Source organism: Euprymna scolopes, chromosome 18 (genome assembly GCF_053919585.1).
Source record: "Euprymna scolopes isolate OS-2025 chromosome 18, ASM5391958v1, whole genome shotgun sequence".
NCBI classification, from domain to species: domain Eukaryota; kingdom Metazoa; phylum Mollusca; class Cephalopoda; order Sepiida; family Sepiolidae; genus Euprymna; species Euprymna scolopes.
Window position 1 is genome coordinate 31,230,046 of NC_136499.1, and position 72,089 is coordinate 31,302,134.

The following is a 72,089-nucleotide window of genomic DNA, read 5'->3' on the forward strand; positions in this document are numbered from 1 at the left end:
ACTAATAAGTCTGGAGAGCTACATTTCGGCATTTCTAGCCGAAATCATATTTTTTTTTTTTTTTTTACTTTTGAAACCATTACTATATATTGGGTACAATATAATAATCAATAGAGCATTGGCTCTATAATAATAAATACGGAATCTGCAAAAATTAAAATATCATATTAAAGCATATTTTACGACCGGGCAACGCTGGGCGGCCTGCTAGCTCTTTTATATTTCTGATTAAAAATATTGGTTATAGTCAAAATTGTCTTCTCTTTATGACTTCCGGTTTATGCTGTCCATTTGGCTGAATAATTAAATATGGTCAAGGAAAGCCTTTCTTAACATGGAGAAAGAGTGAGGTGAGGTGGGGGTGGGGGTCTTTCACGCTATTTGAGAAGATAAGTATTAATCAGAAGGGACCATATCTTGCTTTCCACTGTCGTCCCATCTGCAGAACAGAAACTGTAAGTCAATAAGAACAAACAATCTTGACTAATAAAATAAAACTGGAAACGTTGTTTATGATTAATTGGTGAAAGAGAAATTTATGGTGGCTTCTGATTATGAGTTGCAAGATGCCTTCGATAAGTTTTCAGACTTTTTTAGTACAGGCATTTTTTTTTTTTTTTTTTTACATAGGCGTCACCACATTATCAAGGCCCAGAGGCCACTCAAGGATAAGGGTTAAAGAGTGTACAGTAGAAATTGGTCAATATAGTAATCATTAGTAATGAAAATTTGGTAAATTTGATAACTTATATGGAACGGCTCATCAAGAACTTATTTACTTTAGACTTGAACACAACCATATTGTAGTCAGCCGGAAAGCAGGAAAACGGAAGACAATTCCACAGGCGTGCAGTTCTAAGAAAGAAGCTTTGTTCATGGAATCTACGTTTAGGTTTAGGCACAGATAAAAAGTGGGGGAAATTATTGATAGTGTTTACAGCTAGACAAGTGTTTCTTGTGAAAGTTTGGCGAGGGGGGACCATAGATTGAAGCTCAGTTGAACACTTTCCATGAAAATAACGATACATCAGAGACAAACTCGCAACATCTCTTCTGTAAGATAGAGGTTGCAGGGAGGAGAAAAGGACATCTCCTACGAGGCTACGAAGTCTATTTTGAACTCTATCAAGGCAGGACCAGTCCTTTCTAGCAGCTCCTGCCCAGATGTGGCAACAGTATTCCATCCTTGGACGTACCTGGCTCTTATATAGATAGAGAATAGCATCAGCAGTGAGATATCTACCGGATCGATAGAAAGATCCCACCATTTTTCCAGCGGCCTTGGCAACAGATTTGATATACGTGTTCCATTTAAGATCAGGAGTAATGGTCAAGCCCAGAAGCTTGTCAAAACTTGAGGCCTCCTGAAGACGAGAGCCATTCATTTCAATTGATGACAAATGTGGATTAGAATGTTGATGATGTAAAGAGAGAAGCTTGGTTTTAGATGCATTAAAAGTAACCAGCCACTCCTTTCCCCATTGTACTACGTGCTCAAGATCAGAGGAGAGAGAATTGGAGAGAACTTGGTCGTTTACTATCTTAGATGTGCTACCATAAATGGTAGTGTCGTCAGCATAAATGTCTACAAATGATGTAAGGATATGATTTGGAAGATCATTAATGTAGATCAGGAAAAGAGTTGGGCCCAGTATGGATCCCTGAGGGACACCGGCATTAATACTGTGAGCTTCTGATTTTTGCCCCTCAACTACTACTCTTATGAACCTATCAGAAAGAAATGATTTAATAATTGAGAAGACTTTTCCAGCTATACCATAGCTAGCGATCTTATGAAGTAAACCTTTATGCCATACCCTATCAAAGGCTTTAGATATGTCAAGAGCAATTGACCTAGAAAGATTGCCACCATCGAGAGATTTGCTAATCCTATGCGATATAACTGTAAGGACATCTGCTGTAGATCTAGCAGAACGGAAACCATATTGAGTGTCACTAAGAAGGTTATTTTTGTTGAGATGGTTGATTACTTCTGTATTTAACACAGATTCTAGCAACTTACTCATGACGCACAGGAGACTTATTGGCCTGTACTGAGAGGGGGATGAGCGATCACCTGAATTCTTAAATACAGGGCATACTGATGAGATTTTCCAGGGAGATGGGAAACTATTCTCCTTAAGACAACGTTTAAACAGTTTTGTGAGTATGGGCGCTAGTTCAGGTTGAAGTTTTTTGAGTACTATAATTGGAATACCATCAGGGCCAGTTGCTTTACTGGAATCAAGGTTTTTGATTAGCTTCGCAACATCATGTACAGATATACGTATATCACATAGCATGTTTTCTGATACAGGAGGAAATATTGGGGGTTGGCGGTCTTGGTCGCAAAGGGTAGAATTAGCTGCAAAGTTCTTGACAAAGAGTTTGGCTTTGTCTGATGCTGACGAGATTACCTCAGGTCCATTGATAATAGTTGGGATGGAGCACACGCTTCTGTTCAGGATTCTGTTTGCTATTTGCCAAAACTGGTGGGAACCAAGCCGCTGCTCAGCTACTTTGGACTTAACAAATTGAGCATACAACTCTCTTGCGTTCCTTATTACTTTTTTACAATGGTTGCTGGCAGTCCTGAAAACGGCTTTAGTTTCCATACATCTATTACGTTTGAAGCATTTAATATTGTCCTAGATTCTTGAAAATTCAGTATATTATTGCTATACTTCTTATGAGATTCGAATGAACAGCTACAGCAGGAATTGGAATACACCGTACTACAGCCTGATTATCACAGCTAGCGAATTTCAAAAATGCAATCCGAACGTGAGGACACTTTAGAAGAACGATATGCAATAAAATTCTGTTTACAACTTGGAAAAATGCTACAGAAACATATGGAATGCTTCAGACTACTTTTGGATCATCTTGCATGAATTGAACATGTTTTAGAGTGGCATAAGAGATTCAAGGAAGGTAGAGAGTCTGTGAGGGGTGATGAGAGGTGTGGAAGAAGTAAGGAAGTAACAAGGAAATTATTAGATTTTATCCCTGAATGGCTTCCGGGCTTTGATAAGTGGTGATCACTGTGTAAAAAAAAAAAAAAAAAAAAAAAAAAGTTTCATTTTTTTTTTTTTTTTTGGTCAATTTTTACTTTAACTGCAGCTCAACACTAACCTTTAAATTTACTGTTAGAAACGTTCCTGTGACATTTATTGGGTGGGTTTCTAACAGTATTTTGTATAATTTTAAAATTTTTAACTCATTGTCAAAACTTCAAAGATATAAGACATACCATGCAGCAATTTTTTCTTGTGCTCATGTAATGCTTGACACTACTTGTTGTTCGAACCAAACCAACATTTTAAATTAAATAAAAACACTAAAAACTTATTCAGCTAGGTAGGAGAGTAACTTATCTTGCCTTTCGCAACATTTATTTCTTATATATTATGCATAATTGACCACTTTTTCGAATCTCTGTAGATTGTAAAACAAACCCGAAATTCTATTTATGAAGTAATGACCAATCTTCATTGTCTCAGTTTATTTCCATTTATTGTGGTTGTATTCTTGTTTATATTAACAAAAAATAGTCAGATTATTGCATCTGGTTATCTAAAGCAGGGTTTCCCAAAGTTGGCTCCACGGGCCCTGGGACCTCGTGAGTGAGGTTGTGGGGCTGTGGAAGCCATTTCTTAAAGAATACCAAATATTTTATGTGTAAACATTAAATGGTTGCAGACATTTAATTATTAATCTTTTTTACTGGAAAGAGATACGATACATAACTACAGATGCAAAGAGTTTCAGAATGGCTTATTAAAAAGAAAATCTATCTATATATCTATAAAAGTGAAAGTGTGTGTGTGTCTGTCTGTGTACATTTCCCTACACAATATCTCTGTCAATTTTCAGTCTACAGACTCGAAATTTGATATACAAGGTACTGAGATTTGGGAAAATCTTTGTAATTGGTTTTCGGCCAGTAATTTGGCTGTTAAGGGGTCAAAATTCAACGATTTGACCTTTGAGAACCCTACCAAACTCCTCCGACAATTTTGGATCTAAACACTTGAAATTTTAGATATAGGTTCCTTGGACATGGATCTAACTTAATAACTTAATTTGAGCCCAAAACAATAAATGTTAAGGGATCAAAATAGAGGTCAAAGTTAAAAAAAATTTGACCTCTGCGGTTTCTACCAAATTACTCAGACAATTTCTGGTTTAAACATTTGAAATTTTACATAAAGGGTATTCAGAGATATGGCAAGATTTTTAATCGGTTTGGGTCGAAAATTTGAGCTACCAATATATAAATGTATGCATGTATGTATGTTTGCGTGTCTGCCTAAAACTTTCGTCAGAGGCGACGGATTTTCACAAGATCAATATTGTTTGTAAGCTCGACCTTTCAGACAACAAATATCGAAAAATTGGCTAAAAACATTGATTTCTTCACCTTCAACTGGGCACTTTTCTACAGGGAGTGGTCGCTTTTTTTTGCCGATATTTCCGAAAGTCATCCCCTCTTTTCGATTGTCTAGCCTTAATTTAAACCTAAATCACTTCCGGTTTGGTGGTGGTCATAACAGCAAAGACGTCACTTTTTTCCATTCTTTTCCTCCTTCACTGTACGGATTCGAGCCTGCCTTCCTATTACCACTATTTTTTTTTTTTTTGCTGAACATACACTTCCAAACACCCGAGCAACGCCAGACTCCCATGCTAGTAAAAAATAAATTAACAAAACATGCAACAACTTTTGATTGATCAAAAACAAAAAATGGTTGTAAACATTATCATTAGTTAATACTAAAATTTGAAATTAATTAGTGCTTTTCATATTTATTTAAAAAATTATCTTGTTAGTGCTCCGTGAAAAACTTTTTCTCTGCTCAAGGGATTCATGGTGTCTTGAAGTTTGGGAAACTCTAATTTAAAACTCTTCTATCCATTGTTTCAATTGCTGTTAAAAATTTACCAATTGTACAGATGAAGTTTTAACATGATTTACGCATACGTGATTATTGAAAAAAATATGACGTGAAATGTAAAAATAAATACATTTTTCAATCAGGAACTCTTGTTTGAGTTATTTCTCATTTCGTCAGTCATTGGTATCAGTTCAACCAGGTTAAAATCGTCCTGTGTAAACAAGCTCTTGATACTTGATGAGAAATCAAAGTTGCCTTGTACGCATGCGTATTGTATCGGTTGAAATGACTTTACTAAATTTTAACGTTCTGAACTTCTGGTCGTGTCATGGAGTCGAGGTAAGACGTCATGGTTTCTTTCACTTTCTTTTCTGCCTTCGTTTCACAAGTTCGAGCCTGCCTGCCTACTACCACTTTTTTTTTTTTGCTCAACGCACACCTATAAACACTCGGGTAACACCGGGTACCCAGGCTAGTTTTATAATAAACCATAAAAATGAATAATTAATTAATGAACGCTCCTTTTTCAAAGGAATATGCAAATTAGTTAACCTTCATGAAGTCGCTAGTATATCCATGACTGAGTATATTAAGAAGTTTATTTCAATGAATTTTAAATATAAAAATTAGGTTTTTAATATCAATGTCAGCGCAAGAAGCCCCCTACCCCCCCCCAAAAAAAAAACTCAGCTTTATATGTATGTAAATTAGAATTTACAACAAATTTATTATTCAACAAGGAATACAAATTGAAAACTTTAAAATTTTTTCCTTATTCCATGGAGTTTAAAAAAAATAGCCCTTATCATAAGAGGACATTAGTTAGCAAAATGATATTTATAGGCAGGCTATAAATTTTGCAGGTTATCACATAAATTGAAAACTAAATTATGCAAAAAGTCATATTTGTATTAAAGTTGATGATAATGCAGAAATGTATAGGGTAAAAGGAGCAATATTATTTGTATTTAATCTAACTTAATAAGCGATGAGGGAGTTATGTCCATTTTTGTTTTGCATGTTGCCCTCCCCCCATTCATTTAAAAAATATTTTTACATACATAAATATATATGCATTCATATATAACGGTGGCCCTGGGGTATGTTGAAAAAATCAAAAAACTAGTGAGTGAAGCACCAGTATTGAGATATTATGATCACAAAAAACCGTTAGTCATTCAGTGCAAAAGGCATGAGAGCTGCATTGCTACAAGAAGGTCAACCTTTAACCTATATCAGTCGAGCGTTTACACACACAGAAACCAGATATGCACAGCTCGAAAAAGAACTGTTAGCGGTAGTACATGCATGTGAACGGTTTCACCAATATATGTTTGGTCAACAGGTCACAGTGCTGACCAATCATAAGCTATTGGAAACAATAATAAAAAAAAAAAAGAATTGGGGAAATGCCCAAAGTGATTGAAAAATATGTTGATACAAGTTTACAATGTGATAGTTCTGTATCATCCTGGCAAAAAGATGTTCCTTGCAGATACATTATCAAGGGCATATATACATGGAGTGAATAGCGAATGTATAGATGATGATCATGTCAAGGAAACTGAATATATTCCTATGACAGAGGGAAGGTTGCTAGAATTGCGCTCAGCCACAAAGGAAGACAGAAGCATACAGATTTTGCAGCAGGTAATTGTGAAAAGATGGCCAGAAGACAAAGTACATCTTGATCCAGAGGTGAGACCATATTTTAATTATCAGAATGAAATTACTATGCAAGACGGGTTAATTTTCAGAGGAAACTGAGTAGTGGTCCCAACTACCCAGCGGGTTGTGTTGAAAGAAAAATTGCATTCCACACACACACACACACACACACACACACACACACACACATATTGGTCGAAGGATGTTGCAGAAGAGTAAGAGAATGTGTTTGTACTGGCCAAATATGAACAATGACATCAGAGACCATGTTTCAAAATGTCTCACATATAGAAAATATGAGGTAGCCAATCCGGCAGAGCCCTTAATGGTTCATGAGATTCCTGACAGACCCTGGGCAAAAGTAGGGTAGATCTCTTCAAGTTTACAGATAGGAACTATCTCTGCACAGTTGATTACATGAGCAATTTCTGAAAAATTGATCATTTTTCAACTACACAGGCAAAGACAGGGATCACTAAACTTAAACACCATTTTAAATGACATGGAATACCAGATCAAGTAGTTACTGATAATGGACCCCAGTTCAGTAGCCAGCAAGTTTCAACCTTTGCAAGAAAATGGTGTTTTATACACACCTCTCAATCATTACAATAGCAAGGCAAATGGAAAAGTAAAATCTGCGGTAAAGATGGCAAAGCACCTCTTCCAGAAAGCAATGGATGATAAGACTGATCCATACCTAGTGATGCTGGATCACATGAATATGCCAGATAAAGGTCTGTTATCACTAGCACAGAAACTGATGTTTATAAGAGCAAAAACACTTCTCCCAACCAGAGAAAATTTACTCAAACCAGAATTACCCCCAAATTTAAACAAGATGATTATGTGAGAGAGCAGAAAGCAAGAGCAGTACTTCAATCACAACCTTTGTACCCGGGAGATGTGGTATGGATGAACCCATACATAAAAGAGTCAAAGAGAGTGGAAGAAAGAAGTCATTGTATGGCGGAGACTGGATGAGAGGTCATATCATGTCAAAGTTAATGGAGAACTGTATCGATGGAATAGGGTAGATTTGAAAAAAAAGCAACAGAAGAACCCCCATTACCATCACCGGTCTATTGATTGTATAGTGAGGTACCATGGAATGTGGGACCAGATACAGAAGAGACGTGTGACCCCAAGACATCTCAACAACAAAATGATGAAAGAGAAAGACTTAACCCAACACTATCTCCATCAAAACCAAACCCAGAAAGGGTAACGAGGACACAGTCAGGAAGACTAGGAAGAAATTTGGCTAGGTTCAAGGACTATACATCGTGAATTGAGTCCAAAGTGAAAAGGGTCGAATAATCCCTGTTAGGCAAGAGAGTAGTCAGGTCCAATGAATGCCTAGGTCACTATTTTATTTTTGTCTGTTATCTTTTATCAGATCTTTTAAAAAAATTTTTTTTGTTTTTTTTCAGAAAAAGGAAGATGTTGCATGAGGAACTAATTAGGGCTTACACCGCCTTGAGCAGTGTATTTGTAGTGTTGCCCTGAATAAACAAGCAATGATCTCACATGTGTTTATTGTATTTCATCGATTATCATCCACATAAAAATAATAATGAAACGTAAGGAAAGAAAGAATGCAAGTACCAAGTTAGACTACTTTCAATTTTCAGAAATAAATTTGGAAAGAAATCCTTTACTCTATTTCCATAATGAGACGTTTTCTTTTAGTTTCCTTGTTCTTACTCTGTCGATTGATACATTTTTCTTTTTCTTTTCTTGTTTTTGTGTGTTTGCATTTTTTAAGCTTTTCCAGTTCGAGATGTTTTCTTTTTTTTCTTATTTCTTTTCTTTAACTTCGCTAAACTGGGACGTTATTTTATATTAAGCCATTCACAATCTCATTCTCTCCCATCTTCCTCTCACCATCCCTTCTCTCAGCTAAAAAAAGTTTATTAATTACTACATACTTGGCCTTTTGGCCAAGATCAAAATGTAGTATCTGTTCTTCAGATGCTGCACTTCCATTTCTTGTTCTCTTTCGGTGGAGGAGCAGTCCTTCAAAATTTTTTATTTTTGTACCTTTTCTCCACATTAAAAAACGACCCTGGTGTCTAACTCTGTCCCGTGGGGAGACATTGTAAATAGGTACTACATAATAACCTAAAAATTTCTCGACTGCCCTCCTTCTCTGACTAATTCTGCTCCTGCTGATACCACCAAAAGCGTGACCAAAAAGTGTGCTTTATATTTTGTTGCTACAATACCGTAAAAAAGAATATATTAGATTTGTGGATTTTATTATCTACTTTTAACTCGACACACAGACAAACAAAATGGATGAGTGTGAACACTGGAGAAGCGTAATTTTTTTCATCGTTTATCACGGTGAGTGTACAGGCTACTCGTCATGTTGATAAAGAAACAATAGAGATCGAAAGCTAAAAAATAAAATAAAATAAAATACAATAAATATTGAACAAACTTTAAGGATACAGAATTTGAGAAAAATGCTGTATAGGCATTAAAAATGGGTGTTTTATTTTACAATACACATTACTACAAAAAAGTGGTAAAAAAACAAACGTATCTATACATCTATAAAAGTGAAATTGTCTGTGCGTGTGCAGGTGTGCGTGTCTCTGTGCGTACATTTCCCTACCAAACTACTCTGTCAATTTTCAGTCTACAGACTCGAGATTTGACATAAGGGACATTGAGATTTGGAAAAATCTTTTTAATCGGTTTTCGGCTAGAAATTTGGCTGTCAAGGGGTCAAAGTTTAACGATTTGACCTTTGAGAGCTCTGCCAAACTCCTCGGGCAATTTTGCGTCTAAACACTTGAAATTTTAGATGTAGGATACTTGGACATGGAACAAACTTTTTAATTTGATTTGAGCCCCAAACAATAAATGTTAAAGGGTCAAAATTGGGGTCAAAGTTAAAAAAAATTTGACCTCTACGGTTTCTATCAAATTAGCCAATTTTTGGTCTAAACATTTGAAATTTTACATAAAGTGTATTCAGACATAGGACAAGCTTTTTAATCGGCTTTTGGCCGAAAATTTGGCTGCCAAGGGGTCAAAGTTCAAAAGATTTGATCTTTGCAGTATCTAGCAAACTATTCAGCCAATTTTTGAAATTTTATATAAAGGGTATTCAGAAATGCAGCAAGCTTTTAATCAGTTTTGGGGCGAAAATATGTCTGCCAAAAGGTCAAAGTTGAAAACTTTACCTTTGCAGACTCTACCAAACTTCTCTGCCAATTTTGGGTCTAAATACCTGAAATTTTAGATGTAGGTTACCTGGACATAAGTCAAACTTTTTAATATATATATACACACTAGAATTTCGGCCCGGCGTTGCCCGGGTGTTTGGAGGTGTATGCTGAGCAAAAAAAAAAAAAAGAAAAAAAAGGTCAATTTTTTTAACTTTGACCCCTATTATGACCCCTTAACATTTATTGTTATGGGCTCAAATCGAGTTATTAAGTTAGATCCATGTCTAAGGAACCTATATCTAAAATTTCAAGTGTTTAGACCCAAAATTGTCGGAGGAGTTTGGTAGAGTTCTCAAAGGTCAAATCGTTAAACTTTGACCCCTTAACAGCCAAATTTCTGGCCGAAAACCGATCACATCGATTTTCCCAAATCTCAGTACCCTGAATATCAAATTTCGAGTCTGTAGACTAAGAATTGACAGAGTTATTGCGTAGGGAAATGTACACAGACATGCAGACAGACAGACAGACCGACAGACACGTTCACTTTTATAGATATATAGATATGCACATAAAGTTATGAAAAGTACATAGAGCCTGAGCAAAGCCGGGCTGAGTTTTAAAGTAACAAATAAATGTTATCGAAGATAAGTTTCTCTTCTACCTATCTGGAAAAGGTTTTAGTGGTTTCACTTACTTTAAAATATTCATTCGGTTCGAAAAACAAATAGTATCGAGTGTTCGGTGAGAACAAGAAAAATGGCCGCTAAATATTAGAAGTTTTGAAATGATTTTAGAAAATAAAATAAAAGAAAATACTGTTTGAAATCCACCCAATACTATATAATATCTATTGGGTGGGTGTCAAACTATTTTGTTTTATTTTTATTTTTAAGTAATTACCGAAACTTTCAATATTTCAATCAATTCGCGGCCATTTTTCTTGTTCTCACGTAACGCTAGACAGTATGTATTTGTTTTTCAAATCGAATAACCGTTTAAAAGTGAGTAAAACCACTAAAAACTTTTCCAGATAGGTAGAAGATTAACTTATCTTGCCTTTGATAACATTTGTTTGTTTTTGAACACCTTTTCGTACCTTTGTAAAACAAATACAAAAATGGTTTTGTGTTGCTGTTTGTGTTCACTATTATTAAATAATGAATCACTTTGAGTTAAAATCAACTTAGTATTACGCATGTAAACTTTAGAAAAGCACACTCGAAATGTAACATCATTATCTGAAGAAACGAAATCACATGACATCGGATCAAATTCAGTCGCCATCTTGTTTCGATTATTTCGATTATTCAAATAATGTTAACACATTTCAAGCATTCTGAAGGTTACCTGCGTAATGCTAATGCTAATTGGATTTAAATCGAAATGATTCTTCTTTTAATAATATACAAGAAAGACAACATAAATTTATATAATGCTAAAACGGAAACTTTCTCGCATTCCGCGAGCTCTGGACCACATCGTTTGCCGATATCTTGATCTACTGAGAATAGAGCAGCTTTTATAAAAGACTAACGAATAAGCCGACAGAGTAAATCGAACGCACGCATAAAAACCGAGAGAGTGTTGATTCTGAAAGCTGAGTTGAGTCAATTCTGTAGCGGTTCGCAGGTGCGCACGAATAGAAGAAGCTGGCGTTTTGTCGATGATCCACGGCAGCGACATCAGACGTTTATGAATCTAAAACGGTACTGAAAATCCGTCCAATCCGTTCGTTCTTTATCCACTCAGCTCTATCTTCTTAACCCGCGAATAAATCTCCGGCTTTCGCGGGCATCCATCCATCCATGATCAATCGCACCAGGATCTGGTGTCGCTAAGCTAGTGCCCGTTTCAATCCCGCATCCTTATTTATCCTTCCAGCATCCACAATCCAACTCAATCCTCTCTCGTTCTCTTCTTCTATCCGTGGATTTGGCTTATACAGACGGAAAAGACCGTGCGCGCACACGAACACAAGCAGCGTAAAACCTTCGTTTGCAGGTTTAACGGCTGCGTTGAATGTGCTTTCACTGCTATTCACAGCGTTTATCCATCCAGCTTGACTTTTCGTTAAAACTCAACTTAAATAATAAAGTCCGGAATGAAAAACGTTAAAACGAAAGAAAGTTTGGTTTTGTATCTTGTTTATGGGGGTTGGTTTCTAATTTTTTTAAATTTTATTTTGAAACATATCATAGTCATCAAAACTTTAAATATTTAGGTGTCAATTCGCGGCCATTTTTCTTGTTCTCCCCTAGCGCTCGACACTATATGTTCTTCGAACTGAATAAACGTTTTAAAGTGAGTAAAACCACTAAAAACTTTTCCAGTAGGTAGAAGAGTAACTTATCTTGTCTTTGATAACGTTTATTTCTTAATAACAAGTAAAAAAAATAACAAAATTCAAATGTATAAACAACTTGTTATATATATTTGAATTTTTTGCCACTTTTTCATACCTCTGTGGATTGTAAAAAAAAAAACCCATTAGGCGCGTCTCTAACAGTATTTTGTATAATATTTTATTTTTAAGTCATTATCAAAACTTTAAGTATTTAGGTGTCAACTTGCGGTCATCTTGTTCTCACCGAACGCTCGACAGTATATGTTTTTCGAACTGAGTTTTAAAGTGAGTAAAACCACTAAAGTTTTTTTCAGATAGGTAAAAGAGTGACTTATCTTGCATTTGATGACATTTATTTGTTATATATTTGTTGTTGCTTTCTTTTTATCGTTTTTTCATACCTCTGTGTATTGTAAAACATACCCTACCTTCCAATGTTTGATATTTTAATCTGCATAAATTTGTTTGCTATATTTTTCAATATATTATCATGCATTTATCTACTTTAATAACACACGTTGCGTGTAATCTCCCTCTCTGCAATGTTTAAAGGTTGTGCGATCAGAGGAGAACGCAACAAAATAAAAATTCTATATAGACATTAAAATGGGTTTATATTGTTTTTGTGAAATATTACTAAACAAGGAGTCATTTCCATTTAAAATCAATTTAGTATTATGCATGTAAAATTGAGAAAATCACATTTGAAATGTGTCAACATCGTTTGAATAAGATAAAACAAAACAAAATGGTCACCGAATTTGACCCGATGTCGTGTTTATCCAAAAGTGAAACTCGAGTTTTAACTCCAAATGATTTTTTCATTTAATAATATAGTTATTAATAATATAAATTTTTAACAAACATAACATTAAACCATTTTTAATGTTGATGCAGAATTTTTCTTGCACTCTTCTTTGACCGCGACCTTTAAACATTACCCATATTGGTATTCACCAGATTCACCCATAAAATAATTAACCGATCATTTATACGTTATGTAACAAAACTGGTAGGTGCAAGATATAAGTTTATAAAGCAGAATATTATCGATAACATTTAAATACTAGGGGTGTGCAATAAGTAATGCCCCTGACCCACTTCCCATAGTAGTAGAGCAACGAAACTTGGCACAGTTATTAGTCTTTCTCTACATAGGAACCACACAGAGTTATGCATTTCTCCCATCGTTTGATGCAGCTCTGGAGACCGTTTTTGTAGAACACCCCAGGTTGGTCCTCCAACCACGACGTGACTTCAGAAATCAAGGCTGCATCATCTGGGAAACACTTTTCTTTCAAAAACAACTTCATGGCTGGGAAGAGGTGAAAGTCAGAGGGTGCAAGGTCAGGAGAGTAGTGATGATGGGGAAGGATTTCATAACCACACGCCTATGCTTCTGATCTGGCGACATGCGAGTTGTGGACCGGAGCGTTGTCCTGCAGGAGGAGGCTACCTTTGCTGATCTTGCCCCGCCTCTTGATTTTGATAGCTTCCCTTAATTTCTTCAAAAGTGAAGCATAATAGGCTCCTGTAATTGTGGGATCCTTTGCCAGAAAATCTGTCATCACTACTCCGTCCGTCCTGGTCCTAGAAGACTGTGAGCATGACCTTGCCAGTGGACGGCTTCACCCTTGCCTTCTTTGGAGGTGGTGAGTCCAAGTGCTTCCACTGCATTGACTGGGCTTTGGTTTCTGAATCATAGTGATGGACCCAGGTTTCATCCTGTGTAATCAGTCTTTTGAAAAACTTGGACTCATCTTCTTGGCACATCTCCAAATTCATCTTCGAGCACTTGATGCGTTCTCGCTTCTGGAATGGTGTGAGCAACCTGGGAATCCATCTGGCAGACACCTTATGCATATGCAAATGGTCATGAATGATAGTTTTCACAGACCCTGTACTAATCTTGACATCTGGGGCTATTTGGCGAATAGTAATATGCCGGTCTTCCAAAATGGCAGCCTCAACTTGATGGACAGATGCCTCATCAATGGCAGAAGTGGGGGGCGACCAGGTCTGGGAGCGGTTTCCACAGACTTTGGGCCATGTTTGACTTGATAATGTCAGCGTTTTACAAGGTCATATGATGCGGCATTATCACCATAAGTTTCTTTCATTTTATCAAAAGTTTCCTGTGGTGTACGTCCTTTCAAATATAAAAACCGGATCGCTGTTTGACATTCAACAGGCTACATTTTCACACATTAAATGAAAATTTGCAGGCTTTTTTCTTTTTTTTTTAAAGATTATAATACTATTCTATGGTTCAAATTTTATGCCAATTGGCAAAAAAAAACTATATTTTCAAACCAATAAAATATGTCCAAATTTGCCTACATTTGTATATATAGTTTTGCTGCTTTGGGATGAAATTTGCTCTTGGCTTTTTTGCTTGGTTGTCTCCCCTGTGGCCTTACCAGGCCATTAATATATATATATATTTTAACATATGCGATAAAGAATGAGGGATTAGGTAACAAATAGACATAGGGGTATGAAAGGAAACTTACGATAAAAGCAAATAAATCATCTTTGTAACATGTTACCAAAAGGGGGGGGCATAAGGGAATTTACGGGAAAGCAAAATCCCAGTATTTTATCGCACATGTGACACAGATAAAAATAAAGGAAGGAGACACGAAGGCGAACCCAACCAAAAACGCCGAGAAAGAACAAAACGAGAAACACCAATGATAATATTTTCAAAATCAACTTTATTATAACAATTTAAACTAGGGTAGGGAGGGAATGAGATTAAATAGAATAAAAATAAATCAAATTATAAGGGTGTGGAAGGGATATCTTTATCTACTATCTGAAAATACCAATGAGAAATATATCAAAACAAAAAATAATATATCTTCAGTCCAAACGAAATGATGGCAAAATGAATTCGTTGATCTAATATATGAGAGAGGTAACTTACAGTTTTTACATTTCTTTTCTCTTTAAGCTTCATTCTATTCGCCTCGGGCGACAGTTCATAACACGCGATATTCCTGTGTTCCTGAAATTAACATCCTGTATTTTGACGACGCCGGCTTGTTCTCCCAGGCACTATCTCTTTTCTTTTGTTGTTGACGAGGGGGGAGGTCGATATTTTCTATCTCAACGACATTGCTCATTCTGTCGCTGGGGTGAAATTTTTTCCATGCCCACTCGGCGCAATGGCCAGGTGGTAACTGCCTTGTATCAAACGGTCTCTTTTCCTCTTTTCCCCTCTCTTTCTCTCTCCTCTCTATACATTTGTTATCCTCTCTCTTCTTTCTTTGTTGCTTAACAACTAGCAGGGTTCATAAAGTGTTTCATTGACTGGGTCATCTCGCTAGCTAATTCATTCACTAGTTGTTTCTCACCTCCCCTCTCTCTTCCTTCTATACTCTCTCTCTCTCTCTCTCTTATACTCCTTCACTCCTTCTCTTTCTTCTACACTCTCTCTTTTTCTTCCATGTTTATTTTGCCTCCGTGATAAACTATAAAAATAACAAAAAAACGATACATTTCTGATTGGTCTAAAATCAAATATTTCAACTTTCATTCAAATACATAATCCATTTAAGAATTATGTCACAATACGATATATATATATATATATATATATATATATATATATATATATATATATGTATATGTATATGCGTGTGTGTATTATATATATGTGTGTGTGTATTATATATATATATATATATGTATATATATATGCGTGTATGTGTGTATTATATATATGTGTGTGTGTGTATTATATATATGTATATATATGTGTATATATATGTGTGTATATATATGTGTGTGTGTATATATATATATATATATGTATATATATATACACACACACATATTTATTTATATATATATATATATATATATATATATATATATATATAGATATATATATATATATATGAGTAAATGGTAGTTTGCTTGAAGCATTGCTGGTAAAGAAATATATGAAAGTTTATAAAAACCAAGAGCAATGTGGAAAACCGGGAAAGAGAAAGCAGAAAGAAAACAAACAATTAGACAGGTAGCAATAACGGTAGAGAAGTGTCTACTTATTTATTCATTTCAAACTCGTCCTCTCACTATACAAACATCAGCAAACCAAGTTGCTGGCGTGTCCAGGGTAGACTTAAAGACCTTTGGTGGTATGAAACTTTAATTGATTTCTGGAGAACTCTCCCACCCCTTCTCAAAAAGAAAACAAAAATGTTCCTTTCTCTTTCCCAGTTTTCCGCATTGCTCTTGGCTTTATAAACTAATTGACTGCTGAATTAATGAATCAATCATAATGAATTGTAAAATATTTAATTTAGGAAATATGGTGAGTAATGTGAATGCATAATTTGATGTAAACTTTACATTTAGAGAGTTGCCCCCCCCCCCAATTTAAATAAATGTGATATGAAAAACTTAGTACTAAAAAGAATTGCTCTACATAAAACTTTTAGTTACACTATGCAAAAAATTTTTCACTGAATCATGTGAGTTTTGTAAAGAGAAAGGGAGAAGAAAAAAAAGTAATAGCATTTGTTTGGTGCATATGACCAGGAAGCCAATATCTTCAGGCAGCCTCTGGAGAATGGATGTGGAAACAAATGGTCGGCACTATAACTGTTCTAATGTCTACAACATATGACTGTGATGACTAGCAACAAATGGCAAGCTTTCGTCAAAATGCATCTCCTCTGACATCTGATGACACCTAAAGTTTCCTGTATTTGCATCTATGTGCATCACACAGCAATATCGTAATGTGTCAACTGATTGTAGTATCCATAACTGTTCAACTGAAGCTACAATTTCATAGGATTGAGATCCCAATACAGAATCACCTGAAGAAATAATCGTAAGTAAATTCGGAAAATACCAAGAAGAAATCTTAAATAATAAGTTTTGTGGTGATGGGACAGAGGTTAGCGCTTAGATTTTAGACTCTTTTTTTGGACTCTTTCTAAGAATGAGAAACTAATAGGAAATGCACCAGCCCAGATGTGGTAACAATACTCTATGCATGAGCGAATTGTGACTTTGTAAAGGTAGTTTAATGTTTTTAGATTAAAAAAAAAAACACTTCTGTCAGAGTTGATATTTTTCAAAAAACTAAATATTACAAATAATTGATCAGGTAAAATGTTTTTAATTTTGGCAAAAGTGAAACGGAAATTGTGAATATTTATATAAAATGGTGAGATAGAAATAAAACAAGTTTGTTTAGATAAATAAAATTATTTTATGACTTCTCTAATTTCACTCATGTATAAAGATTATTAGAAAAATTAATGTTGAACCTCCTAGAACTGTACAGAACCAGCATTGGATGTGGGGGATGCCCTTTTCTCTTCTCTGCAACCTCCCTCCCGCAGAAGAGACGTTGCGAGCATATCCTTGTTTTATCGTTATTTCCATGGCAGGTGCTCGTCTGAACTCCAATCTCTGGTCCCCCCTCGCCAGTCTTTCACGAAAAACACCCGTCTAGCCGAATCCACTGTGAAAAATTTCCCCTACTCTTTATCTGTGCCTAAATCAAAACGTGGATTCCATGAACAAAGCTTCTTTCTTAGAACTGCACGCTTGTGGAACTCTGTTCCGTCTGTCTGCTTCCCTCATGACTACAACTTGGATATGTTCAAGTCCAACGTTAACAAATTCCTAATGAACTGCCCCCTTAAGTAAACACTTCATCAAATCTCCACACTAACGTAATGTACTTGCAATAACCCTTATCCCTGAGTGGCTTCCGGGCCTTGATAAATGGTGACCACTGTGTAAAAAAAACAAAAAAAAAAACAGGAGAGGGGGTATTTAGTTCTCTCCCACTGCAAAAACTGTGACACCAAGGTTGGAAAGTGGGATTAAGAAGTCAGCGCCCTGAGGAGGAGCGTTCTGACCTTCAAAAAATGCCTGGGCAGTCTCGTCGGCATTCCCCGGTAAGGGTGCCTCAAGTAATTAGCAATAAACTAATCCCTTCTAAAAGAAAGATAGCAAATCCTGGGAAGATGAACCCCCTAGAACTGTACAGAACCAACATTATACCACAATCAACAAGGACCAGGTCATAACAGCAATATTGATTTTGGGGGTTGATGGGGGGGGGGATCAACATGGGATGCTAGATGTTGCAAATAAAAATATATTAATAGTTAAAAACAAAACAAAAAAATATTATTCAAAAGTGATTTGTTTAGAGATCTAGTGAATATTTTAGCCTTATACACTGCTATATAGTCAAGAGGGTAACTGAGATTTCACTTCCTGTTAGCTCTTCTGACTTCCTCTAAATAAGATGTAATTTTTCACATCTATTCTTAAAAGGAGTCCCACCAGGAAATTTTTGTTTCATGCTATGCACATGTGAAGTGTGTGTGTGTAGCAGTTAACCAAGTATTTTATATATGCGGATCAATGCCCTTTGCCAACGTGATTCGGCAAGACTGACCAATCGGTTGGCAGAGCACATTGATTTTAGGTGTCCCCTAAAGGACTATTTTTAACCCTTTGGAAACTCAGCTGATTTGGGCAGAGAGACACCAGCCAGCGACCAAACAGATCTCTCTCACAGCACTCCTAGCACCGCTACTCACTGGCTACTACCACCCTTGCTCACCTACCCGACCGTCAGCAGACGACACCCAGCTGGGTGGATTCCTTTGCCCTTTCTTTCTTTTCAGTTCAAGAAGCAGTCTTGTCTTTCTTCTGCAATAGACCCCTTTTGTTGTTATTTGTTTCAAGGAGGTTTTTTGTTGTTTTTGTGATTATTAATTAAATAATTATTGGGAGGATGATGCACCTACATTTCTCCTAAATGTGTGTGTGCACATGAATTGAGAAATATATTGTTTAGGCTCCCAAACACCCGACAGAGGAGCAAGGGAAACTCGCAAAAAGTTGATGTTAGATCTGTTGTGCTCAAACTCCTTATTGAAGAAAAAAAAGGATTTTTATGTACTCAGAGTAGATCAAAACAGTAAATTTGATAAATTCAAAGAAATACATCCGATTAAAATGCTTTTATTTGTTTTTATTAATTCAGACGAATGTATGTGTTGAGCTTTATATGCAGAAACGATTTTAATCGTTTGCAAGTAATAGTTAGCTAACATACTTCCTAACTTCCGGTGTATCTCCTACCAGAAGCGGTGACAAGGCAAATCAGTTCCTGTGCTTTTTTCTCTCACGCCTATATCTCCCCTGTGCATATACTCCTCTTTTATTACGTTTTTCCAACCTTTTTTTTTTATTTATTTTTTATTTAATAATCATTGAAAAGTGTTTTTGGTCTTATTTTAATTATAAATATTAAAATTAGTTTTATTTTTCTTTAAGAATTATGGAAAACACTTTTTGCCTTCTTTCTTTTCTTTTTTAAAGAACTACTGAAAACATGTTTAAAAAGTTTAATTAAGAATTATGATTTTTTGAAAGCATTATTGAAAACACTTTTTGCACTTTTTTCAAAGAATAATTAAAACCACGTTTAAAACTTCAAATAAATAAAAACTTGCTTTTATAATATTGTTAATAAAAGTGCAAATAAAAACTAATTGTGTTTTTTTTATCAATATAATTTTGTAAATTTTTCTTGTATATTTTTCAATAATGTCCTTTTCTTATATTTTATTTTATTTCAATAAATCGCTTCACAATAGAAATACTGAAGAACAATAAAAGCGAAGAAATTAATTTGTATCGTCACCGCTTCCAGCAGCAGACACACCGGAAGTTAGGAATTACGTTAACTGACTAACCTATTTTCATTTTGGCACCGAATAAATTCCGCCATACGCTGGAAGGGAGATAACTCTAAGTTTTTATATATAAAAATGTTAAAACATTGTAAATTAATCTGTTTCTTTGTTTTCGATTAATTACAAGTTATAACAACTTGCTAAACCTCTCCCTTTAGAAAGTGTAACTCTTTACTTAAATAATAAATAAAATACAATAAAAAAAAACTAGAAGCTTCCTATTATTATCCACGTTACATTTTCTTTTGTTATTTATTTTTACTAAAATTTAAAAAAAATAAGAAAGATCCTTGGAAGCAAAAAAAAAAAAAAACTTTCTGAAACCCATTTTCGAATACTTCTTAAAATATTACACAAATAATTTACGTAAACATAAACAAAAAATTGTTCATTTTAGTTTTCTAATAATAAGGAACTTTTGCTAATTTCACCGGTCCATACTGAGTGATCTACCTTCGTCTTCGAGAAATCCATCTTATTAGTTTTCCCTATATTTACTAATTATTTCCTTTTAAAACAAAAAGAAGTTATTAGCCAGAATTATTTAACTTTAAGGTAAGTTAAATGTGAAAAGGGTTATTTTGTACGTTAAAAGCTGCTCTGCTTTGTAAAGCAATATTAATATTTGAATTTAACCTTTCGAAATCAAATCACACGTGGTTTGTAGTTGTTTTCAAACCGTTTTTGTTTTCATCGTGTTTTATATAAATTTAGTTTTCCAACTATGATTATATCTCTCCGTGCTAATAGCGGAAAGGGGGACAGACACGTAACGATGGGTACCCTCTCCACCATATATTCTTTTAGTTTCGTCTTTTTTCTTCAATTTTTGCAGCGATTATCGAATGGACAGATTATCAGGCGGACTTGTACGAGCCCACCCCACCCACTTAAAAATGAATGTTTTACACCTTTAATATGAAACATGCATTTCTAGGGGGTGGGCCGATTATCAAAAAGAAAAATGTCAATATTTAAATATTTGTAGAAGGTGCTCCGTTTCTAATGCAACGTTCTAAACCAATCACCCATTTTAGAAACACTCAACAACGTTTTCAAGCCAAATTTCGCGAATTTAGCCTTTGGCCTTTTTTTGAAATTTCGTTTTTTTCGATTATTTCTTATACATATAAAAGATACCGACGAAACTTGAAAATAACCATAAGGTTATTTTCAAGTTTCATCGGTATTTTTTTAGATTAGATCCACCTCCACAATTTTCTTTTAAATTACGACTTTTAAGTTTTCGACTATGCTGAATACGAAAAATCGCATTGAAATTTTGCAGAAATAAGTAGTTATCGAGATATAAAAAGTTGTATTATGCATTATATTCTTTGGCGGCCATCTTTTTTACGCTTATAAACTCGCTCAGTATATGTTACCATAACATAGGCTGACATATATTCGGTGGGGTTTTAATAGTATTTTGCATATTTTTATATTTTTAACTCCTTTTCCCAAACTTACCATGTCAAAGAGAGTCGGGCGCCATTTTTAATTTTCCAATACATCGGTAAACACTGTATGTTTTTCGAGCTGAATAAACATGTTACATTAAATAAAAACACTAAAAACATATCCAGTTAGGTAGAAAAGTAACTTATCTTACCTTTGCAAACATTTATTTGTTATATATTTGTTTTCTGACAACTTTTTCGAATGTATGTGTACAGTAATACAAACCCAAGAGGACATTATTGAAAAGTATGCAATAAAAAAACAAAATTATAAAAAGATAAAAAATAACAATCTTTATTTGGACTTTTAATAACATGATTAGTGCCAAAAAAGATTTGCGTTCCAATCTAATCATTTTTCAAAACATTTAAATCAAGCAAATATTGAATGATTTAGACATTGCTTTTGTCATTGTTGTCAGGATCTTACAACCTATTTCTTCTTGTGTTCTTGAGTTTTACATTCCCTGTATTAAGAGGCCATCTTGTATAGAAGAATTCCTGATTCGGAAGCTACATTTAGATTAGGCACCGCCAAAAATGGCCGCAAAATCAAGTTGTTGTTGTTTTTTAAAACTAAATTACATTTATTAAAATCCATTATTTCTGAGTAACTTTTTTTTTCCCAGAAAGATAAAACCCTGAATTTTATCATATAGAAAACAGAATAATGTAAAACTGTTTCTACTATTTTTAATTCAATTTTAAATGTTAAATTTTCCCAAAAAGTTAACAATTGACATTTTTTGTCTTGCACAAAAAACGTACTTAAATATTTAAAAAAAAGGGGTTTTGAAATAATTAATTAATTTATTTATTGTCTAACTAAGATTTAGGATGATTTTCTAAGAGAATATGCAAAAATATTATAATATAAGTACCTGAATTTCAAATAATTCCACTTATTCATATAGGTAACCAGATATTTCGCGTTGACGTAGAGTTCAGATCGACTCTGTTTACGTTTTCGTCTGATGATAAGAAAACTATGCAAGACCAAACAGGCCAAAAAAAACTTATTTTTCAGTGACGAAAATTTCAATGTATTATTAAGCTGAGGCTGGCCAGTACCAGATGGGTGACCATTTGTATACGTTTGGTTTTTAATGTGTATGTGTGTGGGGGCCAGGCTCCCCAAAATGGGGGGGGGGGATTTAAAGCAGAATAAAAAAAAATTATTTCAGCGCGTTTGGTCCACCGTAGTCGAAAGGCGGCAAACGTTTTCAAACGGGATCGAAAAATTGATGCTATTTTTAACACAAAGGGCACAATATTTATCGAATTTTTTTTTTTTGTATCGATTATTCAAAGCATGCCCTGTTTAATAATGGTCATGCATTATTCGGCTCGCTAAAAAAAAATTGTTAATTTATTTATCAAAAATTTTAAAATGGCTTTTTTCGTATAAATATTAAAAAAAATTTTTTTTTGTTTTGCTTAACTTAAATTAATTATTTTACTTAACATATTCACCGAATTTCACACTTCAAAACTCAAAAGCGGGATAATTAAACACAATCGAAGTTCTGATATTCAGACGTCAAAATAAGGTATGCAAACAATTTTTTTTTTTTTTTTTTTTTTTTTAATCTATAATTCTGTCCATTACAACAACACAATATGTTTTGTTCAGTTTCAGATGATTATTTTAAGCATATTTGTTCCCACTTCAAAACAAGGGGGGGTTTTGTAAGCAAAAAAATATATATATATATAAATATCGTTTATGAAAAATAAGTACACTGTTATAAAGTTCATTCTTCTCCTAACAATCGCTGAAAATTTCGTATTGATCGGATAATTACCTGATTTTTGGTAGATTTTTAAAAAGACGGTCCGTCAAAAAGTACTGACCTGCCCCCCAGTTTTGGCGGTGCCTAATTTAGATATTTTCAAAGCAATTTTTATTTCTGTTTTCATAAATTCCTTTCAATTGATCCATACCAATTATTTATTTCATGAAATGTTGCAAATAATATTTTCGTATCTTACATCTGACATTTTCTTTTTTTTTTTTTTTTTGATTATTAATTTTATCTTTTTAGAAAATGATTGACAAACACTTAAAGAAAGTTTTACGAGAAAATGAAGAACTGATTATCGAAAACATAAACTTGGAGGCTGTGATCGAATGCATGTTGGAAACGGAAGTTTTATCTCTGGATGATCAAGAAGAAATTGAGGTAAAATTTGTTTAGGGCTCTATGGACAAATTTATCTTTAGTTGATTTTTGACAACTAAATATTCACGTTTACTAGCGAAATAGAAAAGTTACTAGCCAAATCCATATGATTTTTGGAATGTGACAATCTTTATTCCGTGATGAGTATGTACATCATAAAGATTTTTCTGTTTTTTCTTTTTAATAAGTATAAGACTAAATATGCACTGAATTATATGTTGATACTTAAAGGTATAAACATTTGAAATCCTTCAGAAAAACTTTTTGAACAGCTTTTGTTAAAAAGAAAGTATATTGTTTTAATAAACTTTAATTGTTTAAATAATTTTACTTTGCTCGTTTAAAAAAAAAATAAAGATTGAAAAGACGTGTTTCACTCAATAACAAGCTTCGGAAGGTTGGTGAACAAAATACAGTTGTCTAAAGATAAGCATTTTATTATTTCTAGTCACCACTTGTAAAAATCACTTGCAAATGAGACTGTTTCACTCACAATGTAAAGCCCTGTTTTTTTAATCTGTCCGAATCTCTAGATAACATTGATATTTGTTTTTATTATCTTGTTATCTTGAAATTAAAGCTTGAATCAATAAAAGAAAGTTTTTCTTTCAATATTTTCCCAAATGTTTATTCCTGGAGAAGTTTTTTTTTTTTTTTTTTTTTTTTTTACTGAATATTCACAAATTATCAAGGCAAATGGTAAAATTTACAAAAAAATAGCTTCCCCTATTTTAAAAAACAAAAATAAATCTGTATGATGTACATATCTGTGACGGAACAAAAATGCTATATTCCAAAAATCATGTACATTGATAAAGCAATTTCATTTTTAACTAAGAAAATCAAATTTTATGAGTAAGTGAAAAGGGACTGTTCCGAGCCACCATCTTAAAGAAACAAAGGGAGATAACTCTGTAACATGGCACGTGTGTGAGAAAATCAACAGCGGCTATAGGATAGCTAACTAGGGAAAATATTAGCAGCAGCCATCTTAGCACATATGCAAATTAAGCACGTGTGCACACACTGATGTAATGGGAAGGAGGAGAGAAAAAAAGAAAAAGGGACAACATGTGGTTAAGCAAAAGGAGAAGCAAAGTGCAGCCAGGTAAGATGGACGTGTTAAGTTTAGGGCGAGAAATTTCTGGCTATGGCTGGCAGGGGAGAAACTTTTAAAAAAGCACTTGTAATACGTCAGAACATTGTAAAACATATGGGTGTGCGAAAAATGATCAATTCATTAGTTTAGGCGATTTCTATATATCTAATATATAAAAGGCAGTATGCCTGTCCGTCTGTCTGCACATTTTCAAACTCTATCTCTTCCAAAACTAAGAGCGTCCTCAAATGATTGGATTTTTCTTTTGTGGGTCTTTAGCCAGTTAAAATAGGTTTTAAGGGGTCGAAATTGATTTTTAATTTTAATCAGTTTATATACGTGTCATGTCGATACAGTGGTAACATCACCAGCTTTGAATGTTACAGTTTTGCTTTCGGTTTCAGGTCTAGCTGATGGCACTCAAATACTTTTTTTCTTTTTTTTACATTTGAAATCACGACTCTATAATAATATATACAAATCTGGATGAATTAAAATATATTTTAGCATATTTTAAAACCGGGCACATCCCCCCCCCCCTCCTCCACTACTGTGTGTGTGTGTGTGTGTATATATATATATATGTATATGTATGGCGAATGAACTCTTTTTCTGGGTCAACGGCCAACTAGCACCGTGTATATTTGTGTGTGTGTATATGTGTATTGGGGTGGAGAGGGCTTCCGTAAGCCGTGGTGAAGGCAACCTTTCTAGGAGAAGCAAATCTCAGATTTAAAAAAACATAAAGCGGAAGACCATTACCCGCATTAAGCTGGTCTGCAGTTTAATTTTTTGCTGGCTATCTTGCTCTTGCTTGTTGCTGGATCTCAACATTTTGAACCGAGAGAGAGACTTAGCTGTCGTACAAAGCTAAGACTCTGTAACATCATATTTGTATAGATACTCCCTCAGGCATTTGGGCTCATGGATTTTAAATGTCTGAGGGAGTGGCACTCGTCTGACAAGACGTTGCAATCATCATAGGTATGTATATACACACCTATCTTTATGAATATAGAGTAGTGATGGAATATATATTTTTCTCGATTCCGATACAATTCGCGTTTCCGATTCTTTATAAATCTCCAAATATTTAACTATAAAATTGTTATTTTTTCCCGATTACCATAAAAACACATCTTAATTGTGCATATATTTTCTTCAACATAAAAACATACTTATGGGAGATGATCTATAGCTGTTAGCTATCTTGGTAGTTTAAAATAAATATTTATTAAAGTTAGAGCTGTGTTTTCTGTGATAGAAACGTTGTTTAAATTTTAAAATAAAATATGTATAAAATGTGTTCATAAACTAAATTACAATGCAATATTATGAAAAAATAAACAAATATTTATTTGTTTAAAATTAATATTTCATAGATAGACTCCATCCTCAGAATTTGCTTTCTTTTTTTTTCCCCTCCCCCATGATGTTAAATTGAAGAAAAAAAAAAAACTAACAAAGGGTTGATATGCCATAAAACAGCCAAACCACCAAACCAGAATTCATCCCTATATAAAAAAAAAAGAAGAAAGAAAAATCTGTATAATGTTTGTCCCCTTGAGGAGTGGGGGAGGAATTTTGTACACCGAAAATAATGGATCAAGTAGTTTTATTTTTATAAAAAGCGTTTTGAAGCAAATTTGTGTTTTGCAAATGCCCTCCCCCCTCACCATGTTAAGAATGGCTTTCTAAAATCTTGATTTGCAGTTATCCCCCTTATTCTTTTAACCTGCTTTCAAAAAAATAAAATTTCTTATTTAAAAATACAACTACTCAATTAATTTGGTGTATGATATTTTCCTTACACGTGCATCCTACAGATTTATCTTCATTTTTTTAATTTTTTATATAAGAGGAATTCTGGACAAGCACCTTAAATTTGAAATTGAAAATTAGGAAAGTTTGACAAATAGCAATTAAAAACAAAAATGAAAAATCAGTACGTACAAAAAATTAAATGAATGATGAATTTTTTTATATACTAGTTGAAATACCCAGCTACATGAGGTACAAGATTTCTTAAATATAACATCTAGTGGGGGAGGTTATCTCAATATTCCATAAGAATCTTTCACTTCGTGATACAAGCACCAAGTGATAGATTGTTTCAGCAGTTAATCATCTACATTTCTTTAGATAACTACAGCCAACGAGATATTAGCATTTTTTTTTCTGAATCAAAACTAAATGTGTGACTATTCCACGTAATGTCTAAACACATGAGGGTCTGATATAATACAAAATCTCTGATACTGATAATCTTGCTTGCTTTCCTATTGAATGTTTTAGATAGTGAGATGGGCAAATTAGATGAGAAGTAGTGGGATGAAAAGAATTGAGGAATTAGCAGCAGCAGCAGCAGCCTAAGCGATGAGTGAACCACCGATTGCCATGATAATGCTCTACCTGAAAGCTCTTCATTGAAACTCCTCGGCTTGACATTCACAGGCAACATGAATTAGAACAAATACATTGAAAACATTGACAAGGCTTCTGCAAAGGAGATTGGCTCTCTCTACTGTGCTAGAAAATAACTTGCACCTGACAGTATCCTATATCATTCGCACATGGGTGGCAAATTGTTACCACATCTGACTGATGCATCAAGCACTACTCTCTCCATCTTAGATAGGATCCAAAAAAGATTCTCCAACCTAATAGGTCTCACACTATCAACAAAGCTCCAACCCCTGTCTCATCACTGCAATTCTGCATCCCTATGCCTATTTTATACAGGTATTTTAATGGAATGTGTTCTGACAAACTCGTAGAATGTTGTACCTCCTCAACGTAAAATACTCCCGACTAATCTAACAGACAGCAAAATCCCACCCCTTTACTGTAGAGATCTTTAGATGCTGGAAAGATGCTTACTCTAATAGTTTCTCTCAAATTGTTAAACTTTGGAATTCCTTCTTGGACTGTACTGACATACAGAAATTTAAATATAATATGAGCAGATATTTTGCTGCTCAACTTCCTACACAGTGTCCCTGTAGATATGGTCCCAAATAGTAACCCCTTATGTCAAAGTGACAATATGTCTTGTTTGAAGTGAATAAAAGTTTAAAAAAAACAACAAAAATGAAAAAGAAATGTAAAACCCATTTCTATCTATGTATCATGTACACTAATGGACCCAACTAATCATCTCGCTTCAAACGCACCACAGTCATAATGGACTATGTTTTGTACAACGTTGAAGAGACTAAATTTGTTTTAATAATGCTATTACATATTTTATTAATTTTTCTTTTTTAGCAAGAGGAAGGGAAAAGTCAGAAAGTGAAGAAATTTCTTCACATGATTGAGAAGAAAGGCTCAAAATGTTTTGAATATTTTTTGGATGCTTTGGTGCGAACTGATAACACAGCTTTGGAAACCATTTTACAGAAAAATAAAAAAGTTCCCTCTTTTTGTAAGTAAAGTTCTTTTCTAATTTTCTATTCCATAATAAAGACCAATGTATAATATATATATATATATATATATATATATATATATATCGTCTAATCGTCGGCTGATTTCTCGTATCTGAGAATTTCAGTTTCCTCTTCCCTGAGTGTTTGGATCGCAGATGGCTTCTCAGACCAATCTGAGTGTGGAGTTTGCGTGGGCAGAGAAGGCAAGCAATGCTTGGCAGGGGGCGCTGTTGTTCAGCACGATTTTTTCTTGCCTGCCTCTTGATCTCCACCAGTCTTCTTCTTTCTGCCTCGTATCCTTTGATACCATGTATGATGGATTGGCGCCACAGGCACCGATCCTGAGATGTTGTTTCCCAGATGTGAAGATCAAATCCGATGTTTTTTAGGGTGGATTTGAGTTGGTCCTTATATCGCAGTAGAGGGCGGTCGATAGGTCTTTTTCCTGTGGCTAGCTCTGAGTGCAGGGTTTATCGAGGGAGTCTGTTTTCATCCATTCTGAGGATATGCCCCAACCAACGGAGTCTGTGCCTCATGGTGGTGGCCTCAATACTGCAGCTGTTTGCTCTCTGAAGAACGTTTGTGTTGGTTACATAGTCATACCATTTGATGTTCAGTATAACTCGAAGTTTTTGTTGGTGGAATTTTTTGAGTTTAATGAGATCACTTTGGTATATAGTTCAGATCTCACACCCATACAGCAGCATAGGTATAACAATCGCGTGGTATACCATGAGTTTAGTTTTTATTGAAAGATGTTTATTATTGAAGACACACTTCTTCAGTTTACCGAAAGCTCCATAGGCGAGGCCAATTTGGCTTTCTATTTCATTCTCATTTGAGCACTTTTCCGATATTATGCTACCGAGATATGGAAAGTGATCTACTTGCTCAAGAGGAGTGTCATTTATGTGAATGCTTACGTCCTATAAGATGGTATTGGGTACTGGTTGTACTAACACTTTTGTCTTACCAAGATTAACAGAGAGTCCGAAGCGATGGTAGGCTGCTGTGATGTTGTTTACGGATCTCTGGATGTCTTCCTTGGAATGGCTCAGGACCATGTTGTCATCTGCATATTGAAGCTCTGTGATGTGTTGGAATTTCACAAGGCTTTGAGCTTTTAGTCTAGCAGGCTTGAAAAGTCCCCCATCATAATGGTACCCGGGTTATTTGAGGGAAGTTCGTGCAGCATTGCAGCAAGATATAAGGAAAAAAGGGTAGGTGCAAGGACACAACCTTGTTTTAGTCCACAGGTAACTGGAAACTTTTGTGTTTCATTGCCTTGGTGCGATACATATCCTGACATGCCTTCATGCAGTGCCTGGATGCATTCTACAAAGTGGATTAGGCAACCAAATTGCTTGAGAACTTTCCACATTGCATCTCTTGGAACGCTATCGAATGCTTTTTGCAGGTCATAAAATACAAGATAGAGGGGTTTCTGTTGTTCCTTGCTTTTCTCCTGCAGCTGTCTCACACAGAAAACCATATCTATTGTTCCCCGAGAGGCACGGAAGCTGCACTGAGATTCTGGGAGGACGGATTCCGTGACTTGCAGCAAGCGATTCAGTAGTATGCGGGCAAAGATTTTTCCCATTATGGACAAAAGGGCAATCCTACGGTAATTGTACATGATTTTTAGTCACCCTTTTTGAAGATGGTTACTATTACTGCGTCTTTCAGATCCTTTGGTACTTGACGTTCTTCCCACATCTTAAGAATGAGAGTGAATAGTCTTGTTTTCAGATGTTGTCCACTATTGTGGATAAGTTCGAAGGGGATATTATCAAACCTTGGGGCTTTATTTACTTTCATTTGCTCCATCGCAATTAGAAATTCTGTAAATGATGGTGGTGCATTCATCCATTATTGCGCTGGGTACTGTGGGACCATTTTGAGAAAGTCCTCATCTCCAGAAGATTCTTTATTGAGTAGAGTGGCAAAATGTTCCTTCCAACGATCCATAATTGATTATGGATCGTTGAGGATGGTGGCATTGTCTGCTGCAAGGAGTGTTCCGATGGAGGATCTGATGGGGCCAAAAATTTGTTTTACACCGGCATGGAAATTTCTAAGGTCGCGGGCTTCTGCAAAACCCTCCAATTCTAAAGCTTTCAGCTGCCACCATTTGTTTTCTAGTTCCCGTAATTTTGATTGACACTGTTTTTTGCGGTTTCTGTAGATGTTGGTTTTATGCCGGCTTCGAGGGTCTTGTTCATGAGCATGGTGAGCGTTTATCTTTTCTTGAATGAGTTGATTCCAGTTTTCATCAAAGCAGTCTTGATTTTTCTTTTTCTTCAAACCAACTGTGACTTTGGCTGATTCATTAATGATCTTGCTGATTGACAACCATTCTTCTTCCAGGTTGCAAGAATTGGTTGGGTTTATACGAAGTTGTTGTTCGATGGTGTGTTGGTATTTTGTTTTTACCTCTGTTAGGTGAAGTTTTGAGAGGTTATATATTCTGAGATTGCTGTTTTAATTCAAATTTGGGTTTCTTTCTGGTGGTATATTTAGCACGTGTGATGACCAGACGGTGGTCAGTCCAACAGTTATCTACACTTAGTGCTGATTTAGTGATATGAATATCCTTTTTATCTTTCTGGCGGATGATGACATAGTCTAAAAGGTGCCAATGCTGAGATCGAGGAGGTTTCCCAAATCTATTTGGGAGCTGGAACTGAGTGTTGGTAATGAATAGCTCAAATTCTGAGCAAAGTCCTAACAGCAGGCGCCATTTGAGTTGCATTTACCAAGTCCATGCTTCCCAATGACAGAGTTCCAGAGTTTATGGTCTTTCCCCACTCTTGCGTTAAAGTCGCCCAGCAGCATTAATTTTTCATGTAGTGGGGTTCTGGTTATAAGCTTGCCAAGCTGCTGGTAGAATTCTCGTTTCACTTCACTGTCGGCGTCTAGGGTTGGTGCATATGCCGAAATGACAGTAATGAAGTTATCAGAAAACAGTGGGACTCTAAGAGACATAAGTCTCTCATTTACAGCTGTTGGTGTGAGCTGATGATCATGCACGATATGACTTTATAGCAAAGCCAACTCCGTGTATTCTTTTTTCATCTTTATTCCTTCCCTTCCAAAAGAAGATGTATCCTGAGCCCTTTTCTTCCAGCTTACCTTCCTCTGAGAGTCGGGTCTTGCTAAGAGCAGCAATGTCCACATTAAGAGCTGCGAGTTCCTTTGAGACCAAAGCAGTTCGTCGTGTCATTGAGGTCTAGTAGGGTTTTTACGTTCCATGCACCAAATGTTAGATTTGTGGATTTGTTGTTTTAATTTTTCTGGTTTCGACCGTAAAATAGTGTGTCCCACTGGATGTGGCTTTCCAGTCAGGCACAGTTGTGACTTCCGATTTTTAGCCCACATTTTCTAGGGCCTTCCCTATTCAGGGTGGGCAGCGGTTGTCCTCAATAGGCCTGCCTAGTCGTAGACACAGGACTGAGACTCCGGATAGTCACAGTTCTAAGAGAGGGCGACCATCACGTGTCCACCGCCAGCGTGCAGGTCCAGATTAGGAGCTCCGAGTTTCACCAAAACCTGCTCCCTTCGCCCTTGTCCCATTGCCGCTGGTCTTGTCATAGAAGAGAGAGAAAAAAGAGAGAGAAAATCAAACCAAAGGAAAGAAGGAAAAGCCATTGGCATATGAATTTGTTTAGGGTGGGCATCAACTTGCCAGGAGGAAACCCACACACTGTGGCTCCCAAACCTTCCTTCGTGGCACTTGTAGGGGTGACGTGCGATATCAGGGAAAGGAGGTTGCAACGCACAGCTGGAAAAGAAAACAGTTTATATGTTTGTTAACCGCGTCAGAGCCAGTCTGGCTGTTGGGATATTTTAAAGTCAGAGTTTTCCTTCTCTTAGCCTTATCCCAGCCAAGGGACCCACAAGGCAGCGGAGCAGAGGTTGGTGGGGTGTCAGGGCGTGTCCACACGATTGGTGGGCCATGTCATGGCACCTCTGGGGCCCCCTGCTGCTCCGAGATCCCCTAACATTTAGCCTGGTGCTGCAAGGCACCAGTATCCGTGTGTGGCCACGAGAAGGCATGTCAGGGGTCTTAACACTGGAGAAGCTAGTTATACTGGCAGAGAAGGCTTACGCATTCTGCTTCTTATTCACCTAAAGTCTAGCCAGCGGCAGAAGCTGGAAGTGAAAAGCATGCAAGCAAGAATTTAGCACTAATGCTGCTGCACTAGACGCATCACAGTGCCCTGTGTTTCTATACACGCACACACACACACACACACATATATATATATATATATATATATATATATATATATATAGATTTGAGGTGTTCAAAAGTCAAAACTAATGAAGACAACAAGGTTGTTAAATAGTGCTCAATAAAAAGAGCAAAATATTTTTTATTATTTGGGGTAAACAGTTACATATGGTCGCTACAAATAGCCATCTGTTTCAGTCAGAGACTTCATCACATGACCTGGAACCTCTCAACGCCAAAAAGAAAAATGAAAAATAGGATAGATTAGAGAGAAATTAAAAAAGAAAAATGGAGCTCTTCAAAAAAAGTATAAAAAGTTCATAAGGAGTTTATAAAAAATTGCGAGCTCTCTAAAAAAGAGGATAGAAAAAAAAAAAAAAGATCGCATTAGGACCTATTTGAATATGTCTGCATTAGTCAATTCCCCCACCCCTAACTTAACGCATAACGACACGTAACTCTCGTAGTAAAATCGCACACGTGCAAAGTCCTTTTCTTTCCGTGACACGTTCAATATAAGTAGAACCCCACACACACACACACCACCCTCCTGTACAATTCACAGCCCCAGTAGAATTATAAAATTATGACTCATTTTTATTGTTATTTCAAATTTACATTCTATTGTGAAAAGTTTTGAATAATCTTCCAATAGGTCCTAATGTGATCTTTTCTTTTTTTTCTATCCTCTTTTTTAGAGAGCTCGCAATTTTTTATAAACTCCTTATGAACGTTTTATACTTTTTTTGAAGAGCTCCATTTTTCTTTTTTAAGTTCTCTCTAATCTTTTTCATTTTTCATTTTGGCGTCGAGAGGTTCCAGGTCGCCTAATGAAGTCTCTTTGACTGAAACAGATGGCTATTTGTAGTGACCATATGTAACTGCTTACCCCAAATAATAATAAAAAAAATATATATATATATATATATATATATAATGTTTATGGGAAAAAAGTGCTTTTTCAAGTATATTTCACCTTTTATTTATACTAATCCTTTTCTTTATGAAGCTCGATATATGTTAAATATGACTACGGAGCATATACAAATGGATGACAAACCAGCTATGTTCCAAATTTCAAGATTTTATTCATCTTACTATTTCTTTTTTTCAATATGCCAAAATTTTCAAATTTTTTTACAGCACTTGTTTCATAATGCAGAAACAATCATTATTATTATGTCAATGCTGAATTTTTTCCCTCCGCGTTAACTCATAGGCAAAATTAGAATTTTTTAAAAATTTTTAAAAAGAAAAAAAGAATTATGCATGATTACATAAAACTGGAAAAAATTTTAAGAATAGTTGCAACACATGGTATGCAATGGAAGCCTTATTTTACATATTGATATAACCGTTTCCATATTGTTTTAAACGCTAAAAATTTATTATATAATAATATATTTTTTTATTTTTAAATGACTAATATTTATTATCTAAATTATGTTAAATCTACAATGGTTTTTCTTTATACAAAATTAACTCCTTATTTGAATTATTCAAACTACTGTCCTCATCTTCGGTGTCATTCTCACAACATTTCCGTCAGTGTAACCACTAACTTTCTACAGGTATGTCTTGTCGCCATCTTCTCCGTTCAGTTTTGTTATCTATATTGCTAGGAGTGTCTTGCTTTCCATGCGGTCTGATCCAAACGGTTGATTATTCAGGTTGCCATATCATTTCTTATGCACTCAACTCAATTGATGTGTTATAGTCAGTTGTATCCTATGCAAATACAATCCAGGCAATAAAATCAGATTTGACATAAAATTAAGAAATGTTATCGGAAGTGTATAGATAAACGATTCACAACACGCATGATTATTAGGCACAGCTACATTCTAAATATAATGACTCCTTTTTTTATTCTCTCCGAATGGATCAGGGGCATTGCAAATTTCATTGCCACAATGACTGAGAAGCAGAAGTCTATTGAAAATATTGACGGTGTGAGACTGCAGAACGCAAATCATGTTATGTGCATCAGAAACGGAGATGCATCCTTGAATTCCTTTGTGCAGAAGTGTTCATTCACGAAACTATAGCTCCACAACCACTCCCAGGTTGACAAAGATGCCCAGGAAGCCAGTGGTTACACACCATCCAAGCCAAAATTGAACCTACCTCCGATCTACAGTATTCACCACTGCTTCTGGGACTCGCTGCCTATAACTATCTTTGCTGCTACGAACTGTCATGCGTGGTCTGCATTCATTCGGGATGCTGTGTGTTCTATGGGAGGAACCAGTTCAACCCAGTCTGGGTGAATGCTGCCAAAAGTTAAAAAAAAAAAAAAGTTGTACGCTCAAATCAGGTCTTCCTTGGTCTACCATATTCTCTAGTGCTTGGGATATCTCAACATGTTATGGAGCTGATGCAAGAAACAGCACAGCATACATGGCCAAACCACTTGAGGTGCATAAAACATTCATAATCCCATCAATACCAAGATTCTGATGAAGCATGGTTGAAAGAATTTTGAAAGCCGAGATTGAAGATGACAAAAAGAATAACGAGCACTGCTGATGCAGTTTTTGATGCCCTTCTCTCCTTGACCTGTTGCGGTGATAGTCAAGGTATATGAAATGATCAACCTCTTCAAGGGCTTTTCCGTCGAGGGCCATTGTTTTTAGCTTTGTTCATCTGGGAAGAAACCAGCAATTAGGAGCTTCGTCTTTTAAGCATTAATCTTTGTACCAATCTTAGAAGCATAAAGCTGCATCTCGTCTATCACAGATTGGATGTCAGTGAAACTTTATCCTGGTTCTTTCAAGCCAAGCTAGTCATTCTTCCCCCACGGGGATATACATGCAGGTTCGGGGATTGCTTTTGAATTCCATATTCCTTTGTTATTCCATCCAGTGGACATTCATAGCTTTCCAAATACGACATCTCTTACAGTGTTCACAAGAACCCTATCACATATATATATATATATATATATATATATATATATATATATATATATTCAATTATGAATTTATGTAATTTGAAATTTGAATTGCATGTTAGTGAAAACCATTTAACATTTGGCTTAATAAAATGTTATTTTCTTTTATGTTTCAGTTTTTGAATCTAACACTGGGGTAAGTCATTGAATTTATTTTTCATTTCTTTGCGTAAGAAATTTTGACTTTCCAGCATATTCCTCAGGACATTTTATTGTTGCATATTACTTCCCCTGTTTTCTAGATGGTGATAGCTGATTTGCCGTGTCCGACGAAACATCTTCCAACAGATATTATGTATTATAATATGCAATATAATAATATTATTTTTCAAAATTTTTTATTATTATCATTTTATATGAAAATAAGTGGAATAATATCTTCCAACATATATTATGTATTATAATATGCAATATAATAATATTATTTTTCAAAATTTTTTATTATCATTTTATATGAAAATAAGTGGAATAATGTGGGAACAATTCTTACTTTTATTTGATAAATGTGTAGTATTTATTTCTTGTAATTAAGTTAACTTCATTTTTTACGTGAAACATTCTTAAAAGTAAATAAACATTTTTTTTACAGAAAAATATAATTCTTATGCCAAACTACCTGCAAGAATACCCGTTAACTGTTGGGTATTCTGATAGTTAATAATAAAAAGATTCACCAAATAGAACAATTTTGCACCACTTTTATGTCACAATAAAATGATCAAAATTAAAATATACTACTAAGCTGTATGTTCAGAATCCTTATTCAATATTAAAATCTATGCATTACTAGCGACAAAATTATAACATAACTTTTAACCCTCTCTCTTTCTTCCTTTCATGTTTTCACCTCCTCCTTCCCTCTTTCTTCTTCACTCAGCTCATTCCTCCCTTTAGGCATACCCATACACATAACTCAAGTTGTGAAAAAAAGCCAAGAGTTACTTCCCTTTACATTACATTTAAAGATGCTTGTGATATTAAATGATATAAATGGCCATTTGACCGTTAAAATAATAAATCTATTTTTTTAAATTTGAAATATCATACATCCAGGTTACGTCAATTAACAAGATACTAACTTTGTGCATGTTTATGTATTTTTCAAGTTTTAGCTGGATATGCAAACAAAGAAGTATAATTTTTTAACTTGGATATTGATTGATAATCATATTGATAATAAGATTTGCATCTAAGATTTCACAAAATCAGAATACATTATGATTTCATGGATGCTTTCTTTTTCTTCTCCTTTGTCTCTTCATCCCTTTCTCTTTTTCTTCCCCCCTTCTTCTCTCTTTCTCTTTATCACTCCTCCATTGCTCTCTCACTCTTCCTTCTCCTCTCACTCTTTTTTCTTTTCCTCTTTCTTTCTTCCCTCTTCCTCTCATTCTTTCTTTCTTCTCTCTTCCTCTCTCTTTCCTTTCTCTCTCTCTCTTACATTCCCCCTCCCCCTCTTTCTTCCTCCTTCCCCTCTCTCTCTCTCTCTTCTCCTTTCCTCTCTCTCCCTCTCTCACTTCCATACAGATTCATAAGCTCAAGATAAATATTCCAGAGTTTGACAAGAATCACATGAAGGTCAGAGATTACATCAGTTTAAAAATTGTAAGAATAATATCCCAAATGAGAAGAGTACTGTGAATAATTTAAATAATAATAAATATAATAATTTAAATAATAATAAATATAATAATTTAAATAATAATAAATATAATAATTTAAATAATGAAAACTTAAAAATGACAAAATGTTTAATTTTTTTAATTAGCTGAAATTTATAATTAATTACTGTTTTCTTTTTGAATTGAACAGATTAGCAATACAGAAGATGCTGAATCCTTGTGTCAAACATTTATTATGCACAATGAAGATCATACACTGGGCAATGCTCTTCGATATGTCATCATGAAAGAGTGAGTATCCCTTGTTTTATCATTATACTAAATATGAATTAATCAAATTATCATTATACTAAATATGAATTAATCAAATTATTATTATACTAAATATGAATTAATCAAATTATTATTATACTAAATATGAATTAATCAAATTATTATTATACTAAATATGCATTAATCAAATTATCATTATACTAAATATGCATTAATCAAATTATCATTATGCTAAATATGAATTAACGTTTGTTTCCCTAGAGCTTTTTTCTATACTTTAATCACATTAAATATAGACTAAAATATACCTTAATTCTGTGATTGAGTTATATTATTTATATTTTGTTTTATTTATTCTAGTATAGGAACTAAAGAGCAAAACAAGGGAAGCATAAAAAAACTCATTTCGCTTATTTCGTCCTTTACTCCTTACATTCCATGAGCAATGTTTCTGACAAAGAGGGAAGAATTGCTGTTTTCTGAGTTGGAATCTATTTAATTCTTATCTAGTTTTTGATTTTGAAGTATTTATTTTTTAGCATCTTAGATCAAGTGGCTTCATGCCTTGTCTGGAGCAATTTTCATAGAAAGAAAATAAATACAAGCTGGCAATGTCATATACATATGATAATGATGATGATGATATAGAAGTAAAGATGCTTCTCTTTAGTTATGCAAGAAAAATATTTTAAAATAAATGTCACATTCTTCGATGCTTCTGCATTTACCGACCCGTGATTTCCATGAAGTTGGTTTGGACTCACTCGGCAGCTGACAGAAATAATCGGAAAAGGTCGGCCGAACGTTCCCCAATTTTTAATGAATGCGCTGTTTGTTTTTAGCTAATACGAATCTATAAAGGCAATATTAAAAAAAGTGAAAGAACACAATACAACACTTGAATTAACCAAAACAAAATTGTTCCACTCAAGAATGATCACCAAAATCTTAAACATCAACCAGATTTTTGTTTTGGTTTAAGGATTTTTTATTATTTATTTATCTAATAATTTTTTTTTTCATCATTTCAGCCCGAAAGTTGAATTCTGCGGTTATGGTGTCCCTCATCCATTTGACAACAAAATCAATTTTCGAATTCAAACTAAGAGTAAGTGTTAAGTGCTTACAATACCTCTTCTCATATGCAAACACATTTTGCAGTCACAAATGGGTGTTCTTTTTACCTTTTAGAATTTGTCCAAAATTCCAGAAATAAATGCCCGTAATCTTTTTTTGGTTCTTGTCCAGAATTCTTCTTATATTAAAAAACAAAAATATAAAAATAATCTGTGTGACATTCATACTCGGAATGAAATAGAAATATTATATTCCAAAAATCATGTAAATAAGTTTTATTTCTATAAAAAAAAAGTCATTTTTAAGCAATTAATGGAAATTCATAAAGCATTATGATAAAAATTCTTGCAATTTGATTGTTAAATTATCTCCCTTTGTTTATAGATACTTTTTCAAAATTAAGTCAGTGTTCAATTATTTATAAAATTTGATTTTCATATCTAAAAATAAAACTACTTCGCGAGCCTGTCACTGCTTTATCATTATTTTCATGGCAAGTGCTCGTCTGAGCTTCAATCTATGATCCCCCCTGACCTGACTTTCACAAAAAACATTCTTCTAGCTGAAACCATTAATAAATTCCCCTACTCTTTATCTGTGCCTAAACCTAAACGTAAATTCCATAAACAAAGCTTCTTTCTTAGAACTGCACGCCTGTGAAACTGTTCCGTTTTCCTGCTTTCCAATTTACTACAATATGGTTGTCTTCAAGTCCAATGTAAACAAGTTCTTGAGACGTCCCCTTAAGTAATCCAATTTACCCAATTCCCATTACTAACGATTACTACAATATTTTCCCATTGACTACTGTACACGCATTAGCCCTTATCCTCAAGTGGTATCCAGGCCTTGATAAGTGGTGACTCCTTTGTAAAAAAAAGAAAATCACACAATTTTTTGAATATATTTTCGTTTAGTCATGCAGATTTTAATTTTTGTTTTGTGAATTCCTGACAAACCTTTTCACTTTTTTTTTTCTTTTTATACAACTGTTGCTTATTAATTCTTATTCAATTTTTCAATTCTTTCTGTCATGTCTGCAACCTTTTAACAAAAGCACCAAAATTACTTTAAAACCGAGTACTTTCAATTCCTATCAGAATCTTTAAAGTATATTTAGAGTTATTTTCCTTTGTACAATGCTCACGTCGTTTTGTCTTGATTACACTAGGCAACAAAGAACTCTTCACTTATGAAGTACAAAAATCAAAGTCTTGCTCTGGCCCTGTCTATGGGGCATTAGAATACGCCGACTGCCCCCCTGCCAATGGGGGTCCTGGATATGACCTTAAACTATATCCAGTGGTGAGGGCCCCAGCTTGTGGGCTTTGGGGAGTGTGGAGCCACCCTTTAATTACCATTGCTCTCAGGTCCACTCTGACCCGGAGTGGTAGTACCTGTTATAGTCTCAACTATGGGTTAAATAGAAACCGCATTGAAAAAAAAAAATATATATATATTCTATTAAAAAAAATTTCCTTCAAAATCTTTGGATTTGGCATTAAATAACCCGAAAAGGGTTACTATGCCGTAAAACAACCAACCAACCAAAGTCTTGCTCTACACATATGCAAGATTTGAAAACAAGACTTTGTAATGGGCTTCAATCTGGGTAAATGTGTTTTCACCTGGCTTCATATTTTTATATGATTTTCTACACCGCTGACGCTGTTTTGTCAGATCTTGCTTTTGGTTGCAGTTTAGATAGGACTCCTAGACAGCTAGCCATTTCAGCATGCTCTTTTCTGCTCGCTGCAGAATTCCTTCTCTGAATATTCCTCAGATAATGTAAAGTAAGTTTTGTGGTGATTCTCTAGTTTCTCTCCAATATTAAAAACTGCTCATAAAAAGAAAATAAACAAAACAGCACAAAAAAAAAGTTTATTATGTATTTGCATGTTAGGTTAGAAAACACTAATAGTACACCAAAAATTATGCAAATTCATCCAATATTTTTGTTTCTTTAAAAAAAACCCCAAAAACTTTATCTGTGAGATTGCTTGTCGGACATTTTTGGCTTTCATTAAGGTTAGTAGCATAGGAACAGAACTCAAATTTCCAAATTTAAATTTAAACTTAAGACTGAACAATGCTGAGAATGGCTTTCTAAATTTTATTTTATTAAAAAAAAAAAAAAAAATAGAAGAAATTTATTAGAAAAATAAAAATGTTCACAATGCATTTTGTTTTATTTTTAAAAGTGAGAAAAAAAACTCTTGTATATCTCCACAAAAAAAAAAATACCATGAATTATTTCTATTATTACCTTGAATGGCCTTGGAAATATAGGAAATGTCTTGAAAAAGGCTGAAAATTGTATTCATTATATTCAGTAAAAATTTGTGTTGGGACATTAAAAATAAATAATATTTAAAAATATTTTAATAGTAAGAATTAAATGGAAATAAATACTTTCGTCTGAAATTGCATCATATTATTTCCAGTATTGTCAATACAAGAGTTATGTCCCTTTATCGTAAAACCACCTGATGTTATTCATTATTACTTTACAGATGTAGCCGAAGTGAAATGCAAATTTGAAGTAAATACTATTAAAATATTTGTTAACTATTAATTAAAATATTGTTAATTTTTTGGTTTATTATATCATTCTTTATATATCGAATTTTGCTTTTAAAACTTGAATTTTATCTGGAGTAGACCTTAAAAAGGACTTTAAAATGAACATTGAAAATCTTTATGGACTGTTATTGGCATTACCTTCAAACCACAGACATTTAATCAAACACTTTTTTTTAGCATGAGGTTAAAATCCAAACAAACTTTCCTCATAAATTTTAATGGCACATCGTATTTTAGGTGCATGTAAGTACATTTACATTCCTCGCATTCGTATATATTCTTCATCTTAAAATTCATAAAAATGTACGCCTTAATTTAGAATCTGTTTTTTTTTTCTACGTTGTTTTTGTTGTTTTGTTATTTTCACATGGTCGTTAATTAAAAAAATGAGATTCTTATTCAGGCTTCACGCAAGCTTGAAAAGGCCTTGGAAATATGGGAAAAATCTTGAAAAGGGCTTGAAAATTGTAGTCTTTATATCCAGTAAAAATAAATACATTCTTCTAAAATTGATCATTATTATAGGGCTGTGACAACAGAATATTCTTTTCATTGTTTTGACTCTTGAGTATATATCCGGTAATATCTTGTGTTTTTATATAGACTGATGTGGTTCTCGGTTGAATAACTGTGTTGGATATATACTCAAGAGTCAAAAGAATATGCTGTTGTCACAGCCCTAATCATTATTTCCGTTATTGTCAATATAAGAGTTACAGCCCTTTATCACAAAACTACCCGATGTTATCCATATATTTTACAGATGTGGCCGAAGTGAAATTCAAAATCGAAATAAATATTAAAATATTTTTTAAATATTAATTAAAATATTAGTTTTTTTGGATTATTATATCATTCTGTATATATAAAATTTTGCTTTTAAAACTTGTATTTTGGTTGGAGAAAGCCTTGAAAATGGACATTGAGAATCTGCATGAACCCTGTTAGATAACTACAATTAATCTATAATGTAAATCTCTGTTTAAATATATGTATGTATGTATGCATGTTTGTATGTCTGCCTAAAACTTTTGATAGCAGCAACGGATTTTCGTGAGATCAGTATCGTTTTGAAGCTCGACCTTTTGGGCGACAAATATCGAAAAATTGGCTTAAAACCTTATTCCTTCACCCTCAGCTGGGCACTTTTCTACAGGGAGGGGGGTCGCTTCTTTCACTGATATTTTCGAAAGTCATCTCCTGATTGACTAGCCTTAATTTAAACCTATGTCACTTCCGGTTTCGCGATGGACGCAACGGCAAAGATGTCACGTTTTATTTTTTTCACGTTCTTTTCCTCCTTTACGGATTCGAGCCTGCCTGCCTACTACCACTTTTTTTTTTTTTTTTTTTTTTGCTCAACACACACCTCCAAACACCCGGGCAACCAGGCTAGTACTTTATCAATTTTTGTTTCTAGTACCGTGTAACTTTTATATTTGACTTTTTTTTTTCTTTTTGTAGATGTTTCTGCAATGCAAGTTTTGGCAGAAGGTCTTTCAAATTTGAATTCAATTTGTAAAATAGTTTTGGATAAATTTGAGGTAAGTTTAATTTGATTTGGAGAGACATTAATTAACATTTAAAAACAAAAAGAAACCCTGGAAGAATACTCGTCTCAAGACGGTTAAAATTAATTTGCCAAATAAAAGTTTTGCACCACTTTTATTTCCCCTTACAAAAATTAAAATCAAGGTATAATGATATTAAACCTTAGGTTTAGAATCCTTATTTCAATTTTGATCCAAATCCATTACAGGATTTTGGTTTTAGAAAATGTCTAAAAGAAGTTTTAAGAAATCAAAAATCAAAGAATTTTGCTTAATTGATGTCTAATGACTAGGCCTATGACAACAGCATATTCTTTTCATTATTTTGACTCTCAAGTATATATCTGACACAATCAACCGAGAACCACATCACTCTACATAAAAACATATCAATGGATATATACCTGAAAATCAAAACAAAGGAAAAGAATATGCTTTTGTCATAACCCTAATAATGACTATGTATCAAGTTTAATGAAAATCTGAAATTTTAAATTTGAGGTAGTGCCTATGTGATGCTCCCTAAAATCACTTTTTGAGACTGATTGATGTCAACTACTTATTGTTAAAAGTTCAGAAAAATCGAAGGTATCTGAATTTTCACAAGGTTCCATTCCCTTTTACCCTTCTGTACATTAAATTAAATACAGCCCATTATTACTCAGTCCTTATGTCTAGCAGTAGTGTTTAAAAAAATCATAAGGATTAATTAATTTAGGAGTGGATCCAATACACAGAAATGTATATACATACCTGACTAGTTTAGGTGTTAATCCTATGCATGTACCTAAATTTATATCATTTAGACATCTTGATACTTGTACAAAGATATTAAAAAACGAAGATAAAGCAAAATCTCTGATGTACATGCCCATTATGGAATGAAGTTCTCATAAAAGAATAAATCACTTAATTTGATCAAATAGTTTTTTTTTTTTTTTTTTTTTCTTTCTTAAAAGGAAAATAAAATTTTAGTGAGACTATTCACGATGCAACCATTTTTGGCAATTTCCAGCTAGGAAGAGGGGGCACCAGGGGAGATAACTCCATCTAATTCTGGAAGTTTGTAAAAATAATTTGTCAAATTTTGGCAGTTTGGAATAATTTTAGGTATTCATTTTTTCTTTCTGAAAATCGTTTAAAAATTTATTAAAATTATTAGAAATTCATATGCGTTGAAAAACTTCAAGAATTAGATGGAGTTATCTTCCCCTCCTTACACATCCACCTCGTAGCTGGAAATTGACAAGATGACTACAATGCAATCAGTCTTGGTAAAATTTGATTTTTTTTCTGGAAAACAAAAACACGTGATCAAATTAAGTGATTTAAAAAGTTTTTTTTATAAGAACTTCCTTCCATAATGGGCACGTACATCAGAGATTTTTTTTGTTTGTTTTTTTAATATCTTTGCTAAACTGCACAAGCACCAACATCTCTAAAAAGCTAATCAAAATCTTTGTACTGGCTTGATACTAGATGATATTTCTATAGATATTGACTGGAGTTTTTCTCTTCAATTCTGCATTTGCCACTGACAATTTTCCTTCATATTTTTCACAAAATTGGTTGATTAGATTTTAAATAATTTCTGCCGAAAACTAACTGGGCATGATATTTCTGGGAGAAAAAAAAAGTTTCTTTCCAAAAAAACTCTCAATTGACTACAATAAATATCTATTAAGCCATCTTCTGAAGTAATCAAATTCTACTCATTCCACTGAATAGTTACTGAACAGAATCGTGTTCTGGATGTTGCAGGAAAATCTCTGGTCTTCTCTTTATACACAGAATCCCCACCCCCCACCCCCACGGAAAAGTTTTACATGATTAAGATTTAGGAAAACACTATATACTTCTCCTCCCTCCACCTATCCCTTGCACACTTACATTTGATAAACTCAGTAACTTATCCTCAGATGGCATTTGGGCCTTGATAAGTAATGACTTGTTAAGTACATTAAAAATTCCTACACAAATTTATATACTTGTGCAACATCTCACAATCTGTTTGTAGTAGATATAAGTAATCACTGATATAAACCTCCTATATTTTTTCAAAATGCCTTTAAAACTCGCTATGTCTGTCTGCTCCATTATTTTTCAAACTGCATCTTTTCCAAGACACGAGGTCATAGAGCGACATGAGATGAGTCAAATGATTGCATTTTTTTTTTTTTTTTTTTTTTTTTTTTTTACCTTTTTATGTTTTTTTAGCCGGTAAAAATAGCTGCTAAGGGGTCAAAATTTAAAGAAATTGGAATTTGACAGTTGTAAGTGGACTTAAAAGTTCCCTTGCATGTATGCATATATATATATATATATATATACGTTAACAAAAGTTCATTTTGAACTCTTTCATATCCAACAATAGCTCAAATAGTAACAACTAAGGCTGGAAAGTTGTTTTAGTCTTGATTCTAGCTGATAGCACCAGTGTTCACTATAATATATTGGGTATAATATAATAATAATCAATAGAGACTTTACTATAATAAATACAAAATGAATCTTAAAAATGTTTCCTTTATCAGAATTGAATACAAATTTAAATGTTATTCTTTGTTCCATTTCAGGACAGTGTACAGCAATACAAATGGAGCCAAGCAGAATAATTTTTCAGTTGACTTTTGTAAATAAAACAATTTAAAACCTTTCTGATAATTTTTTTTCTTTTTTATCTAACATCAGATAACTAAATTTACCAGTTTTTAAAGAGATGAAAGATTAAATGGTTTAATCTATTTTATCAAATGTCTGTTTATGTTCAGCTAAAACTTGAAGAAATACACAAGTACCAATAGTTTTTTATATATATATATAAATTTTATAAATCAGCATAATCTCAGATGTATATCTTAAAATTAAAAAAAAAAATATTTGTGTGTTAAATTAGGCACAAGGGTAACTTTAAAAAAATGGGAGAGGAGTCTGTGGTCATCCTTGTCACTGTACCTTTTTACTTGTGTAAGTTGTATCCCTAGCTAAAGTTCTCACTCACAACAATCACTCCAGGGGCTGTCTTACTAACTGTTCCAAAGTTAATGCGATTTTCATATATTATAACAAAAAAGCTTAATCGGTTATAATTTACACAAACAAATTCAACAAAAATAAAGTGATTTCATTGGTGGTGGTGGTGGTGGTGGGGGGGGAATGATAAAAAAAGAAAAAAGTTGTTCGTAGGACCCTCCCTACATGGCAGACCACCCACTGTTTTCTAACTTGATGAAGGCCGAAAACAAGCAGGTCAATCCGTAAGATGTTTGAAGATTTAAGTTTGGGACAAAATAAAAGCCGAGAGATTGGGGGGGGGGGGTCACTCCAAGTTGGGAGGAGGAGAAAAGAATGGGGGCATGCATCTTGGAGTTCTGTGTCAATGCCAGGAAAAGAAAGGGACCATTCACTCGGTTAACTGAGGGAAACAAGGCTTTCCTTACTGGGACCGGGGTCTGACAAGACTAGGAGCAACATGCGCTAGGCAGGGAACACATACTCTAACTTGGCTCCTCTTTGTACGCCCAAGCTCACTGCCTTAATCCATCTCCCGTCAAAAGCCGTGGGATAAAATCTTTTCTTTTCAGTTCTGATCTCGATCTTCAACTGGTGTTTGAAGAATGCAAAACCAGATCCTGATCTGCCCAAGATTCAACTTCACGCTTACAGCCAGGATTGCGAGAAATGCCATTTGTTTCTCCTCATTCTACAGCGGCCTGGTATTGTTGGACACGTTCTGAAGAAACTGTGCTCCGGTGTTTCCTTTACCAAGGTTCCGCAACGGGGTCACTCAGGCAAACTCACTAGTCTAGCAGTGTGTTGTATGATATTGAGGGGCAACGCTTTCCGGGACAATCACCAGATCAGGGAGAATTCGGAATTGTTTATTTACTCCCAAGCCTGGTGCCCAGCTCAATCAGGAGCAGATTAAATTGCAAGTTAATATAAATGGCAATTGCATACATGATAACATTAAAAGATGCGTTTACAATAAAAATTAGTTATGTATATTAGAAAGAAAGAAAAAAAGATTCAATAGTTGGGTGCTAAATTGCCATTTATATTAACTTGCAATTTAATCTGGTTTGTATAAAAACAGACATGGGGATAGCATGATATGGTGAACTTGTGTTTTCACTGCACAGGTGATTGTTTGATTATTGTCTTTGAATCCAGTGCTTGATTTCTTTCTTTTTTTTTTCTCTCTCATATATATATATATATAACATAAACACACAATTTAGGTAAACAAGAGAAATAATTATATAAAAAACAGTTCAGTTTCAGTTATTTCCCTTTAGTTAGTGGCTGGAAAATAAACATAACATTAAAAGATGTGTTTACATCTTGATAACATAAAAATTGGTTATATATATATTTTTTTATTAAATCGGCATAACCTCAGATATATAATATCTAAAATTAAAAAAAAAAAAAAAAAAGATTCAATAGTTGGGTGCTAAATTGACATTTTTGAAACCTTCATTCTACAAGATCATTACTAACCTGAAGATCAAATTAAAAAAAAAAAAAAAAAAAAAATACAATAATCACCTAGATAGTAAAAGATTCCAATTCTAATAAGCTTAGGAGTAATTTTTTTCTTTTTACTCTTTTTCATCCCACTTGGAAAATAGGGGGCTCTTATTTGGGAGCATGTCTAACAGGGAAGTAGAGCAGCTAGATGACTGTTGATGGTACATTTAAACTTCTGCAGATTAGTAGAGTCAGGGAAGTAGGAAACTGGGAGGGAATTCCAAACTTTAGCCACCCAAGGGAAGAAACTATTAGAGTAGAAGACCTTCCAGCATCTAGCGGCCTCTGCAGTGTATGGGGTGGGATTTTGCTGCTTGTTGTGTTAGTCAGGAGTATGTACTTCTAGAGGGCACAAGTGTTAAGAGTTTACCAAAACACATTACTTATAAAACAGGTACACGGATGCAACCAATGGTGGTGATGGGACAGAGGTTGTGGTTTGGTTGATAGTGTGGGACCTATGAAGTTGGAGATTGTTTTTTGGACTTTGTCTAAGAATGAGAGATTAGTGGTAGATGCACCAGCCAGATGTGGCAACAATATGCCATGCATAGACAAAGTGTGGGATACAAGATACTCTCTGGTGCAAGTAATTTTCTAGCACATTAGAGAGAGGTCACCACCTTTGCAGTAATGCTGAAAAACAAAAACTTTTCTTTTTAGATTAGAACTTACGCTTTCTTTAGAAATCATTTTACAAAAGAACTTCCTACCTTTTTGAAAATGCAAAAACTTGTTACACACCAGCAAAATAACTGATAGAAATATTATTCCCAGGAAGTACTAATAAGTTTAGGAGAAATTTTTTTTTTTTTTGCTCCAAACAATACACTTGGAAAAAACAAAAAAAACAAAAAAACACTTGAATGTGGAATCTTCTTTATTACTTGTAAAAGCATTTTAACTCTTGCTATATATATATATATATATGTATATATATATATATATATATATATTATACACAGGCACACATACATACATACATACATCCAGAGACATGCAAACAGTTATATATAACTACTGTTATTTCTCATTTATCTACAAGTGACAAATAACATGTAGAAGTTTAGTCTACACCAGCTTTTAGTCAATTCATTCCATCTTTCTCATTATCACACACACATGTAAACATCTATTCAGTCATGATCATCTCGGAAAACATTTTGTGGAGATGGTTTAAGGTTTTATCTTTTTATTTCAACTTCTAACCTATATAAATCAATAATAAATTATTTGCAATTCTATAGAATCACTCCCGTTGCCAATTGGTTTTACAGTCATCCATTTGAAAAAACAAAACAAAAAAAAAAACACACACACATACACTGAAATCCTACTACGAAACCTAAGTCCAGGTGGCAACAGATCCTAGGCTTCGTAAGTAAAATTAATGAAAAATTGGTAGAAAAAGGATTATAATTTAAAATCTTACAAACAAATATTTTGCAATGGATTTAAATAACATACTTGCTTTTAATAAACCAAAATATGTAGGACCCCCCCCCCCAAAAAAAAAAAAAACACGATTTGGAGATGGAAGTGATTCTATAAAAAATATATATTACTTGCTTAATTACTTATTTTGGTAATAAAAAAGTGAGAGGGAGAAAAAAAAAGGTTAATTTCAATAATAAGAGCATTATCTTTAAAATAATTTGAGTATTTTCTACAATTTATATATATATATATATATCTATTATACACACAAGAAAAAAATTATAATTTTAGTTTACAAATTGAATAAATTTGTAAAATTAAAGCAAGTATAAATATCAGTATTAATATTTATATGACAATCCCAACCAGATGAAAAAGCTCAATGTTTAAGATAGAGCTATAGTATAAGAACAATTGGATTTAAATTTAATTTACAGAATTTAAATCCTATCGTTCTTATACACTCATTGTTATTTAGAATTCAACTTGATTAAAAAAAAAATAAAAATACAGAAAGATCTTTATGATGCATGTACTTGTTATGGAATGAAGATGTATTATTTCAAAAACCATGTAAATTGATTTTTTTTTTTTTTTTAAATCAAGAAAATCAAAATTTCATGATTTTTAGCAAAAGAAAGTTTTAATTATTTTGAATACAAACAAAATCTTGGAAGTCAAATTAAGTTGTTGTCTTTTAAGTTTAACACATTTTCATTTTAAAACAACATGGTGCCCTCTCGTTCATTTGACATAAAATTTGGTTTTCTTATTAAAAAAAAAAAATACTTGATCGATTTATGCGATTTTTGGAACATGACATCTTCGTTCTGTGACAGGAATGTACATCATAAAGATTTATCTGTATTTTTTTTTTTTCTTTTTAGTTAACCTGAATTCTAAAAGTGGGTGTATATCTTAACAGGATAATATTTCTAGGAAAGATTTTCTAAAACTGTGTTGTATATTTTTTTTTTTTTTTTAACACCAAAGCAAAAGAAATGTTTCATAATTTGGACTTGTAGTGGGGTGGGGTGGGGTGGGGTGGGGTGGGGCTAAGCCCTTAAGGAGCTCATAACAGACTCCGTACAAAAAAAAAAAAAATAAAATAAATAGAATAAAAATTTATCACAAAACATTTAACAACTCAGGAATTAAACTTTTGAAAAAAAAAAAAAAATCCTAGATGATTCTGCCCCCAATCAACACGGATTCTTTGTTCAGAAAGAAAACTTTCAAGAAGCATTAAAAGAAAAAAAAAACCCAGCTTCAGAAAACAACCTTATATGAAGATTCTTTGGTACAACTTTTCTGCCCATCATGCCAATATATGTCATTTGAAGATTTGACCTGCCTGAAACTTTTGTTTTAATTGGATAACTAATAACAGATGATTGCAGAGGCATAAAGCATGGCAAGACAAGGTCTTTACAAAAGACCGAATAATAAATATCCCAATTTTATTTATTTATTTATTTTTTTCCAATAACAGATGACAAGTATTTTCTAAAAATTATTCTTTAAATATTCTTATTTTATCATTTTGTTACAAATAAGATTAGTGATAAATTCACAGCTGTACAGGTTATTGAAGGTTTCTACAAATGTGTGCATACACACACACACACACACACATATATATATACACACACACTTTTGAGTGTAGCATAATATTCTCTGTGTGTACACACATACACAGAATATTATGCTAGACTCCAATGACTAAAATTTTATTGACCTTACTGATCATCTTTTCAAAACTTTGGTACATTTATGGACCGTTTTGTACACACACAAACATTTGTTATTTTCATGTTAACCTCATATGGACTCCTCAGAAATCAAAAAGTTCTCTTTCAGAATGAATGGAGATGCAAGCTATTTGTTTGTTTTTTTTTTTTTGTTTTTTTTTTTAATTTTTGTTTACTGCACTACTATGTATGTTTTTTCTATGAAGGAGAACTTTTTGGTTTCTGAGGAGTCCATAGAGAAAAAGATCCAGGATTAACATACAAATATTAGCGTTCCTGTATGATTTAAACCGGTTCATAAATGTACTGCAAATCATCGATAAAGGGAATAAAATTTTGGTCATTGGAATGTAGCATAATGTGTATTTATATATGGTCTGTTGTTATATGTTAACAGTCATCAAGCTTTTATTTTGAAAAGGTTGATCTATATAAAAAATAGAAAGTATATGCAAAAACATTTTTTCCCCATATATATATATATATATATATATATATATATATATATATATATATATATATATATATTTACTCCAAGATGGTTAAGATATGAAAAATTTTTTCAATTTATAAATACTTCAAACTCTGCTAAATCACAATTATCACAAATGCTATAAAGAAGTGGTTTAAACCAAATCAAACCACTCTTTCAATCAGTCACACCTCTCTTTCAACTTGCCAAAGTTTTGACTATAGGTCCAGCTTGGTCGGTCAGAAGTTAATCTCATAAACTCTTATCCTTGCAGTCTCCAAATTCATCAAGCCATCATATGCACAGGTAGATCGTCGGCCATGTGGATCTCGCCCCACTGACGTTTGAGCATCTGTAGCAGTTTAACCTCCTCCTTGCCATATTGGAAAAGAAGGCGTAGACTCACCTCGGGTGGAGATTTACGACCCTTCAGGTCCTCCTTGGGGCTGTAATATTCGAATGAGGTGTCAACCTCAATCTCGTCATCCTCATCAGAAAACACGAGAGTAAGGCATTTGTGAGGCTCCTGCTCAACTAGTATCCTTTTCAGGTACTCAATTTTGCGAACCTCAAGAATTCGGTGCCGTGGCTTGTCTGGCAATCCTCGGGCAAATTCCGGCAGAGGATAGCTGACAAGATCTTCGGCCACAAGACAAAAATGTTGATTTGTCAAAATTACTGTACGTGGCGACGCCTTATTGACCGCTTCAACCAAATCGGTTGACTCTACAGGGATCTGAAAGCCCAGAATGTAGACCCAGATGAGGTAGGGGTTCTTCGAAGGGAAGCTTTGTTTTGAAATGTCCGAGATGATATACATAATGTCAGAGATGGTTTCTTCACCGGGGTAGCAGAAACGGACTTTACTCGGATGAACATACTCGATGCCTTCCATGCTGGACCGGGTCTTGGTCACCAGGCTGTAGAAGTCTACCTCTGAATCTGACGGCGTATCAGCAGAGGTCACAACATGAGAAGAGAGCGCCGAGGAAATGACCTGAAGGAAAGTTTCTGTGGCGGCACACTCTCGGGTAACAACTGTGCAGACAGAGTCTTCGTTTGCACCAGTAAGGCGCAAACATTGGTCAAACATTCCAATGTTGATCTGCACAAGCTGCGAAAGGGGAATGATGATAAAGGCTCGGGGAACTTTGGCATGCTGACAACCTCCACGGTGCAGAATTCCAGCACAGTGGTGATCTTCATTGCTCAAGTCTGATTGTAGAGTTGCAATAGCCGAATCAGATTTATGCCGGCAATGAGTCATCCACATTCGTTTTATTTTGGGCGGCATTTCCACTTTAGCATCAGAGATGCAGTAAAAAGATTTTGAAGTCAACACGACCAGCGACGTTATCACTTGGTCAGGATTCTTGTAAGGAACAACATCAGCCCAAACAACATACAGCATCTCCTCACAATCGTAACCGACATGGGCGATGTTCAAATGGAAATACTCAACTAATTCCCTACCGTTCATTTTGCCTAGGGCTTCCAAACAAGCTGACCTATTTTTTACTAGTTTATACGATTGGTTACACTTGGTCAAATAATTCAGCTGATCTTCACAAGGAGTGGTGAAACTAGGTCGACGGATTTCTTGGCAATTGCGCAATCTTTCAGATGGTTCCATTTCTGGGGTTGACGTTGCAGAGTTACTGTTATAGTTGATGGTGAGAAAATCTTTATAACTCTGCGTCGACTGATCACTCATCCAAGATGTTGATGACGGCTTGTTGTTTTCGACATCGTTGTCCTCATTGGCACCGTCTGGTTCTTGCCGAGCAACCAACGAAAGCCTGTCGCTATTTTGCGAACGTAGAGTGGTGAACTTCCCCAGATATTCGTCCCTGGTGGCGGAACTAAGAAAGTGGACGACTAGGCATTCCACATCTTTGTCCTGTTTTCCGAATTCCATGGACAAAGGAAAGAGCTCATACCGGACGCTATCCAGATGTTTGGGCAAATGGCAGTGCTTTCCGCTTTCTCGCCATTTGAAGCTGATATTTCGACTTGCCATGATGGGATGAGCGCTTAGTATTGCATCACCTCCTTTATCGTTACCGTCTTCTGAAGGTTGTGGATAAGAAGATTGGAAATTGTTTAGCTTCAAGAGATACAGGTAGTTTTCAGATAATGCAAGAGTGCGAAAATGACCATCTGATATCACAAGGGCGGTGAACGTGATTTCCACCGAATAAAGTTTTTCTTGCTGTTCAGCCTCCTCGATGAGGCTTAACAATTGCCTCTGGTTGGCATCCTGCACAATTTTAGGCTGACCATGTTCAGGGTTGTTGTCGTAACATCTGAGAAGTGCATCAGAAAACTTCCTCACCTGTGATGACTCGACCTCATAAAGCAAGAAAATACCACTCGGACCAACAAACGATTCTTCGAGTTGAACAAAATTATGACTGATCAATATCTGCTGTACGTTGCAGAGAGGAAGAATATAGTACGTGATTGTATGAGGGACACCTGGGAAACTGGTAGTGTAGCCCTCAAGATGTTGAATGAAGATACGTTTCTGGGTGAGGACTACACAGGCAGGGCTAATCACATTTGGATGGGTGTACTGTAAGGAATAACTCCAGAACAAGTGTTCGACACATTCCCCGTCGGAGCCCGTTGAACCTATCAGGTTAGAAATGAGGTTGTGGCAGAAATTTTTGTTCAAAGTGGAAGGTAAGTGTTCATACTTGTACACAAAGTTGCTAGCTTTCTGGTGAAGTTCTCGGGGACGATAACTTGAAAGAAAAAAGAAAAAAAAAATATTAATAAAAGATTTATTCAATTTTCACTTTATTACTTGTCTAAAACAAAAGTGTTTTTTTTTTATTTGCTTCATTATCTCTCCTATATTTGATTAAGTGAATTTGAGAATAATTTTTGCTGCTTATTTAGTAGTGCTGGGATGATTTTTTTTTTTTTTTTTACATAGGCATCACCACTTATCCAGGCCAAGAGGCCACTCAAGGATAAGGGTTAAAGAGTGTACAGTAGAAATTGGACAACATAGTAATCATTAGTAATGAAAATTTAGTGAATTTGATAACTTATATAGAACGGCTCATCAAGAACTTATTTACGTTAGACTTGAACACAACCATATTGTACTCAGCCGGAAAGCAGGAAAACGGAAGACAATTCCACAGGCGTGCAGTTCTAAGAAAGAAGCTTTGTTCATGGAATCTATGTTTAGGTTTAGGCACAGATAAAGAGTGGGGGGAATTATTGATAGTGTGTACAGCTAGACGAGTTTTTCTTGTCAAAGTTTGGCGAGGGGGGACCATAGATTGAAGCTCAGTCGAACACTTTCCATGAAAATAACGATACATCAGAGACTCTCTTCTGTGAGATAGAGGTTGCAAGGAAGAGAAAAGGACATCTCCTACGAAGCTACGAAGTCTATTTTGAACTCTATCAAGGCAGGACAAGTCCTTTCTAGCAGCTCCTGCCCAGATGTGGCAACAGTATTCCATCCTTGGACGTACCTGGCTCTTATATAGATAGAGAATTGCATCAGCAGTGAGATATTTACAGGATCGATAGAAAGATCCCACCATTTTTCCAGCAGCCTTGATGTACGTGTTCCATTTAAGATCAGGAGTAAAGGTCAAGCCCAGAAGCTTGTCAAAACTTGAGGCCTCCTGAAGACGAGAGCCATTCATTTCAATTGATGCCAGATGTGGATCAGAATGTTGATGATGTAAAGAGAGAAGGAGTATTGGAATCGGAAAAATTTGAGCCTATTTTCCGATGCTTCCATTGCTTGTAGTAATAATAAAATAATAAATATTTATTGATTTAAACTTCCAGTAAGACTAAAATCTCTAGATCACACCCTCACAAGTGCGGTTTTAGGTTTGAGAAAATATAAGCACATTTAAGATGTGTTTTTACAGTAATCGGGACAAAACAACACTTTTATAGTTAAATATTTAGAGATTTATAAAGAATCGGAATCAGTAATTGTATCGGAATCGGGAAAAATATTGGAATCATCCCAACACTATTATTTAGACCTGTACTTATTTCGAAAAACAAGAAAAACCTTTACGGTGTACTTCCTTGTCACGGCATCAAGATGTTATATTCCAAAAATCACGGAAATTGATCAAGTAGATGTTTTTTTGTTTTTTTTTAATTTAAGAAAATCAAATTCTATCATTTTTAGCAATTAAGTATTTTTAGCAGCAGTTACTTCTGGAGAGAAAGGAGGAGATAACCAATGATGAATTTTGAATTCTCTCAAATATAGAAACTGGTTTCTCTTACATCGAGCAGCGCATAAAATTTGATTTTCTTAAGATAAAATTAAAATAAAATTTAAAAGAAAAGAAATACTTGATCAAAGTACGTAATTTTTAAAATATACCATTTTTGTTTGATGAATGCTATACTTATTGGCCATGGAACAAAGATGGTATATTTTAAAAATGATGTAATTTGATCAAGCATCATAAAGATATTTTTTGCATTTTCTTTACTTAAAATTTTCATTATAAGTGCAAGTTTAAACAAACACCTAATCTTTTTTTTTTTTTTTTTTTTTTTATAAAATTATCAATATTTTGGAAGTCATATGGGTTTGAAATTAATTAATCATCTCAAGTAATCAGTATAAACATTATGCCTAAGAGAGAGAACTTGAATATTTACTATACACTATCCCCAAGTGTCTAATGTCTCTTTGCACAGGGGTTTGTTAAAAGAACCTGGCATAAGGATACTTTTCATCACAAATAAACCCTGACTAAATATTCAAAATAACATGGTACTTGCAGCCCAAATAAGATTCTTTTGGTATGGCTTATACAAGGAATGGTGCACTTTCTCCAAGTGATATTACCTATAGTTTTTTGTTTTTTTTACTTGGGAGTCACCACTTATCAAGGCCCGAAGACCACTCGAGGATAAGGGCTAATAAATGTAAGGTGGTAGTGAAGTAATCGTTAATGACGTAGATTGGGTAGAATTTGATTATTTATGGGGACAGCTCGACAAGAACTTGTTTACATTAGATTTGAAGGCTACTATGTTGTATTCAACCAGGAAGCAGGACAGCAGAACAGTGTTCCACAGGTGGGCAGTTCTGGGAAAAATGTTTTGTTCATGGAATTTGCGCTTAGATTTAGGCAGAGAGAGAGAGAGGGGGGTGAAATCGTATGTAGTGGTTGTAGCTAGTCGAGTGTCTTTTTTTGTTTTTTTTGTGAAAGTTTGACAAGGTGGGTAAGGGGGGAGAACCATAGATTGAAGTTTAGTCGAGCAATTGTCATGAAAATAATGACAGAGCCGAGACACACTTGCAACGTCTCTTCTGTGGGAAAGAGGTTGCAGGGAAGAGAAAAGGGCATCACCTATTAAGTTTTGAACTATCAAGGCAGGATAGGGCGCGCCGAGCGGCTCCTACCCAGATATGGCAACAGTACTCCATTTTAGAGAATACCTGGCTCTTATACAGAAAGAGGATTGCATCAGCAGTGCTAAGTTGACTAGATGAATTTTTGCATTAGAATCTGGTAAGACCAAAAGAAAGACACACTATAAACCAGTTAACTGTTCAATTAGTGAGAGGAAAACCAATGTTTTTCAATTCTTTACTAACTGAAGATTTGAGTTTAGAAGTAAAGGATAATTTAATGGAACACTTGAATATCTATGTATCTCAAATAAAGGTCCAGTTCCCAGAAATCAAAGGGGCCCTTTGATTTCTGGGAACTTCGACTGAAGTAAACTGAAACACAATATACAAAATTGTTTTTATTTGTAATTATGATGAAAATCTTTCATTTACATTTTTCTCACCGTTTGTTTTGTAAAAAGTTTATTTTTAAATGAAATCATTTCTATTCACACAAAAAAGAACGTTACTTTTTTTCTCAGTATCTGTTTCAATTTGGAATTTCGAACACAATATAGAAATAAACAAGTTAAAAACTATTCTTTTGTATTTGGAAATTAGTAACTAAAAAATTGCAAAAAAATAAATAAATAAATAAAAATAATAAAATATAAAAAAAAGATAAATTTGAACTTTTAAATATTTTGTGCTAAAAACAAATAAATTCTAGTTTTAATCTTATAATGATACTCATATTTGATTTATGTGAAAAGTTATTAGGGAGATCCAGATTTATTTTTTTATTTGAATTTTTAGTGCTTCTCTAGGAGAAGACCCATACTGACTGGAATGTTTCTCATAGGAATTTATAGAACAAACTGGAAATGGCCGACCAAATAGTTTCCACAAACAATATGAAATGGCAGATGACACTAAAACATGAAAATGCAAAACTGGGTTAAAATAGAGTTAAAAAATTTTTTTTTTTAGAGGTTTATAAAAATAAATTACTAAGAGGGTAGAGGTAATTGAATGGTTATATTCCATTCAAAGATATGCTGTTTGGCAGGATAAAAAGGTCAGATCACAAATAAACACGGGAATAGAAAAAAAGGAAAAGACAACCAGACGGAGAGTGAGATCATTAGGAAAGGGAGAAGACTTTTGTTACATCATAGAACAGTTAGCAGCTAAAAACATATTCATATACTGATTAGAAAAGAAAAAGTGTCTCTCGTTCTACCCACCCTCACTGTTTCTGCTGCATGTAAAACCAAATAAGCTTCTAGGCTTGACCTTTACTCCTGATCTGAAATGGAACACATATCAAATCCATTGACAAGGTCGCTGAAAAAAATGGTGGGATCCTTCTACTGCTCCAGTAAATATCTCACTCCTGATGCAATTCTCTACCTATATAAAAGCCAGGTACGACCAACGATAGAGTACTGTTGCCACATCTGGGCAGGAGCTGCTAGAAGCAGCTTATCCTGCTTTGACAAAGTTCAAAATAGACTTTGTAGCTTAGTGGGGGATGCCCTTTCTCTTCCCTGCAACCTCTTTCCCACAGAAGAGATGTTGCGAGCCTGTCTCTGCTTTATCATTATTTTCATGGCAAGTGCTTGTCTGAGCTCCAATCTCAATCTTATCAATTAAGGTCTCCCCATGCCAAACTTTCACAAAAAACACTTGTCTAGTCAAAACCACTATCAATAATTTCCCACACTCTTTATCTGTGCCTAAACCTAAATGTAGATTCCATGAACAAAGCTTTCTTAGAACTGCACGCCTGTAGAACTGTCTTCCATTTGCCTGCTTTCCAGCTGACTACAATCTGATTGTCTTCAAGTCCAATGTAAACAAATTCTTGAACCATTCCCCTAAGTAATTCAATTTACAAAATTCCCACTACTTCTGTTTACTATGCTATAATCACATTGACTAATGGATACTCATTAACCCTGATCCTCGAGTGGCCTCCGGGCCTTGATAAGTGGTGATTCCAGTGTAAAAACAAAAAAATAGATAAAAAAAAACAACAAAAAACAAACACAAACTGTCAAGCTATAAATCATTATGTCGTGAATTTTATTTCAAAATACAGTTGAGTTATATTTAGCCAGAAAATTAATTGCTCTGAATGAATGTGATTTCAAGCTTCTACAGCAGTTTTGCCTCAAGCTCCACCACTACCACAGGAGGACTTAAATGATGTCAAGATATGTGGTCTTCAACTAATAATGGACACACTCCTTATGCAATGTAGGTATCAGAAAAAGGTTTAATAGAAACATTAATGACAATAAGAAAACAAACAAAACAAAAACTAATGTTGTTTATGGCATGCTATCACTACTATTATAGCTACGTGAATAAATCATATAAAGACGATTTTATTGAAGAAAGATCGAGAGAACGGCTATCAATGAAATAGGTGTACCAGATAAGAGTTGAGACTGGTATGCTACTTCTGACAGCTACAAGACTGGATCAAGGCTGTGTTAAGTGGTGGAATTTTGATCACAAGCATGTGGAAAAGCTTTCTGGAGTATTCACATAAGTCAAGCCAAGCCTTATTCCAACATAACAAGAGATGTCAATCAAAATTAAGGAGAAATACATGATTGACACAGAGTAAAAGAAAAGATAGCAGTACAACACATTTTATTGCTGATTAAAACTAAAACTTTCTTAGATTAACTATGAGCATAAATAAAAACATAAAATGTGATCATCTGAGATTGTTCAAAAATTGAGTCATGGACAGGAAATCTCAAGTGACACAAAGTGAATAAGATGGAAAACTAATCTTCTTTAGCTAGCTGTATGAATAGATTCAGGCGTCTTTTTTTGAGCTTTAAGTATTTTGAGTATATTATAGATCGGAGTATTTTTGTTTAGGGGATACAAGTGTAGTGATTTCATTGGAACACATTTGGTGAAAGTACTTATAAAACAAACACAGAGCTTCAGCACTGTAGTGATGTGACTGGGCTAGGAGCTTGGCCAACAGTGTGGAACTTATTAGATGTTCTGTTTTGCAATCTGTATAAAAAGGGGAGGCTAGTAGTTGGGGCATGAGTCCAAATGTCGCAACAATACTTCATGCACAGGCAAATGGTGGTTCAATAGAGATATAGGATACTGGCATATGCTAGAAGTTTCTAACCCAGTAGAGGGAGATTACTTTCTTTGGAGCAGATTTGGCAACATCTTTTATGTACTTATTTAAATTCATGTTGACTGAGAATGTCAGGCCGAGGAATTGGAATCTCATGTAGCGTGCTATCGACAGGATAACCAATAGTTGGAAAGATTTCTTATAGTTGTTAAAGGAAAGGAGCTTTGTCTTAGTAGCATCACATGTTAACATCCATTTTTGGTTCTATTCCACTACAGATTGGAGGTCAGTTTCTAAGGATTCGGCCATTATATGTGCCAGCATTTGACCGATTACGTACACAATTTATGGGATAAGAGGGAGAGAGTACCAACCCTAGTTGAAGTCAGTGCCTCCTATAATGCTGGCTTAAAAAAAGCTAAAGGAAGAAGATAACTAAATACTAAAGTTTTATGTTCAAATTAAGTTGAATTAACTTATTTCTGTTCGTACCAGTCGGATTCATCCATGACAATCAGTTAGACAGTTGTCGGGCTGAAGTATGGTGTTGCTCAGCCTCAGTAGTTAATCAACCCTCCCAGGCTTTACCTTTTCTTTGAGAAGGGGGTAGTTTATCGCTAATCGTTTCAGGCACCCCTACCAGGAAATGCTGAAAGGGTTGCTGAGGCATTTTTGTAGGCCAAAGTGCATTAACATCCTGGAGAGGTAAATAAAGTAAGGTATCCATCATTTGAATAATCATAGGATCTACAGAGTTCATGAAAAAAATTTTTTTTAAATAATACCCAATGAACAGGAGAGATACAAACAATTGTGCTTAAAGGAAGGGTTACCAGATGTCTTGGTAGGAGTTTCTGAAATTGTGGGTGAATATATAGCATCCGGTAGGATGCCCATCCTCAACAAAAAGATGAAAAGTAAAATATCATTAGGTACTGATACTTACAGATGATTTTTATCAGACTTTTGAGAGAAGCCTGATACAGAAGGACAATCGTTTTTCGGACAATAATTAGATGATTGGTCAATTTGCAAAAGCTGGTCTACTTTCAGAGGTTGCTGGTCAATCTGTTGCTGTTGTGATATTGATTGCATATCTTGGTGGTCAGCTGATGAGGAATGATTTATTTGTAGGACAGTTGACAAAGACTGGTCAATCTGATTATCTGTTTGGTTAGTATACTGATCCGTGATCAATAAAGGATCAGTCGAAACAGTCTGACTGATCTGTACAGACTCATCAATATCTTCTGCCTGATGACTAACCTCCTCTGATTGATTAATCTATGAAAGAAAAAAATAAATATTTTTTTTAAAAAGTACATTTAATGAGAATAACAAAAAAGTTATAGTTAGTTAACTTCCAACATGGCTGATACTGGAAGTGGTGACAAGGCAAATCAGTTCTTTCACTTTTTTTTCTCTCATGCCAATATCTTCCTTGTGCATGCAATTTTTTTTTCTATTACGTATTTCCAATCATTATTTTTTAATTTAATAATCATTGGAAAGTTTTTTTGGTCTTATTTCAATTAAGAATTATCAAAATTAGTTTTAATTTATTTTTTTAAAGAATTATTGAAAACATTTTAAAATCTTTTAAAACTATTTTTGGAAGATCACGTATTGGATACATTTTTGCTTTATAATGTTTGAAATTTTGTTATTTTAATTTCAATAATTTTATTTTTATATTTCCAGAAACATTTATTATATAAATTCAAATAAAAAACATTAAAAAAAAATGTATTTTCATAATTTCATATACATATTTCTTATGAAATTTAAATAAAATAAAAACTTTTTTAATTTTATTAAAAGTGCAAATAAAGACTAATTGTGTTATTTTTATCTGTATAATTTTGTTAATTTTTCTTGTCTATTTTTCAATAATGTTCTTTTCTTATATTTTATTTCAATAAATCACTTCACAATAGAAATACTGAAGTACAATAAAAATGAAGAAACTGATTTGCCTTGTCATCGCTGGTAGCAGGCACGCCAGAAGTTAGGAAGTATGTCAGCTGACTATAACCAAAAACATGCATTTCAATAAGAATAACAAAAATAGTTTGGTATTTATGTTTTCTGTGCCAATCAATTCCACTTTCCAGATCAACTATGCACGAAAATGGTTCCAAAAGCATCCTTGGAATTGTCTTCAGAATAATATGAACATACCTTTGCAATAAATTTGTTTTTGATTCATTTTTGCCACATAAATGTTTAATCATATTGTGCTTGTAGGAACTGTTTTATAGTGCTAGCTTTTATTTTATAAACAACTAGTGGAGGGGTACCCGGCGTTGCTCGGGTGTTTGTAGGTGTGTGTATGGGGGGGGATAAGTAATAACCCTGAAACGATGTTAAAAAAATCAGAAAAACCAAAACCAAAAACAGGGAAAAAAAACAAAAAAACGCTGTGTGTAGGGGGGGGGGAGTAAACTAAAGAATAAGCAAAGTAAAAAAAATAAAGAAACGTTGCCTGTGTGTCTAAAGATGTAAAAGAAAAAAAAATAGTTTTGGTCGTGAGGCTGGATTGAACCCGGGAGCCTTGACGCGGAGGTGAAACAAACTCCAACCACTTAACCGTGTAGGCCAAGAGTAAGAGGAATTGATTATAGTGTTAAAATAAGGCTTATAAAGCAAGTGAAAGAGGTTTGATTGACAGATAGCCACTAAATGAGGTCATCGTGGGAGCGTTACGAGATGACGTAGCAGTATTTTATTTTTTTTGTTTTACTTCACATTAGCGTTTATTAAATTATGTATTTTGTTTCCTGTCTAGACATCTCTATCTGTCTGTCTGTCTGTCTGTCTCTGTTTGCGTTTGTGTATGTGTCTCTCTCTCTCACTTCGTCTTCCTTACTCTAAAGACTGTTACTAAAAAAGAAAATGGCGTCTGGCTGTTTTTTTTTTTGTAAAAACTTTGATCGTTAATATTTTTGTAAGCGTATTTTTTTTTTACTTCACATTTTTGGCTTGTCATTTTTCATTTAACTGTATCTAACTATTTTTAATGAGCTAATAACTTTGGTAACATTGTCATAGCATAGAAGTTCATAGTTTAGCTTGTGTGAGGGTTAAATTTTTTTTTACCGATAACAACATTTTTAAATTTTAAATTCAGACTGCCATTAGAGCTTGCTGACGTCAAGAACTCCAATCTCTGGTCCCCCCTCGCCAATCTTTCACGAAAAACACCCGTCTAGCTGAATCCACTGTGAAAAATTTCCCCCACTCTGTATCTGTGCCTAAATCAAAACGCGGATTCCATAAACAAAGCTTCTTTCTTAGAACTGCACGCCTGTGGAACTCTGTTCCGTCTGCCTGCTTCCCACCGGACTACAACTTGGATGTCTTCAAGTCCAACGTTAACAAATTCCTAATGAACCGCCCCCTTAAGTAAACACTTCATCAAATCTCCACACTAACGTAATGTACTTGCAATAACCCTTATCCCTGAGTGGCTTCCGGGCCTTGATAAGTGGTGATCACTGTGTAAAAAAAAAAAAAAAAAGATCACGTGACATGACTCTACGGGTTTTAAATACAAGTTGACCCAAAATAAATGGCCCCGTGTATACTTTATGTAGAAGAGTTGGCGCCCGTATTTTTTGGGGCAGTTATAAATCGATTTAAAAATATGTAATGTTTAACATTAAAATGTCACTTTTTTTGGCCCCCCCCCCCCCCTGCAGAAAATCGATCAGTTGACGCACTTCTGATGGTCCTTTTGGGCTAATTTTTCGATATTTGTCGTCCGGAGGGTGGGGCTTTAATATGATACCAAGTTTGTGAATTTTTGTTCCGTCGGTCAAAAGTTTTTAGCAGACACACAAACATACATACATTTTCGCTTTTATATATATATAGATAAACTGTGCCTATCTGACATTGTTTGGACATCTTTTTCTGGGTTGCAAAATCAGAAAGTATAAAACCCGATTCCAGTTTGTAAGATTCTAAAATTTCTGACTGCTGCTTGTTACTTTAAAGTCTTCTAATATTCAGACATAGCAGGGTTGTAGAATTAGAGGGAAGTCAATTATAAAAGGCAAAATGGGTGCAAGCGTTTGTGTATGTCCGCAAAAGGCCTTTCAGATCGGGGTTCTGCTGTTGGTTAAATTCTGCAAGAAGTTTTCCTATACTTCCGAGATCATAATATCTGAGATTTGCAAATGAACACTTATTTTTTGATAAAGTTAAAAACAATTCCAACTGTGCCGTCGTCTCAGGTGTTTGTTTTTTTCGTATAATAAAGTGAAACTATTCGAACGCAAACAACAAAAAGCGGGAAGCTTACCTGGCCCCCCGCCAGGTTTAAAAGCAGCATTTAATAAAGCTGGAAGCTTACCTGGCCCTTGGCCAGGTTTAAAAGCAGCATTTAATAAAGCAGGAAGCTTACCTGGCCCCCAGCCAGGTTTAAAAGCAACGTTCATTTTGCGCATGCGTGGTGACTCCTATGATTCCTAAGTTAATTACCACATCATTGAGTTCACTATCCTCTTTGGCCTAATGGTTAGCGAGGAAAACTAATGGCCCTATGTTTTCAAGTTCGATCCCACCTCTCTCTCTACATTTTTAAAAAAATTTTTTATTTCATCCTTGTGCTAATATCCTCCACCTGGGCAACGCTTGGTACTTCCTGCTAGTATTTTCTAATCTCTAAAGAATCAATAGCTGATTCTTCAAAGATTAGAAAATTTTATTCCGTTCAATTCTACAGCTCATCTTTTTACTTTCATTTCTTTAGAATTTTGTTAACTATACAATTTCTTTATCAAATTATATGTTTAATAGGATTTTGGAACCTAAATTCATTTATTTTATATTTTTTAAAAAATATTTCAAATTATTAAATCAATTTTACAAATACTTACACACACACACACACACACACACACACACACACACACACACACACACACACAATATCTGATTAGCTAATTTATGAATAGAGATAGATTTTGAAAATAGGATTCTGAAATCTTAATTTAGTCTTTCAGAATTTTTGAGATAAGGATTGATAATTTGTATTATTTGGACTACTGTTCTCATCTTGGATGATGTGCGGTGTAACAGATTAAGTATTAAAGTTCTAAGGTTCAATCGTCAGTACAAGCAATACAAAGAACAGAATCTCTATTATATAAAAGGAATTTTGTGTATGTGTGTAAGAGGGAAAGAGAGACAGAGTTTGTTTTCCATAGACTCAAAAATGGCTGGGCCAATTTTTATGAAATTTCACACAAATGTACTTTGTATCTAGCAGTGTTCTTAGGTTTTGTATCAGAATGTCTTCGATAAACCTCAATAATTAAAAAAATACAATGAAAGAAGGAACAGGCGATTTTTGACCAAAGTTAACAGTCCAACATCATAGGTGCATTTGAGAAGTTTTATTACCACACAAGCAGAAAATCCCAGCATGTAAAATCAACAGTAGGTTCTTTGATATGAGAGGGGTGCATTCGAAATGAATGTTTCTATTTAAAGCACAACTGAATCATAATACTTGACTTTTTCATTTTAAACTTAAATTCAAGCCATTACCACTGCACAAGCAGAAAGGCCAGGCATATGAAAATCAACAGTATGTTCTTTGATATGACAGGGGTGTATTTGAAATGAATGCTTCTGCTAAGAGCACAATGGAAACATGATACTTGACTTTTGTATTTTAAACTTTAAATTTAAACCGTTTATATAATTTTATAAAATTAACAGTAGGTTCTAGACTACAATGTATTATCAACTAAGTCACTGTGGGGATGCATGTGAAGCTTCCTCCTAGTGCTCGTGATGGGTTCTCAACTAGAGCAGGCAATCAATCAATTTGATTGAAAAATGGGCCATTTCACAGATTTTGATGACAATAAAAATATGGGAGTGTGAAGCATTCATTAATCATCATTTAATGTCGGTCACCTTACTAGTTAGCTATTTTGAATAAATTATTAATTAATCGATTTTCATTTAAATTTTTTCAACTCATGCTTATTTGTATTTATACACACATACACAAAATATCTAATTAGATAATTAAAAAAAAAAATATATATATATATATATTTTATATATATATATATATATATATATATATATAAAATCATTTTTAAATAAGATTAAAAAAATTTTTTTATCGCATTTTTGATTTTAATAAATATTCAAACTAAATAAATACAAAAGTTCTTTTTATTCATCACTCTTGTAACGTTACACACCTGTTAACATGTAGAAACCAAGGACCTAACATGTAGCAGGGTACATCACAAGGAACATAGGACAAGTAATAACTTGATTCCTTTTTTTTTTTTTTTTGTAAAAACGGCATTTATTTCTAAGTACTTTCCTGAATAAAACTCATTCTTTCTGACCTCTTTCCTCTCGAACATCATCGGTCTCTGCACATTCTTTTTATAATCGGTCTTGGATATTACCTTAAACTATATCCAATGGTGAGGCCCTAGCTTGCGGGCTTTGGGGAGTGTGGAGCCACCCTTTAATTGCCATTGCTCCCAGGTCCACTCTGCCTCAGAGTGGTAGTACCTTTTAGGGTCCCAACTATGGTTAAATAAAAACTGGCATGAAAAAAAAATAAAAATAAAAAAAATAATATATATATATTATATTAAAAAAAATTTTCTTCAAAATAACTGGATTTGGCATTAAATAATCAGAAAAGGGTTGATATGCCGTAAAACAAAAACAACCAAACCAAACTTTTTATAATCTTTTTCTTTTTTCCTATTGTAACGTCATTTCGCACATGGCTCAGCATTTGCATGCACGCTGTTACACTCTTACACTGTCATAAAAACTAGTTACTATTATTTAAGTCAATAATACAGCAGAGTTTTTTCAAATACTGTATGTATATATATATATGTATGAATGCGTGTGTGTGTGAATACTTCTCAATCTATATACTCAACCGATCTTTGATCAACACACTTGTAATTTGGTATATAGTATAGGATATTCAGACATGTGAAAAACTTTTTTTTAATCAGTTTTTATTTGGACCAACGGGCTGCTAAGGAGTCAAAATTGAAAAATTGGTACGTGGGAGTTGTCAGATTCTTTATCTGTTTGCTGTTTCACAAATGTGTATGCGTGAATGGTTCCCATGACAGATTCATTATGTTAAAAATAAGTAGGTTTGGAAACACTTTTTAAACATTGTGTCAAACTGTCTTAATGGTTATCATACTTGACTCACTGTCTTTAGGTTTTGATTGCGATCACAAAGTACTTTTTTTTTTTTGTACTTACAAGAAGTGAACTGTTTAGAAAAAACAATACTTGCATGCCTGTCTCAGTTTCTGTATAAATTAAAATATTTATGCATATTTTACAACCGGGCAATACCAGGCAGCCTACTAGTATATATATATATATATATATATATATATATATATATAAAGATGAACAATCCAAAAACAAAACTTTGAATGCCTACATTGCGCAACTACTTTTTAAATAGTTCATAATAAATCAATGTTTGGTTTTATTTATAATTTTATTGTCCTATTTTTCCTTATATATGCAATAGTTTTATTGATATTAACTAATTAAGTAATTTAATAAAAATAAAACAAATTATTAAACCATTTAAAAATATTTGCAGATTATTTTTCAAGGGAGATAATTTAAATTAAATAGAAAGATAGAGGTATAAGAGGAGCAGGTAACCCCCCCCCTTTCTCTCTCCCCTGTTAGCAAGACCAAATAAAGAAAGGTGGAGCTGACTACTCCTGCCCATTAGTGATCAATGCCACATCTAGTCATAGAGCAGTTTGATCTATTGAACTTATAGATAGTAGATTTTGGGGCACAAACACATTCTCTTCAAAAAGGATATTATAAGTTCCACCCTGAGGTCTCACAGTGGATGAGACATGGCAAATTGTATACCACAGTGACTCCTTCTGCTTAAGCAACAATGATTGTGTGGTTCAATAAAGAGTGAAGAATTTTAGAAACTACCTGGCAAATATACCCAGTGAACCAAGTGCAAAAACAATTGTGCTCAAAGGGATGATTAGAATCTTAAAAAGATCTCTCAGTTGGAATGTACGAGATTAGTGGGTAAATATCTGGCATCCAATAGGACACCCCCATCCACGGCTTCAACAATAGAAAATTGGACCCCCCTCCCCCCCAAAAATAGATACTAAAACAAAGAAAATGCTGGCACTGTACCGAATAACATACAGAAACTAGTGTCTGCCTAGGATATATCTACCCAGAGGAACAGGAGGTCTTTTAGAAATTGATCATCAACATTGCGCCACTATTGTGAGCACCAGGCAATATATGATGAGCACCCAGAATTTAAACCTCTTGATGGTACATGAACATCACAAAACAAGAGTCAGCAGAATAACTGCCATCACAAAACTGGCTAAAGATTTTGAACAAGACTGTCTTACAAATGAAACAGAATCAGAAAACAAGCTTGCTATGGAAATAGCCCAAAAGTATCGCTAAAAATACACCAAAACCTTCCATTGCAAAAACCTGGAAGAAATGGGCCAACCAACAGTGTGGCAAGTATTTTCTGGATTAACTCACTCAAAACTATATGGATGTGGAAGGCTGTATACACTGGCTAAAAAAGAGGATAGCTGTTCAATATGCTCAGGAGAGGATAATAATGGCAGCCCAAGATCAAAGCTTGATGCCCACTGCTTTTAAGAACATGAGTGGCTTCAGCAATGACAACAAGTACAGGTTCTGCCATGCAAAAGTAGAGAATTTGAGCCACCTGACATCTAGCTAAAGTTCTGCTAGAGGACAGTTACTATACAATGCAACACAATGGAGGGTGTAAATATCTCCATTGACGATCTGTAAAAAGTTGAATATCGAATGCAGCAGCAAATCCTGGGAACATGTTTACCAGAAATAACAGTTGGAAATAAGTTATACACCATCCACTATGACTATGCAATCCCTACAGCTTTGTACCTAGAAAACAGAGCTATAAACTTGACACAGGGTTATAGGACAGGGAGAAATAAGCAACCTTAGTAGAAGTCAAGTGTCCCCTATGATACTGGGTTAAATAGAGTTGAGAGGGAAAAGATAACAAAATACCAAGATCTTATGTACAACATTAAAAGAAATTGGAATCTTAGGGAGATCTCCATCATTCCAGCAATTATAGGAGCAACCAGATCCATGAAAAAAATTTTTTTAAACTACTTGGCAAATATACTCAGTGAACCAAGTGCAAGAGACGTACAAGCAATTGCACTTAAAGGGGGCAGTCAGAATCTTAAAAAGATCTCTCAAGCCAAGCTAGAATAAAACGATAAGAAAATTATAAAAAATAAAATTATATAAACTGCGTCAATCGTTTTATTGCAGATTAATAAAATATCAATATTTCACTAAATATATGCCATAACAAAATGAAAATTATATCATCAAACGATTCCTTTAAGGCTAGCTATTTCTAAAATTTTTTTTATTCAAATTCATTTTTTTACAGTAAAGCGATTGACACAGTTTAGTTACTTCTGTAGATGGATATGATTTAGGGGAGATAATTAAAGGTGGTGTTTAATTTTTAGACTTAATCTTCATGTTTTTGAAATATCTAATAAAAAAAACAAAAAAAAAACCGTTTAGATATAGTGACAAGAAAATAGTAAATAAAAAAAACTGAAAAAAAAACAAAAAAAAACGAATGCCCCAACAAAGACAGAAATTTAAAAAATATTTAGAAACTCAAATTAAAAAAAAAAAATAATTGAGATTATTCAAACTACTATTCTCAACTTCATTTTTATATTCACAAGATACATTTTTATTGTATAGCAAAAACTAAAATACCTTTTTTCCTCTATTCAATTTTCTTTATATAATGATGTTTTTTATTTTATGAGAAAATTTGACAAATTAGCAATAAGAAGTTTTTTTTAACTATATTTAAATTACATTTTGTCTGCTGACCATTCGACTAGGATTATCAACTGTGTACTTCTTATATTAACTGTCTGACAATCAATTCCAACAAGACGATATCAGAAGAATAAGGGGTTTTATTCAGCCAGTGATTGTCTGTAGCTGAAAGGTCAAAAAGAGGGTGAGTTACAATTTAAGCACATAATTCAATTATTTAACACTTTACTATACCATTCTTAATACATCTCAATCTAGCTGCTTCCTCAAAACTGCCGAGAGTTACATCTGCTACACTTTCTGCCTATCATTTTCTAGATCACATCTTAGATGCTTCATCAACTTCTGGTTCTCGCAGTGACCAAATTCTATTCATTATCATCAATCATCTCATGATATTCATTCAACTTAATCTACCCATCTCAATAACGCTTGCCTTTAAGTGGCTTTTAGCCTTGATAATCAGTGACTTGTTAGTAAAAATTAAAGAAGAAAAAAAAAGAGCTTGTATTGACATCACTTAACAAGACCATTGCTAACCACTCTTTGATTATCTATTTAAAATTGTGTACAGTTATATTGTGACCATACATAGAATTTGCAGCATCAGTGTGAAACCGCCATCTTGTTCCAAATATTGATTATTTATATAGAAATTGTGCCATCTTGTTTCAAATATTGAATATTTATATAGAAATTGCTCCAGACAAAGCATGAAGCCACTTGATGGCAAAAAAAAAGTACTTCAAGGCCAAAAAATAGCCAACGGCAAGTGTTAGATGGGCAAATTCCAACCCAGAAAGCAGCAATACTTCCGTCTTCGTCAGAAACATCACTCATGGAATGTGAGGACTTAAGGACAAAATAAGGGAAGCGAGAGTTACAAGGTTTAATTTCTACTCTCCTTGCCAATAATTACCTCGAGCACCTTTTTTTATCTACGTGTCTAACATAGGTAAATATGTCTACAAAGTTAGGAAACAGCACAGCTCTCATGACTTTCAGAAACATTTTTCATGTTCAGAATTGCTAAAGCATAAAACAAACTGGTTGTTGGCTGCCAAAACTGCATCCTTTAAAACTTCCCTAACTTGACCTCAAACTACACATGCACATAGGTATATCATGACTATGTGCCATATGTCCACTTTTGAGCATTGTACACAATAGTTTCATAAGCATCATTATGAACTTCCAACCATTTTTGGTATAATCTCTGACCTTCTTCCCACGCATCTTTTCAAACATGGGAACCTTTATGTGAAACACAGGAACACATACAGAATATCATATTGAACTTTATTTAATCCATGGAAGTAGATTGTTCTTATTCTGTCAACTATGACAAGATAGAATTGTTAATTCATGTGATTCTTAGTTATAAGCCTGTAGGAAGCATTGAACCTTCAACCTCCAAATGACTATATCTTAGAGAGAAAAAAATTAACACTATAATAATAAATAATAATACCACACATCTGAAAAAATTAGACTGAAGGCGGCATGCTAGCATATATCTTGAGACATTTCATTCTTGCATTACTTCCCTTGTTTTCTAGATGGTGATAGATGATTTGGTGTCTCTGACGAAACATTTTCCAACAGATATAATGTATTATGATTAGAGCTATGACAACAGCATATTCTTTTCATTGTTTCGACGCTCTGATATATATCCAACACAGTTAATCAACTGAGAACCACATCACTATCTATAAATTCATATAAGATATCAACAAATACACACTCAAGAGTCAAAACAATGAAAAGAATATGCTGTTGTTAATGCCCTAATCATGATATATAATCTGTAATATAAATTTTTTATTATTATTAACATTTGAATGTGAACAATTCTTACTTTTATTTGATAAATGTGTAATATTTATTTCTTGTAATTAAGTTAACTTTATTTTTTATGTGAAACAATCTTAAAAGTAAATAAACATTTCCTACAAAAAAAATATTCTTATGCGAAACTACTTATAACAATAATACAAATACTAATAATAATAATTCGTCTAAGAATGTGATAAATTTCTTCAGTTAAAATATCTGCTGAAAGATGTTTCGTCAGGGACACCAAATCAGCTACCACCATTTAGAAAATAGGGGAAGTAATGCAAGAATGAAACGTCTCAAGAAATATGCCGAAATGCTTTGAAGACTTCCAAAACTCATACTAGAATTGAACTCATGACGTAATGGTTAAAAGCATTGGTTACAATCAATACTAGATGACAGTCTTCAGAAACTTAAATGTTCAATCATTACTACAGGTGATAATAAACAAAAAATTAATTAGCATTTAATAATGTAACATTAATAAGTAGTAATACTACACAGCTACCCAAAATTATGTTTAAGTCTTCCAAATTTTATACTTGAATTGTCCACAAACCTATGGTATAAGGATTAAAAACATTGGTCAACAATCAGTACTAAGTGACAGTTTTCCGGTGGTTAAATGTTCAATCTTTACTACAGGTGACAATAATTAATAACATGTTAACACTTCTAGACGAGAATAGTAATCTGAATAATCAAAATCCTCATCCAAAAAATTGGAGACCATAAGAACGATTGAGTTTTTGTCTAGAATACTCCTTACATTAAAAAAAAAAAAAATTAAAGAACAATCTGTATGATGTATGTATTAATGATGAAATGAAAATATTTTCCAAAAATCATGTAAATTAATTAGTTTTTTTTTTTAAATAAGAAAATCAAATTTTATGATTAACAGGGGAGGGAGAGTCTTGCCTGACAATTTGAAAACAATCTCAAGAAACAAAGGGAGATAATTCAACAATAACTAAAACTTGCAAAATCTATGATGTAATGCCTACAAATTCCATTAATGGCTTAAAAATGATTTTCTTTATAAAAATAATACTTGATCAATTTATATGATTTCTGGAATATATTTTTGTTTCATCACAGGTCCGTGCATCTTTATTTTTTGTTTTTAATATAGAGGGAATTCTAGACAAGAACCAACATTTTTTGTTAGTTCAGAAGACGTCTCTCAAGATTTTGGTGAAAATAACCCACGTTTTGTAGCACCAACAAAAAATTCCAATCATGCATTTGTGTGTAGGGGCTACTCACTATAATTGAACTGTATGTACAAGTCTCTTTGATATCATTGGAAGACTGAGTGATGTGTTGATTGTTGGCTTCTGCATCCTCCATCTCCTTACGTTTGGCTACT

The 72,089-nt window shown here is 34.0% G+C and overlaps 2 protein-coding genes and 1 pseudogene across 5 annotated transcripts in view; 2 read left to right on the forward strand and 1 right to left on the reverse strand.

The window, feature by feature from the left end:
- Positions 1–8,489: 8,489 nt before the first annotated feature.
- Positions 8,490–8,705, forward strand: LOC145298098 (U2 spliceosomal RNA; annotated as a pseudogene).
- An 11,559-nt stretch (positions 8,706–20,264) lies between these two features.
- Positions 20,265–44,958, forward strand: LOC145297564 (uncharacterized). Its single transcript, XM_080143574.1, has 8 exons — positions 20,265–20,398; positions 23,349–23,486; positions 27,853–28,009; positions 35,317–35,336; positions 37,010–37,110; positions 38,124–38,200; positions 42,217–42,296; positions 44,879–44,958. Exons 2-8 carry the CDS (start codon positions 23,352–23,354, stop codon positions 44,915–44,917), a joined length of 609 nt encoding a protein of 202 aa, XP_079999700.1. The 5' UTR covers positions 20,265–20,398; positions 23,349–23,351; the 3' UTR covers positions 44,918–44,958.
- Positions 44,959–50,645: 5,687 nt separating this feature from the next.
- The window catches only part of LOC145297563 (nischarin-like), a 109,168-nt gene continuing 87,724 nt past the window's right edge, over positions 50,646–72,089 (reverse strand). For 2 of the 4 annotated variants that reach the window (XM_080143571.1, XM_080143570.1), the window contains exons 15-17: positions 71,987–72,089; positions 59,907–60,244; positions 50,646–53,242 (exon numbers count right to left, since the gene is read on the reverse strand). The exon at positions 71,987–72,089 is cut by the window's right edge and continues 103 nt beyond it. In XM_080143571.1, coding sequence (XP_079999697.1) covers positions 50,782–53,242; positions 59,907–60,244; positions 71,987–72,089 — 2,902 coding nt within the window. In that variant the 3' untranslated portion in view covers positions 50,646–50,781. The remainder of the gene's footprint in view (positions 53,243–59,906; positions 60,245–71,986) is intronic. The other 2 variants (XM_080143573.1, XM_080143572.1) reach the window with 1 other exon arrangement.

Excerpts from the sequence above, each read along its gene's own strand:
- LOC145297564 (XM_080143574.1), top strand. The coding sequence starts at position 23,352 with ATGATTGACAAACACTTAAAGAAAGTTTTACGAGAAAATGAAGAACTG. Across the intron at positions 23,487-27,852 it reads ATGATCAAGAAGAAATTGAG|CAAGAGGAAGGGAAAAGTCA; the intron begins GTAAAATTTGTT and ends TTTCTTTTTTAG. Across the intron at positions 35,337-37,009 it reads TTTTTGAATCTAACACTGGG|ATTAGCAATACAGAAGATGC; the intron begins GTAAGTCATTGA and ends TGAATTGAACAG.